We start from the raw sequence: 60,601 nt of genomic DNA on the forward strand, positions 1-60,601 counted from the left end.
GGCACAGCTAGCACAGTAGATGCCACATGATCGAAAGGTTGGGCGTTCAAATCCAACGAACAGAGGCTATCCTGGATTGGTAGCTGCCCACTGCATCACTCAGTGAATGGGTCAAATGCAGAGGACTAAGCATTTTCCTACAGGATTAATAATGTATACATAAACAATGCACGGCATCTGTAATCATGACTTGCCGGCAAAAAAAGGTTGGCTGTTTGTCTGTGTTGTTGTTGTTCATGGGAGTCGGGCTGTGAGCTGGAAAGCTACAGCCAACTCAGTGTATTTGTGGCAGCAACCGGAGTACTGTATTTTTCAGACTATAAGGTGTACTTAAAACCCTTTAATTTTCTCAAAACTCGATAGTGTGCCTTATAATCCGGTGCGCTTTATTTATGAATTCTGGTTGTGCTTAAGCCGCACCGCTTGATGGATTGTTGGAACATTACGGCTAACAATCGGGAGCCTAGCGGCGTGCTATGTACTGTGCTTCAACAATTATTACTGTATTGTGTGTGTATAAGGACCCCAAATGGCACCTGTTAAGAGACATGCTTACGAAGTGGATTTCAAACTCAAGGCTATCAGTCACGCAGTAGAACATGGGAAGAGAGCAACTGTGAGAGATCAACATTTATGAATCAATGGTGTGTTGAAATGTTTCGTCGTTCAAACAAAATTTACCAGTCAGACTATAATTTACCAGTCAAGATGTGTTTATTTTCCTCTCACACACTAAGTAAACAACCTAACCCTAGTTGAAGAAACCTAGGGTTAGGCTGAGCAGAGAAAAACTCCTCAGTAGTCCTGCTTCTCATGTAATGGTCTCCCCACTGTTGAGAGCGTGGTGAATACAGTACTGCCTATATCTATTAGGGTACCTAACTGAAGGTAAGTGTAATGTTTCACTGAAAAATAAAATTTTGTGCATTTGGCTTTGTAAAGATGGTAAATAACCTGAATATTAGCATAAAAAACAACTGTTGTTCACTGACATCTGAGCGGAGTCCAGCAACAATAAACTCATTATAAATAACTTGGTTTTTTGTTTTTTTGTTTTTTTCAAACAGGATCTTTCTACTTCCTCTAATGGAGCACTTAGCAGTGTTTGTTCTCCAGACTGGTATCTCGTGCTGCCATGGTTAATGAATATGTGAAAATCTAAGAGCTTTCCAACCCACATCCTGTCCAACATTAATAAGGAAATGTACAGTTGTCTAGATATTTTTCAAAGATCTCTAAATAACAGTAACTTTAGGACAAGTTGTGCAATCTGACACATTTTTTTACATTATTATTTAAACAAATACACCTGAACATGAATTGCTTTTTATTTATTGTCTTTATTGTCTGGATATATCACAAATGCTCCAAAAGAGTGTTTGGATTACTGTAGAGTCCTCTAGTTTCATAGACAAGACCAGAACAATAAAGATTTATTTTTTTCTGTAGTAGAATAAGAAAAAAACCCAAGTAAATCTGTGACAACATCTGCTCAAAAAGACAATTTAGTCACTGTATCTTGAAGTTTATTGGGTTTTTTTTTTAATTTTGTTTTATTAAAAGCTAATGTTAATGCACTTCAGCTGTTTGGATTTAAATGAAACTGATGTCAGTCTGATTCATTCACTTTTAATGATTAACCCTACTGTCAAAAACAAAAGCATCTGAAACCTGTCAGAGTAGAGTGCGGACACTTTGGCAGAAAACAATTTTAAAAAATTTATCCAAAGTAGCAAGAAAATAAACTATTCAACCTGACTTATGCTAGGATGATAGAGGCTTGGGCTGTATATCAAGAGTTTGGTTAATAACATGAAGTCATTATTAGTTGCTGTTATATCAGCTGTTATGCTGATGCATAGTGTGCTGATCCCACTGTGTTAGGATCGATATGCGGGTAGAAACACAATTGGTCTTTACATTTGCTCTGAAGAGGGCAGGACAGTGACATCAATAGAGTAGGAAGAATCTCTGAACAGCGCAGAGAGGGTGAAGATGCTCTCTGATCACTCGAGGCTACAATGATTGCAGGTTTCTTCTTGCTGCTGCTACTTGTGGGTAAGCTGAGATCATTCGAATTTAATGCAGATGACAATTTGGACCATTTTAAATAAAATGTTGTATTATATTTTATTCAGCAACACTGTTTTTACTTGGAATAGATAAAACGTATTTCAGCAGAGGGGCTGCTTGGCTCTATAAGTAGACAGTAAATACATCCTTTTTACTAAATTAAATTCCACATTTAATCAGTTTACTAAAACCAGCATCTTAGACTGAAAAATGAATAAATATTGGTGAATAAGTTGCCTGCCTTCTGATAACCCCGATAGATATTTTCTGTAAAATTTCTGCTGCAACCTCAATACAGGGATAATGAAAATGGTCTATTGGACAACACAAAGCACATAAATACCAACATTTTCAATAGCTCACCTTATGATATGTGCAGATTAGCAGTAGGAGTGTGAATGTTGTCTTTTTCCCTGTGTGCATAGACTACCGCAGTCTGGCGACTTGTGTATGATGCACACTGACTCTGGCACTATGTCAGCTGGTGTAGCCTCCAGCCCCACCAACATCCTGAACTAGATGTGTAAGAAAATAGATAAATGTTTAATTTGGTATGAAATCTTACATCAGTTGGAGTAAACCAGCTTAAGGAGTAGTTTCACTATAAATTTTAGGGACATTTTTTTTAAAGAAACTGAAAATGCAACCGAAAAGAAAAGAAAAAGTCCTGCTGGAGCACAGCTTGCACTGAGATGAAAACAAACAAATATTCTGTTTATTCACATTAGTGGAACAATAGGAACAGAAGCCAGGGCAATAAAATCGGACCATGGAAATTTGGTTAATAGCTGGGAGCCAGAGGTTATGGCTGGTCCAAGCACAGGAAGGAATAGTTGTTCCTGTAGCTGCTGTAAGGTCCTATGTTGTGATCTTCACTGTGACAGCAAAGCATTTTATGCCTCAGGAAGCAAACCATCTCAAATGTTTTGAGACAAATATTGTCCTGTTTTTTGTCTAATATGGGATTCTAGCTGATAAACAGTCTTGGCTTTGCTATGTTGTATTAAATGTTCCATGGTGCACCAAATATTTTCATTCGGTGAAAAGTGTGGTCTGCATGGTTGCCAGTTCACCACCTGGATTCGTCTATCATTCTATTATGAATGATGTTATAGATACAATATGTAAACTTTTGAATATGTGATTGTGTTGCTGAAATATGTAAGGCTTTTCCTTGTAAAGCCATCATCTGGGAGCATACATTTCTGGATATTTTATACCTTTAGGCATAAATTACTGTACTCTTCCATGCCAGGTGAAAATGGCTCCAGTTCAGAGCTACAAGATGATCAACAGATGATCAATGAAACCACTATCAGAGGTAAAGAGTAAAGACAGTCTATCTATATATCTGTCTGTCTGTCTCTGTGCAAACGTCTGAACCACCCCTTAGTTTGACTGCTTTTTCACTCATTTTCAGTCCAGACTTTGGACCTAACTATTTTATGAGAAATGTTCTCTTGTTTCTGTGAGCCCACTTACTACTGATCTATGACAAGGCCAATAAAGAGGCAACTTGCGTCTCACAAAAACACAGGATAACACAGTTGAGGACATAAAAAAAAAAAAAGTTTTCAGCAAACATACGAATTATTAAAGAGCTATTAGGCAAAGACATATGTCAGCATGGTGTGCAAAATCTGAAAAATTTGAAAATGAAACTGATCCTTCAGTCCAGTCTGCCATTTTGCCAAAGCCCATCAGAATGGTTTTAGTGGAAGATTGGCTTTGTTATGGTTTATGGCTGTATTTCAGTGAATGGTGTTAGGGATCTTGTCAAAACTGATAGAAGTATGAAGAGTACTGTTAGTCCTGATCAATGCAATGCAATCTGAATAGGCAACAGCTTCATTTTTCAACATGGCAATGATGCCGAATATCCTGCCAGTGCTGAAAAAGCACAACTGGATATTAAAAAACAAAACAAAAAGGGATACTATCAGTCATGGATTTTTGCCTTTCATGAGCCCAAATCACCAATTTATTGAGATAGTATGGGATCATCTTGAAAGAGAATGGACTGAAAGGCAGCAAACCTTCAGAATGCTTTGAATGTCCCCCAAGATGCCCTGATAACTATTTCTGAAGACTACTTGAGGAAATTGCATTAAGACTTGCCTAAGAGAGTCCAGATTGTGTTGAAGAATAAAGGTGGTCATACCAAATATTGACTTTCAAGCTTCTTAGAATTGGTTTTGTCTCATATAATGTATTCTCACACATGTTTGTAGTTGTTTCAATAGTATCTCCACCCATTACCCACTTTTTTTTTTTTAGCAAAATATAAAGAAAAGATGGTGACTCAAGACTTTTGCACAGTACTAAGCATGTCAATAAGTGATGTAGTATTCACTCAGGATCTAATAATCAGCAATACTAAAATATAAAATAATTTTATGTAATGGAGAAAATAATGAAAATCAATGTCTGTAAATATCAATCTATTTAAAATATTTTTATTAAAGGATTGATTAAATAAAACTTAATCATGACCTTTTAGTGAACAAAAGGCCTCTGGATATATCAGGGTTTGATTAAAAGGTTCTGAGGTATTACTTCATCTGTTGCAAATACGCCAAAAGCTAATAAGCAATAATGATGTCTGGTGAGCAACAGACTTCTGAAGTTTGTTTTTTTTTGTTGTTGAAAATCAGAAATGGGAGTTTCTTTGTGTTTTTCATCTCATAAAAGAAATCGCTGATATAGAATGTGTTTTGATGTCATTTCAGATAATGAAGTGGAGAAACTCTGTAATTTTCAGGCGATTGTACGCCGCCTGAACCTGCGCAAAGACAGTCTTAAGTACACTATGAGCCGGCCCATTATAAACAACAGCCATCATACAGATGTGTTGCTTGAAATGAAACTCTATGCCATCCTGGATATGGTACATTGTTTAAGCTACGTGCATGTGTGTGTTTTTCTCTGAATGATAATGAATATTTTCATTGCCAAATAGTTTGTGTGTGTTTCTTAATAATGGCAAAAAAACCCATCTGCCAAAGAGGAGATAATCATTTAAACCATTATGTAGTCCTGCTGGAGCCTATCCCAGATACCATAGGCATTAGCAGGGTACAGCCTGGACAGGTTGCCAATCTGACAACCATTCCCACTCAAATCTATGGGCAATTTAGAATCGCCAATTAACTGAACTAACTAAAAAAGAAGCTGGAGTCGGGTTGAAAAGCAGCTTGCAGATAAGCAGCAACAGTGTACAGGTTAAAGAAAATTTTATAGCTTACCCAATATGAGATTCAATTTAATTCACTTTTATTTACACAGCACCAAATCACAGCAACAGTTGCCTCAAGGCGGTTTGTATTTTAAGGTAGACCCTACATTAATAATTCACAGAGATGTATTTGCTGATGCTTTAGCTGAAGTGTGAAGCTATCTGAATGAACATTGTTATTTTTTTCAGAGAGAAATTGACCAGACCTTAATTTCTTACATTTGGGTTTATTTGGTGAGTTTTCTCTTAGAACTACAATTTTTTTCATTGTTTTGTTGAAATTTAAATTGCTTGAAATGACATCTTTCGATTTTTTTTCTTGATTTGATCACTTTCCTCCCATTGCCCTGTGTAGGAATGGACAAATGAGTACATTAAGTGGGACCCAAATCAATTCTGTGGAATTAAGGATATGACAATTCCTACTGCATATTTGTGGATGCCCGATATAACTATTGTAGAGATGTAAGTTTGACATATATAAGCATAAACTCACACTCAAAGACCCACTCAGTCTCTCCACTTGATTATGTTGAGGTGGGTTGTAATTAAGATGTGGCTGTTCAGTGCATCATGTCATTTGATTCTTGCAGGAAGCCAAAAGTCAAAAGTAGCATTTTTAGTGCTTACAGTCTGTCAATGCTCATAACACGGGAGGAGTGACCGAAAGAGAAGAAAAGAACTAAATGTCATGTATTTGTTTTGTCTTTTTCTGATGCTGCCATTCATAACATAATCAATTCTCATTTCTTCTCACACAGGACAGAGAAGGATAAAGCCTCTCCGAGTCCTTATCTCTGCGTCAACCACAATGGTGTGATCGAATACAGGAATGACCAGGTGGTGGTGAGCACCTGCAAGCTGCACGTGTACAAATTCCCCTTTGACTTTCAGAAGTGCAACATATCCTTCAAGTCTATTATGTACTCTGGTGAGGACATAACAGGTTCTGTTAATGTATGCTGTTCATAAACACACACTACCACATGCCAGAACATATATTCTTTCCTTCTTGATCTTCTCACAGTAATTTTTTATGTTCGACTTCAGATGCAGAAATAAAGTTACAGCCCGACAACAGCAATAAAACAGTCACAGAGTGGTCTCGTGACTTTATGCAGACACAGTATGAGTGGCTCTTTGTCAACATGTCAGTCACCAACAGAACTGTCAATGAGTTTGACTTCAATCAGCTTATGGTTGTCTACACTGTAAGTATTTTTGGTAACAGAAACACAGAACACATGAAAGCTGTTCTGTTACCCATTACCCTGGTTTTTGTTTAGAATAGGATGACTCTGGATATCAAGAAGAGAAAGCAAATGAAGACAGAGGCAAGGATTAAATGGTAGAAGTTGAAGAAAGAAGAATGTTGCATAGAGTTCAGGGAGGAGTGGAGACAGTGGGAGAGAAGAGAGTTGTAAAATGAGTGAGAAAGTGCAGCTGAAGCGGTGAAAAAATATGAAGCTCTTTCTGCATCTTTACATGTATGAAGTAGGATGATTAACCACCTTATTTCACAGATTACCATGAAGAGGAGGTCTGTCCTCTACATTGCTAATTTCTTGCTGCCAGTCTTCTTCTTCTTGGTTCTGGACATGGCCTCCTTCCTTGTATCAGACAGTGGAGGTGAGAAACTTGGCTTCAAAATCACTGTGCTGCTTGCTGTCACGGTGATGCAGCTTCTTCTCAATGAGATCTTGCCCAGCTCTTCAAACAGAATTCCACTTATAGGTAAAGAAGTGTGGTGTATTTGACTGCATTTAATGAATAAATCATGCTACTGAGTGATCAAGTAATTTATCCACATTAATGCTGGCTGCTTTCCTCAGCTGTCTACTGCATTGGGGGGTTTTCTCTGATGCTGCTCAGCCTCTTGGAGACAATTTTGGTGATGCATCTGCTTGACAAAGACTCTGCAGCCCAAGATAATGAGACAGATGGAATCCAAGGTGTGCTTGATAATAGCAATCACTCTACAAATATTTGGATTTAAACTCTATCGACCACTTTTGCAGATTTGTGTTTAGTGGCAGGTTGTATCCACCAGTTAATTTTAATTGTGTTTGATTTATCTTTGTTTCTCTTACTCCAGACATAAAGAGAAATAGTCATTGTGCCTCTGTCTCTGGGGTATCTGCTGAGGAAACACCATCTGTGTCTTTGTCTGTATCATCTCTGACCCAAAAGGTTGGAATTCATTTTATTTAATTTCAAAAAAGTATAATATCAAAACTATTGAAAGGGATTATGCTAGCATTATCCTTAACCCTAGCATATATATCAGAAGCAAACACTTTTATTTAATCAACGTGGAAACAAACCAGTGTGTTGAATCAAGAGTTGACCTAAAATCTTGTCAATTACCTTTCTACAAAACCTCCTTTTTTAGGGTAGCAGCAGTAAACTGACAGAGGTGGCCTTTGCTCTGGAAAAAGTGTCAGATGAGCTGCGGGAGACTGGGAAAACAGTGACTCTACTCAGCAGCAACAGGAAGTCTGGCTACTGGACAAGAATGGTTAAAAAAATCAACAAGTATTTTGTGATTTTTTATTTGACAGCAGTCACTGTGTTCTTAGCAATCATGTTTTCAATGTGGATCGATGTTGAAGACTAGCAGGACTAAAGTTTGAAAAACAATATTCAATCATTAACATGAATATGATGTATTAGTCTCTCTTTTATACCTGTAGTTTCCATTGGTTACTTGTGGACTTCCTGCTTTGCTAAAAGGTTAAATTTTAGTTATAAAGACCATCACTAAAGTCTCCATTTGGGTCCCTTTGCATGAATTCCAATATATTTGCATTTTATTGGGTGATGAACATAAGTCCACGTTGAACTGATTGCTTTTATTAGTAAAAATAAAAAAAAAAATAAAAAATGAAAGCCTACAGACAAGCCTACATAATATCATATTTGCATTTTTAAACATGCTTTTTTCACTTTAATGTGCTGTCCCAAAGTTTTTTGTTGTTGTTTCTTTCTCCCAGATAACTGCAATTCACAGGGTATTTTGTCTTTTTTGAACCATTCTCTCTAAACCAAACAGATGGCTGTGTGGGAAAATCCCAGTGGATTGGCAAATTCTAAAATATGTATCCATGTGAAAATATGTTGTAGAAGAAAATTTAATTTAAGGGATTATTAACTTTTTTCAGTCACAATTGTTAAAATTATACAACCATATGTAATTGACATAATTATACATTTCAGTCCTAACAGAGTTGTAGTTTGTCTATAGTAATTATAGGCATTTTCACACTGGCTTTTGTTGTTGTTTGTAAAAAAAAATTTGATCACGTAAACAATATACAAAGTTCATTTGGCAAAGAAAAGAAGAAAAAATGCTACACAAAATAAAGCTAATACATTTCAATATTGCTTTAACTGTGCTGATTCAGTTACATATCGAAAAGGAGTGAGAAGAAGTACACAGTTATTTAATCCCACAGCTTTGCCATTTAGTTAGCCTTCTTACTGGTTGTCTTCAAATCACAAATACTACTACTAATAATAGTAATAATATGCTTTTATTCCATTTATTTCTTTCCCGCTTATCCTATTAAAGGTTGCTGGAGCCAAACCTATATCCCTGCTTAGTGATCGAAAAGAAAGTATTTTTACTATCAAATTCCGGTCCATAAGTCTTCATTAATAGGGGTTTTTGACCAACAAAGATCATGCAAAAACTGACAACGAATAAAGGTCTGTTGTTTGATTTAATTGACTGGCTTCGAGTTATCTGGCTAACCTCCACACCGTATGCCCGCTGGACCTGCAAGCCGCTCCTTCCTCGCCAGACTGCTGTTACACTGCGCCTTCTTCACTGTTTTGTTCATGTGAACTGACCATGTGAGATCCTCCGCCAGATGTACGCCTAGGAAATGGAAGTTGCTCACTCTCTCCACAGCAACGCCGTTGATGGTGATGGGGGTGTGTGCTTTTATACATCTCCAGAAGTCCACTAGCAACTCCTTTGTCTTTGTGACGTTGAGGGTAAGATGGTTCCTTCGGCACCAAAGTGTCAGGGTGCTCTCTTCCGTCCTGTAAGCCAGGGGTGTCCAAACTCCGGCCCGCGGGCCAACTGCGGCCCGCGATCCATTTTTAATTGGCCCGCAAGTAATTTTATAAATAGAATAGAATATGGCCCGCACTTCAACTTTTGCTTGAGTGTATTGCACTTCTTAGTTTTAACACCAGGGGGAGCTACTGTTGATCAAGGCAGTTGCTTCACCAAAAAGGACAATCACAGAAGAAATTTACCCCAAGTTAGTTACTAAACATGGCAGAACCAAAGAAGCGAAAGGTAGAAAGTGAATGCAGAAAATTTCAGACATGGTGGGAGAGTGAATATTTCTTCAAAGAATTCAAGGGGAAGTGTGTCTGTTTGATCTGTACTGAAATTATGGCAGTTATGAAAGAGTATAATGTACTACGTCATTATGAAACCCAACATCAGGCCTATGCATCCTACACTGGTGCTGAGAGAGAGCAGAAATTAAAGCACAGGGTAGCTCTCCTGCGGGGTCAGCAACAGTATTTTTTTCGTGCTCAAAAGGTCCAGGAAAAGGCTACAATAGCCAGCTATGAGGTCGCCCAACTCATCGCAAGACATGGCAAGCCTTTTTCAGATGGAGACCTCATAAAACACGGCCTCGTTAAAGTCACCGAAATAATGTGCCCGGAAAAAGTGCAGGACTTCAACAACGTCAGCATGTCCAGAAATACAGTTGTGCGACGCATTGAAGACTTGTCAGCCAACATTAAACTGCAACTGTCTGATAAAGCTGTGCTTTTGATTTTTACTCCATCGCATGCGATGAGAGCACCGATGCCACAGACGCCGCACAGCTGCTATTTTTTTGCAGGGAGTGGACAGTACCCGTGTGTTAATGTGCAGGTACACATGCTTCAAATACCGGTATCAATAATGCGCATCAATTCTGTCACTACCCTGCTTTTGCACACCACTTTCTTATATGCGCTTTTCTTGTTAACACACAGTACACACCGCTGTGCACAGCGCACGCACACGCAAAATCAGCTGATCTCATCTGATGCAGATTTGCTCCTTGATCATTTGTCCGGATTTTTGGCACGAGTGACGATCAGCACCGCGGCTGGATGGCCCGATTTACATACCCAGCGCAGCTGATACTCCAGAATAATTTACTAAAATTATATGCACTCCTGCTATTAAGTCCAGTTCAGTCTGTTAATGTTGATAACGGTTTCAAACGAACGTTAATAGGTGTGTTGCTAACCCTAATAACTTAAATAACAAACTTGAAATGTACCCGTCCCATTTTCCCCTTTGTTTTTTCTCTGTGCTGTAAATCTTCTGTCTAAGAAGAAATCTGAGGCTGCTGTTCTGAGAATGAGCTACCAAAGCTTTTTCTGAATAAATCAATAAAGATCCATTTATGGAAAGCTTTGATGAAGGCAGTTTTGTCTTTAATTATATTCAACAATATAACATATTCGACCACTTTTAAGTGATTTTTCTAACTTTAATACACTAAAGTTAAGGTTATATACCTAATTTCTAGTAAGTGGCCCAGGCCCTCCTATATTATTATGTATGTGGCCCTCAGTAAAAAAAGTTTGGACACCCCTGCCCTAGCCTCTTGTGTCACTTAGCAGTTTTGTCTTATTGTCTTATTTTTGAAATGTAGGGACTGTGAGCACAAGCAGACGTATTTACTTTAGAAGTGAACATAACCTCATTTTCAGAGTCGTCTCTAACATTTAATGGTTGTGAAATTTGTCAAACATATGCACCATTCTTCAAGGGGTGTGCAAATGATGCCATCTCATATCATATTGCAACTGATTCAACTGTTATTGTATCCTTTCCTGTATAAGACATCTGTTGCTGTTGATAAACCAACATTATATGCTGATGCCTAATGGAAAAGTATTATTTTAATGTCCTTTTAAGATATTTGCCCAGTAACCTAAGTAGAGCTGATAATGTCAGTAATTGACTAAAGTGGATGCATTTATCATGGTGAAAGTAAATGGCAGCATGAAGGGAACTTGGAAATTGCCATGAAAGTTTTTGTGCTTGATGAGGGAAAAAAACATAGCTGTCTTGCCTTTCTTAAACATGACCCAGCTGCCTCTTCTGATGGAGCACTTAACTGAGGTCTCTCCCACTTCCCTGTTCTTTCATGTTGCTATTGTGACTGTATGAACTTCTGGAAGCTTTTGCCCACATCTTGAAATCTGTGGCTGAATAGATTTTGAAGTTCTGTATGTGGCTCAGGACCATCGACATGGACACTTTTTACAACCAGTTCCAAAAGATTTGAGACGTTGTGTAAAATGTTAATAGAATCCAAATTTGGAATTATCTCATAAATCCAACTAATGTTTTTCACAGCTAATGATAGAAAATATCATGTGTTTAAACTGAGAAACTGTACGATTTTAAGAAAAGAAAACTATTAGGTAATTTTAAAAATGGTGGCACAAACATTGCACAAAAAGTTGGTAGTTTTACTGTGTAATATTACAAAGAAACAGCAGGGGAAAAGTTCTCAAATTGTTAGGTTAAAGGGTCAGTAACAGGTTGAGCAGAGATTCAATCAGCAAGAGCGGTGTCTATAAATTATGGAACAGAATAATGATCTGCAATGTAAAATTGTTAAGACTCTGAATATATAATCTACGCATATTATATCACGGTACCTAATATCAAAGGTCCACTACATTAAAATAGGTATGGTTAACTGGGTATCAATACACTGGCAGAGAAACATTTCCAGACACCACTGGGCTTCATTCACTATTGTTCTTACAAACAAATTCGTTTTCATAGAAAAGCCATCATCAGAAACATGATCTACGTACAATGGCCAGTTTGGTTCTTACAGCTGTGCCTATGTTAATGAATGAGACTCATTCAACTCGATCCACAGGCCTATGCTATCTGCCTACAATTTCCAGTGTGTGCGTCTGATGCCCCAAAGCTGACTCAGAGCCGTAACACCATCAATGGCTGCAGTATGGAACAGATGTGGGTGTGTCCTCATCTCCCAGAGGAGTCCAAATCGTCATCAAACAGCCCTACAGACACAAAAACGTGAAAATATAAACAACCAGACTAGAGCTGGGCGATATATCGAGTTTTTAAAAAATATCGATATATTTTTATACGAGATATAAGATGTGACCATATCCTTTATATCGATATAGTCTATGTTACGTTATAATTATACTTGCAGAGCCGCAAGTTTGCCTCTCTTTCGTCCACTTTCGTCTTTACGCAACGTTACTCGGCCTCGCCTCTCCTTCACTGAACACAACTCCCCCTCCTCCCCCATCGCTTCACCTGCAGGAAGCGACAAGATGGACACGGCAAATCTCCGTTAACGGGTTACTGCGCATCGCCCCGTGCGTGGGGCTGGATGGCGTCAACGTGTTAGCTAGCTAACCACGCTAACGAGCTAACCACGCTAACGCCATGCAGCCCAGAGGTGCTGCACGGACTAAAATCCTTTCATTTTCTCAAACGTTGACAGCGCTCCTTATGTATGAATTCTGGTTGTGCTTGATGACTGCGAACCGATTTTATGTGGAACACGGCGCTCAGCAATCTGTCAAAAAATGTTTTAGTACGACTTTGGTAAGCTACGGAGCTGCACCGCTTGATGGATTGTCGGAGCATTACGGCTGAGCCTCGCGGAGTGATACGTACTGTGCTTCAACGTAATATTACCCTACTGTGTATAAGGACCATAAATGGCACCTGTTAAGAGACGTGGTTGCGAAGCGGATTACAAACTCCAGGCTGTCAGTCACGCAGTACAAGTTGGGAACAGAGCAGCTGTGAAATCTGTCTTTGTGCTCGGCGTCTTTTAGTTTACATTTTGACTGCACATTTGTGAGCTTTTTGTTATGCACAAAAACAACATTGTTTTCTTTTATTTATGGAGCATTATTTAATAAATGCTCATAATTTATTTTTGAGTAAATTTTATGTACATCTGCTCTATGTTAATAAAATGCCTGTGTGACATCTGGGACACAGCTTTGACTAAGAACTCTCTTTTTGTTCTTACTTTATGGCTTTAAAAAATATATATCGAGATATATATCTTATATCACCATCCAGCTAAAAAATATCGAGATATGAATTTTGGGTCATATCGCCCAGCCCTAAACCAGACTATAAGCAGTGATTTAACTACTTTAAGACCTCTGTGAAAATCATTTACAGTATATATCACAGAATTTAAGGCTTTTATAATCACAGAGCATACAGAGAAAAGTACTAAACTGAATCAATTTCAGCTTTTGTTTCTCATGATGTATATTGTATTAATAATTACATTTCATTATCTGTGTCTTTACCACACATTTGCCACACAGGTTTAGATACTGTAGGTTCAGTGAATGCTTAAATTGCACTGATTAGAATATACTGGACATTCAAAGCTAAGATTCAGCGCACTGTGTTAGAGGCTGGGATTTGATGACTTCATCATATATACAACCTTTGATCATCGTTTATGTCCAGTTGAGAATGAATCTGTGCACTCACATATTAAATGAACTGAAATCAGTAGTGTGATCTCCAGTCTTGATATAAGGAATGAGAGAACTTACAGCTGTTATTTGAATCAGCCTGTCTCAGTTGTTTTAACTCTAAGTATCACAAAGTAATGTGGTAACATCTGGACTGACGAGTTTACTGTCAGCATTTTAATCACTAGTTTAAAGGCTGTAGGTTGCAGCTATTGCTCTAACACTGTATAAGTGTAACAGGCCTCAGTGCTGGTTCTAATAGTCTGAGCTGCTTCCAGCTTTATTTGTGAAGAGCACAGCAGCTTAGTAAACACGTAGCTAGCTCGTACAGCTCCGACGTAAAATTTTCATAAGCTAAGATGACCTTAAAATAACGGGGCGGTGATGCTAGCGTTAGCCATGTTAGCACGTTACCTTCACAGGTGGTCAGACTGCATAAACAGGCACTCAGTCAGAGGTTGGGCTCTCCGTATCGCTGCAGGGTCCATTCATCCTTCACATATCCGTGTGAGCCGAGTGTAAATACCGAGGCTGAACGGCCTTTGTACAAGCACACACGCTTCTTAGCAGGCCGAAGATATGAGCTAGAAAAATCCAGGCTGGCAGACAGCCTGTGTCTGACCAACCAATCAGAGAGCTCCTTACATCCCACGCTGTGGCAGGATGTTTAAAATGAAGTTGTTAATCCAACTGCTAATCCACATCACCTGAGCGAACAGGAAAGGGAAATGGATTTTGAAATGCACAGAGCTACAGAGAGGTATACAGAAGAACTAACAATGACTTGATATTTGTGCTTTTGTAGTTTGTGAGGAACTTGCGTGTTTCTTTGTTTCCATACAGGACAGAAATGGAGAGGCTGAGGACAGAGAAGAAATAACCTAAACTGGGAAAATCTAACAAATGAATCCGAACCCTAAACAGGATTACTTGCAGAGGAACACAGAGTGGAACTTGGGACGATATGCAGAGGTAATACAGACAGACCAGTGACGAGCACAAGAGAACACACACTATAAAAACACATTCGGACAAGGAAACGAGGAAACTGCACACAGGACGGAGACATGGCTGAACCTACTTAACATGACGAGACAGGGAGGACACAAACTGAACACGCCAACATCAGACACGGACCTTCAAAGTAAAAGAGGAAAGATACACTGACAGAACTCAGAAACACGATACTAACAGAGAACAAAGGGAAGACATGGGCAGATATGACTAGACACTAAACCAAGGAAGCACAGTAACCAAAACCAAAGAACTAGAAAGTCTTAACCAGAATAAACCCAAAATCAAAAGATAATAATAATTAAAATAAAACAACTGAGTCCACAGTCTGTCCTGAGTCTGTGGACAAAACATTATTTTGACATACTCGACATATTTATAGAGTTTAGTTTTGCATAAAAAAAATCAGCAAGCAAAAGATTCCAAAACATTTTGTATGAAGAGGAAAATCAGATATACAAATTAATTTTTGTTTATTTCAGCTGTGAAATACAAATATTTTTAAATGAGGAATCACTCACATTTGGGGCTATCCTCCAGTGGCCACTGAAGGAACTACAATTTTGTGTTGGCTTCTTTTTGCCTCTGCTTGATGTTGCTTGGGTGTACTGTTTATAGCTGACTGACGACTTGTGAACAGCATGTCTCGCAGGCAGGGAGCAGACTCAACATTGGGCGAACGGGGTGATACAGAATGAGCGACCTATGCTGTGGTGTGATGCTTTGGTGTCCTTTCATTTCCACTTCAGCTCAGGACATTCAGTTGCAGCCAAGTGACAACTCTACAGAAGCGACAGAGTGGTCTCCTGATTTAATGCGGACACAATATGAGTGGCTGTTCATAAACATGACAGTCACTGCCAACAATGCCAGTGATTTAGTTGGCCAAGACAATCTTTGCTCTGATGATGGTCACTAAACGGCTAAATATCAAGGCACAATTGTACACATTTTCAAACATACTTGTGAGGTACAACAAATATCAGCACTAACAGGTAGCGGCAGAGTGTAGATGTTACTTAGATAACTGAGGTGAAGATGTCGAGAACACAAAGGCAATTTGGAAAACACTTACCTTTGACCCGGTAACAAAGTCTGTCAGGACAGCACGAGTGGGACCAAGCAAATCCAAACAAAGTCCACAACAGAAACCTAGGAACAAACATGGAAAGTGATTTAAGAAGTGAGGAGAACTTACACAGGATCTGAACAGATAGACAGACAGTAGACAACAACAAAAAGAAATCACTGTCATTCTCACCTTTTCCAAACAGGGCCTCACTCCCTCTACTGATGGAGCACTTATTAAATCTCAGTATGCTGAAATTAAAGATGCAAACATGTAAAAGCATTTACCCACATCCTGATTTTACCCGAGATTGTGAGGAAATGATTTCCCAGATACATTATGAACATCTATCAACTGCAATTACTGCTGTTTTCAAGTCGCTTTACATAAATATCTCAAACACACAGCATGAACATCAGCCTTGAGTGGTTGCTGTGAATTCAAATACTTTTACATTTTAATGTATCATAAGTGCTCTTCAATGGTTGTTTGGATGGTTACTGGAAATTCTGTTATCCTCTTAGAAAAATGCAAGACATGAATGTCTGTTTGTTGCTTGAGCTTGTTATCTGATGTATTACTTTTGAAATTCTACTACTACCTCTACTACTACTACTAATAATAATATTAATAATAATTCTTATTTAAGTAGCCACTGAATTTCCATCATCCCCTGCAGTAATTCAGCCAGCTTAAATCAAGGGTGTCTAACTCTATTGCACAGGGGGCCGAAACTCAAGGCGCACTTTAAGTCCAGGCTAGGGATGCACCGATACCACTTTTTTGGAAACGAGTACGAGTACTTGCATTTCAGTACTCGCCAATACCGATACCGAGTACTTAATAAAAACATGATTTAAATTTGCAGGTAACAGCTTTAGTCCTATAATTTAACAAAAAACAAACAAACAAGGGACTAGTTTGGAATTAAGAACATTTATTTAAAATGAAAAGCATGTTATATGCAACATATTACAGAATAAATAATTATAAAAAAACAAAATTGAATTTTAAATTTGTTCGTCTGTTTCTCTGTTTAGAAGTCTCACTAGCACAGTCACAGCTGGGATGACATCAGAGGCTAGTGCGTCGTAGCTGCTCACTCAGGGAGTTCGTGCACTCGCTTTTGCTCAATGAGGGACTGGAGCATGTAATACGTGCTGTTCCAGCGCGTCTGTACGTCCTGCTGCAGTCTCTTTATTGGCTGGTTGAGCCTGAATGTCCTCGAGGCGGGAGGAGGCTAAGGCGGAATGTTTAAAATGCCCAACTATTTTCCGTCCCACTGCTATAGCATCAGCTATGCTCCTCTGTGCTAATAAGCGTGGGTAAACTCTTTGTACTCGTTGTGTTGGGATTTTAGGTGCTTGATTAAATTGCTTGTGTTAAATGCGCTACCTTTAGAGCCTCCTCTGGACAATTTCGCTGAGCACAATTTGCAGTCCGCCTTTGTTTTCTCGTCTTCGTTCACTTTGAAATAGTTCCACACAGCTGATATGTCTCGCCTCGCTTTCTCCCCGCTCTGAGCTGCAGCCGGGGCGGGCACTTGGCGCCTATGATTAACCCCTTACATGCCGCTCAAACATAGACAGGTCTCAGACCGTGGTATCGGTCCTCGGTATCGGGGGACTTTTAACGAGTACGAGTACTTTAGAAAATGTGGTATCGAGGCCGATACCCGATACCGGTATCGGTATCGGTGCATCCCTAGTCCAGGCCAAACAAGATGAACATTTATTGAACACACTAAAACAACGTTTTTTAAACATAAATATGAATAAAAACAGACAAAAATATTATTCCAGAATAAATAAACTTAGAAAAATTAAACTTTAACTTTGACTTTAAATGTTTTGCTCTCCATAAAAATATATCCTGTCAAATTTATGCAAGTTAGAAATATGAACATGCTGCCAAAACCCCAGTAAAAATAAATGAAAATTGTGCTTTTAAGTAAACGGTAAAGTAACAACAAATCAAAACAATGAGATTTTGTTGCTATTATGCCATTTTATAAAAAAATAAATAAAATGTTTTGCTCTTCATAAGAGTATCTCCTGTGAAATGATACGAATTCAAAATATGAACATGATGCAAAAACAAAAACTGGAAACAAATAAAATTTCTGCTTTTCAGCAAAAGTTAAAAGAACAACAAATAATAATATTCAGTTTTCTTTGCTCTTATGCCATTTGTTCAGAGCTGGATGCTTGGCATCTTTTTTGGCAGCAAGTTCGTTTAAGTTTGGTGTGAGGTCTTGTGTTGTAGAGATTCTCAGGATGGACTGCAGGTGTTCATCAGTGAGACAACTCCTGTGCACTGTTGTGTTAATCTTCATCACGGAAAACAGCTTCTCACACAGATGTGTGCTACCAAACATACACAAGGTTCGAGCCGCATGTAGACGGAGCTGGGGTATTGCTTCAGGTATGGAACGAATGAACTGTGCGGGCCCTTCAGTGTCGTACTTTGCCTTGAGTGTCCCATTACACTGCAGCTCAATCAGCTCCATCTGAATCTGCACAGGTGCAGTTTCCACGTCAACTGTAAATGGATTGCGAAGCAGTTCAAAATGGTCTTTTTCTGCTCCAAAGTCACCAAAGCGCTGTGCGAACTCAGTGCGCAGTGCGCTCAGTTTATCAGAAAAGTGCTCATTTGGGAACACTGTTGCGCCGACTTGGTTCAACATTACTTAGCAACGGGGAAAGTGAGGCAAGTGGTGCATTTGTGACTCCCATAGGAGCAGCTTGGCTTGAAATGCCTTCCCACATCATACATGCCATGTCCATGAACTGGCAGGTTTCTTTGCTGAGCTCAAAAACTCTATAAAATAACTTTTCCCCAACTCAGCCAACGAACCTCTGTATGATAAGGACTCTGAATCTATTTCCTGCACGAAAGAGTGAAATTGACGGTCATTTAAACCTTTAGCTTGGATAAAATTTATGTTTTGCGTTACGTTACTCATTACATGCTCCATTTTTAGGAATTTACCACACAGCGTTTCCTTGTGCATGATGCAGTGATCTGCTGTTAACTCACCAGTTACTCGCATCCTGCCAAGTAGTCCACTTTTTTCACCGCACATTGCCGCCACTCCATCTGTTATAACTCCAACAAGTTTGTCCCAGGGCAGCTTCATGTCGCTACACTTTCACATACGTTTTCAAAAATGTATTTTCCTTTTGTTGTCCCGTGCGTCTATTTAATGTCCAATATTTCCTCTGTAACGAACAAATTGGAGTCCACTCCACGGATTAAGATAGCCAGCTGTGTAAGGTCCATAATGTCTGTACTTTCATCCACAGCAAGAGAGTATGCAATAAAGTCTTTGCTTCTTTCACACAACTGTGTTCTTAAATCAGTGGCCATCTCACAAAATAACAGCAATCGTATTTCTGCTCAGGCTCACTTTTGCCAAAATCTGCATTTTGTCTGGAGACAAGACATCGCACAGCTTCATCATGCAGCTATTTAGAAACTCTCACTCGGTAAATGACTGGGCTGATTTGGCTCTCAATATTTTTTCCAAATTCATGGCAATACATATCATAAAACAACACACAATATTTACTTCAAAAATACATGCCAATACACGTGTAAATTTACAAGAACACAGATAAATACCAACTAATAACACCAAAACCATACTCAAGCCTTTTTTAAAATTAATCATATCTTTAAAAGATCCCAAGGTAAAGGACTATTATTCTTCTGTTCTAGAGTTTTCCTCCTTCTCAAATCTGCAAAAATGTTCTTGCAAACAGCCACACTGCCGATCATCTTTTGTTCTATGACCACCTTGGCTCTTGTTTTCCAAACGTGGGGGTTGATAATGCACATGATCAGCCAAAAAAGACGACTTTTATTATCATACATTTTTTCCTTAAACAGTCCATACTTAATAGCTTTTATATTTTTGTCAATATCAAAGCCCACTTTAGCCATTTCCTGTCTAATCTCTACCTCCTGACCCGGCTCTGGAGGACTCGGGGGTCCATGAGCAGGATGGACCATTATTGTTATTAGTATTGTTATTAGTATTGTTGTTATTAGTAGGAGGAGGAGGAGGAGCGTGCGTGCGTGCGGGTTTAGTGTTTAACGGCTGCTTCTGTTATTGTCCTGCAGGTGGAACGAGGGACCAGAAGGGCAGCACGCACAGGGTGTGCAGAAACACAACTGCTGGGAGCATGAGCACGGGAGTCTAGGGAGCAAAGGGGATTTATTGTGCATCTGCTGCCTTCACTGTAAATAAAGTGCACTGTTTGCATCGCAGAACCATGCGTTTTGGGTCCTCATTCCCCCATATCCCCACGGTCTGCCAGCCAGACCGTGACACTACTGTTCTATAGCAGGATAACAGGAGGTGTTCCAAGGTTTGGCTCTCTGCTCTGCTAAAATGAAACTTGCTTTCACAACAGCTGCACTTTGTGATTTTGCTCTGGTGAAAAATGTCTGCTGAAATGTCAGATTCTTCTTTAGCTCTTCTACTTCCTGTATTTTCTGCTGCGCATTTAGGTTTTTCAGCTTATCCTGTCTCATAGCAATATATGTTTACAGACATGTATTGCTGTAAACATACAGCAATCTACGTGATTGACAGGTCACGTAGATTGCTGTATGTGCCTTATTTAGCAAGGCACTCATCTTCTTGAAGGTGTGTTTGGGGTTGTTATCATGTTGGAATACTATGGCCTCCAAAAGTTGATTCTGTTCATCTGGATGTAGCTTTTTCAGTGGGAGTAATGTTTCATCACTCATCCAAGTGACTTCTTCAGACTCAGCTGACTGCAGGTTTTCCCAATCTTATAAACAGTATATTTGCATAATGGCTGAAACCAGCCCACTGAAGGAACAATGGGCTGGGAGGTCAGTTCCTTAATCTTAATTATGCAAATTCTCATGACCATTGATCAAAGACCACTGATCAATGGTCATCTTATAATGTGATTGCAGCTATTCCCCAACTCTCTGTGAATGGTACTCATGGCCATTGATCAGTGATTTTTGATGTCTTTATATTTACCATAGTGCCAAATTTAGACTTTCCTTTCAGAGGATATTATTAAATCAGGTCAGTAGGAGCAAAGCAAAAGCAAAAAATAAAGAAAATAAAAAAATATTATTTTGTTCTCATGGAAAGTTGTCCACAGTGAGCTAAGTGGAGCCAGAAAATGTCTGAACTGATCCATTTTAAAGTTCTGTACATGCCAGTTCCTTAGGGACTGTTCCATCAATACTGATGATTTTCCATCAGTATCGAAAACCAATTATAAGATAATTGGGATGCTAACCACCGTGGGATGCACGGTGGTTAGCACTGTTGCCGCACAGCAAGAAGGTCCTGAGTTCAATTCCAACATCAGTGTGGAGTTTGCATGTTCTCCCCGTGTCTGCGTGGGTTCCCTCCGGGTACTCCGGCTTCCTCCCACCGTCCAAAGACATGCAGTTTGTGGGGATAGGTTAATTGGATAATCCAAATTACCACTAGGTGTGAATGTGCGAGTGAATGTGAGTATGAATGGTTGTCTGTCCTTGTGTGTTAGCCCTGTGACAGACTGGCGACCTGTCCAGGGTGTACCCCGCCTCTCGCCCTATGACAGCTGGGATTGGCACCAGCACCCCCCGCGACCCTGAAAAGGATAAGCGGTAGCGAATGGATGGATGGATGGATGTAAAATCTGAACAACAGAATGCAATGATTTCTTAATTTCATAAAGAAAACTTCTTTTATGCACAATAGAAAATGGAACTCTTCAAATATCTAAACAGAAAAAATACAAATTTTATAAAAAAGCATTACCTAATTTTGAGTATGACGGCAGCAACGTGTCTAAAAAGTCGGAAAGGTGCAACAAAAGGCTGGAAAAGTCGTACTCAAAAGAAAAAAACTGGGGGAACACTTTTTGGCAACAGTTAAGTCACACTGGGTATAAAAAGACCATCTTAGTGAATTGAAATATTTTTCTGTTGATTAAGTTCTATCTGTATCTGTGAGTTGTTATAATTGTCCTTTAATATTCATCATTAAATATGGTTGATTAGTATTAAAAGTTTGGTGCTTCAACTCCATTCACTATGTGATTTGTTCTGTAGTGCTGATATGGCAGTTTGGGGTTTTTTGCTTTTCCCAGTAGAATTTTGTAGTTAATGAATTTATTTAAACCAGTTTTATGTTGGTGTAACTAGGAGTACTGAGAATAGATAATATGGCCAGGGTAGGATTTTAGGGTTAGGGTCTTTTTTTTTTTTAAGAGGTTATGTAACTGAGATTAAACTCTGGGGGAATATTTATGCTTAAATATTTACTGTTGCCAATGTGAAGAAGGAGAGCAGGGTCCTGACCTGGAGATTGCATCCTCAGAGAGTGACATTATGGTTGATTTATTCCAGTTTATTGTGTATGTAACCCAGAGTAAAATCTGTTTTACTAGAATTTAGTAATTTCCTGCACTTATTTCCTGCCATTGGACGCATCACAAATACATGACTCCAACCACATGACTTTGCTCAGCCAATCGGATGGCATGTAGGTCAGAGTAAGCCTGTCCCGGCTTTCTCCCGTCAGATGAGTGGAGGCAAGCCAGGTGACAGAGTTGTTGCAGGTTTATATTAGCAAACACTTGCTTTTCCGTTTTAATGCATTTTTTTTTAAACACCAATTAACTTATTCGATTTGGACGCTGATTATTGTGAGCCAGAGCCACAGTGCTGTCGTGCACTGAACAGAACGGAATTGGTGAGTTTGAACTTTTAATTGACTGTATTGCTACCAGCTGACGCTAATTGGCTGCTGCCGGTCCAGACAATTTGATTTTGATTTTTTATTTGATGATAGTTGTTGAATAACAAATGTTGTGACGCTATATAATATGTATATAGCAGTTGAAATGTTTTAGTTAAATCCTTATTGGTTAAATATACTGTTTGTTTAATTATTTATAAATTGTGTACCCAGGAACAAGAATAACGTAATGTATTTAGCCTAACTGGCTGACATTTTTTTGTATTCTTGTGATTTCTTATTGGCCTTGTTTATTTAATGCAGGCCAGGTGAACCTTTTTGGGTATGAAAAAGGATGGCGAGCCAATGAACGGCTAGGAGCAGGACTCATTCTGCATTGAAGCTTCCACTGGACTGGTAGGAAGCTATCAAAGACGACGCTCTGTCCCGTAAATTCCGAATACACTGATTTCCACAATCATACACACCAGTTCCCCCCGTTTATGGACAATAGCGCTTGGACATCTCTCATGGATATTCAGATAAAACTCATGGACTTCAGTGTGGATCAGTGTTTTCGATGTTAACATGTGTTATTTATGGGGAACTTTTTTTGAGTACCCCTCGCTGGCATGTTTACATTTCCGTCGCACTATGATTGGTTCATTTGGTAACTGGTTTAGGATGGAGCAAGCAATAGAAAAAGAATAGGTTTCAGAGCACAACGTACTGCTTTGTATGTTAAAGGGGCTTTTGAGATTTTGGAGAAGTCATTGATTATACTGAAAGTTTCTTGTAATGAGTTATGTGAATCTGATAGATATAATAAATAATTTGCATGGGACTAATTTTGTCTTGTGAATTCTTGTCTTCTGCTTTATTGCTGCAACAAATGGACAAAGAAGGAGAGAGAAAGTATTCCGGTCTGGTTCCCAGTGAAGTGTCAACCTTTGTATCCCTGCCCACCCTCTGCTGCTGTTTGCTAGATTCTTTGGACAATCCGTTTTTACATTTGCCCCACCCTCGTGAGGCATTGACTTAAATGGAGCAAGAAGCATCTTAAGAACCCATAGAGGACAAGGGTGCATACAGATCTCTGTAAGCAACAATGATCGCTGGTTTCTTCTTTCTGCTCATAATCACGGGTAAGCAAACATTATTATATTTTAATTCAGTTATTTCAGCATTTTATTTATATATAAATATTAGGGTTGGGACTCAAAAAAATAATCTGATTAATCACATTTAATCACAGAAGAAAACCTGCCACAAAGTGCAAATGTTTATTTTTTCATTTAAAAGGGATTTAGTGGGCAGTAGAATTAAATAATAGACATAAACATGAATATTTTAAACTCAAGCTCTTTTAAGAAAAATAATATCCCTGTCCCACACTAGGCAGACTTAAAAATAAAATGCTATTTTAAGTACTGTAAGTACATTTTCAAAATGGTATTGTCTTTAAATAATAATAAGGCTAGGCTAAAACAGTGTGATCATGGAAGAATTTAGTACAAAACATAACAAACCCATTGGACTCAAAATACCCCCTTGCTTGTTTACTGTCCATCTCTCTCAGCCAGTTACTTAGGCAAACTAGCATGTTCACATTTTCAGAGCTCAGGGCAGCTCTCCTTTTTGTTACTGTGTGACCTGCAAGTGAGAACAGTCTCTTGCATGGGACATAAATAGCAGGACTAATCAAACGCTTGCGGGCCAGGACAGACACCTGTGGGTGGGTCTCTGCTCGACTGGACTACCACTGCGGTGGGCAGTCTCTCGCTGATAGTTGATTCTGCTCTGTACAAACTCAGGGTCCTGTTACACAGGGCTTCCTCATCTAAATCAGAGTCTGGAGACAATGAAGAGAGGAGGCTCTTTGTCTTTGCTGGCTCCTTTGTGGTGGCATCTTTAAAAAGTTCCTGCAGCAGGGCCTCAAGGCTGGTCCAAATCTCTTCTCGCGCTCCCCTTGCAATACACTTTAAATCCTTAAAACGTGGGTCAAGTACAGTGGCTCTTGTGGGTCTTGAGCCACTGATGGTTGGGTGTAGCTAACATTGGGATAGGGAAGGCAGTCTTAAATTTCACCATGTAGTGTGAGTCATCATCAGAGACCTCCATGGTGTCATGCAGGTGGCAGAAAGCAGGTAAAAACACTCCACATGAGACACATGTCTCACCTCCAAGAAGCTCAGTCACTAACCTGTAGTAGACAGTTCAAGAAAGTAATTATTAATCTACACAACTGCCAACTATAGAGCTTTTTGAAGAAAAAGTAACAGTAAGTTAAAAAAAATAGTTTTAATTACCTGAATGGTTACATGAAAGTCATCAGCTTTTTGCGTTTTACCAGCTGTGATGAAGTTATGACTGGCTTTTGTTTGACTAAAGCAGCAAAAACAGCCTCTTGCTGCTTTAGTAGACGAGAAACCATATCCAATTCCACTGTGTGGAAACATCCTTCATGAGTGACTGTCTGTTGCCCCAGTGTTATGTTTATGTTTGGCACAAACCTGTTGCTGGAACAGCCAAGATACAGTGGGGCAAAAAAGTATTTAGTCAGCCACCAATTGTGCAAGTTCCCCCACTTAAATGATGACAGAGGTCAGTAATTTGCACCAGAGGTACACTTCAACTGTGAGAGACAGAATGTGGGAAAAAAAAATCCATGAATCCACATGGTAGGATTTGTAAAGAATTTATTCGTAAATCAGGGTGGAAAATAAGTATTTGGTCAATAACAAAAATACAACTCAATACTTTGTAACATAACCTTTGTTGGCAATAACAGAGGTCAAACGTTTACTATAGGTCTTTACCAGGTTTGCACACACAGTAGGTGGTTTTTTGGCCCATTCCTCCATGCAGATCTTCTCGAGAGCAGTGATGTTTTGGGGCTGTCGCCGAGCAACACGGACTTTCAACTCCCGCCACAGATTTTCTATGGGGTTGAGGTCTGGAGACTGGCTAGGCCACTCCAGGACTTTCAAATGCTTCTTACGGAGCCACTCCTTTGTTGCCCGGGCGGTGTGTTTTGGATCATTGTCATGTTGGAAGACCCAGCCTCGTTTCATCTTCAAAGTTCTCACTGATGGAAGGAGGTTTTGGCTCAAAATCTCACGATACATGGCCCCATTCATTCTGTCCTTAACACGGATCAGTCGTCCTGTCCCCTTGGCAGAAAAACAGCCCCATAGCATGATGTTTCCACCCCCATGCTTCACAGTAGGTATGGTGTTCTTGGGATGCAACTCAGTATTCTTCTTCCTCCAAACATGACGAGTTGAGTTTATACCAAAAAGTTCTACTTTGGTTTCATCTGACCACATGACATTCTCCCAATCCTCTGCTGTATCATCCATGTGCTCTCTGGCAAACTTCAGACGGGCCTGGACATGCACTGGCTTCAGCAGCGGAACACGTCTGGCACTGCGGGATTTGATTCCCTGCCGTTGTAGTGTGTTACTGATGGTGACCTTTGTTACTTTGGTCCCAGCTCTCTGCAGGTCATTCACCAGGTCCCCCCGTGTGGTTCTGGGCTCTTTGCTCACCGTTCTCATGATCAGTTTGACCCCACGGGATGAGATCTTGCGTGGAGCCCCAGATCGAGGGAGATTATCAGTGGTCTTGTATGTCTTCCATTTTCTGATGATTGCTCCCACAGTTGATTTTTTTCACACCAAGCTGCTTGCCTATTGTAGATTCACTCTTCCCAGTCTGGTGCAGGTCTACAATACTTTTCCTGGTGTCCTTCGAAAGCTCTTTGGTCTTGGCCATGGCGGAGTTTGGAGTCTGACTGTTTGAGGCTGTGGACAGGTGTCTTTTATACAGATGATGAGTTCAAACAGGTGCCATTCATACGGGTAACGAGTGGGGGACAGAAAAGCTTCTTACAGAAGACGTTACAGGTCTGTGAGAGCCAGAGATTTTCCTTGTTTGAGGTGACCAAATACTTATTTTCCACCCTAATTTACAAATGAGTTCTTTACAAATCCTACCATGTGAATTCCTGGATTTTTTTTTTTTTTTTTTTTTTTTTCTTCACATTCTGTCTCTCACAGTTGAAGTGTACCTCTGGTGCAAATTACTGACCTCTGTCATCATTTTAAGTGGGGGAACTTGCACAATCGGTGGCTAACTAAATACTTTTTTGCCCCACTGTAATTCTACTACAATGGCAAACGCATTGGACACCAGGCACAACTCTTGCATGAGGGAGATAAACGAGACGAGTGCTGTTCCTGTTGCTCAAACCGCGGTCACTCTCAGTCAGCTCCCCCGCAGCACTGCTCTTTATTAAGGTTACATGAATATTCACAGGTTCATTAACATACAACATCTTACGCAGGCATATACGTGAACAAAGAGTGCCCGTGTGTGGGTCAAGATATGACCCTGTGATTGACTCCCCAAAGCTGGTGTTAGGAGTCCAGCGGACCACCTACACAAAATGCTCTTATACTTAAACAGATACAGAGTAAGTGTCCTCCCATACCATAAATCAGAAAGGGAAGGTACGACCTCTCTAGGGTGTGTGTGTGTGTGTGTGTATGCCAGAGTGCTCTGGAATGCACAGTCTTTGTAGACAACTAAGGATCAGACATCCTATCAATATGCAATCGATTATATATCTCTAAGCATATATGAGTATATGTTTCTAAGCATACATGACAATCCAACAATTTAAATCTGACACCCAGTCTTGCTTGCTCCTGGTGTAGTTATTTCAAGTTACTTTTCTCAAAATTTTGAGTCAATAACTCAAAATTTCAAGTTAGCTCTGCCAGTCAGTAATCTATGTGAATGACGTAATTTTCTTGTTAGACGGAAGGATCTGGCGCAGAGAAATGTGCACTCAAAGCCAGATTGTGAGCTACCAATGTATAGCAACAAATTGGTGCTTTCAATAGTATGTTTGCTGATAGTAACACCATGTGAGTCAGCTAATAACACAAGGATTTCATCATTTGTGAAGGTCACACTGAAAATACTCAGCAATTTGTGCATTCATGACTGGCTGTAATGCTGGTAGCTTAGCTGTAGCATTTGTAACTGAGGGCTTCAGCGTCCGGGTAAAAAGGAAATGACGCAATTCACGTAGATTACTGATTTGCAGTGTTAATACAAAATTGAGTTAAGGATTTTTTTAAATTTTTTTTTATTTAGTGGTGGAAACGGGCTTCCATAGCATGTAAAGTGCAATTAAATGCATTTTTTTTTAAATTTATTTATTTATTTTTTTTACACCAATGTTTGTTTGTTTTTTAATTTTGCCTTCATTAACAGAATTCAGACAAGATTTTATGTATTTACTCTTTTGGAAATCTGAATTGAAGGACTTCAGTTGTTTAAACTGGTATGAGATCTTATATTTTACTAACTGAACCAGTCAAAATATTTAACAGTTGTAATATAGATTTGATCTAGTTTATCTATCTGGTTGAAGAATATTGAGTAAAACACAACTAAATCTTTCCGGATAAAACAGTTTGCAGACACTATGGCACAAAACAGACAGACGGACACCTAGTCAACTGTTTATTTGTATTAGCAATGCAATACTAATCAACTGGATTGGTCAAAGGAAATAGGACGCTGGGCTGAAAAACAGGACTCTGGTTGGTATCTGCCAGCCAAAAGTAAAGCTGATCTAAATACAGCAAGGTGTAGCATGCAGAAGGAAGCCACTGTGGAGAGAAATATAGGAAGTAGAGAGCAGAAATGAGAACGGAAACAGGTGTTGCAAGAGGTCTGGATGGCATCAGCTTGTGGCTGTGTAAGGGTTGAAGTGACATCTCAAGTACAGTATAAGTCTTTCTGTGAGTTCTTTTGTTACTGATTCCTCAGGACACTATAATATGTTATTGCTTATATATGTCCAGCGGTTGCTGTTTATTAAAATTCCCAGGTCTGTTTCCAAATCTTGAAATTTTTTGGTTTGGTTGTTTGAGCCTTTCCATTTGGCCGAGTCACTTATTTATTTTAATTGTAAGCTGAAAATCTATTTAATTGTTTTTTTTTTAGGTTTGTTTTTCTCATCATGTGTTCTTTCAGTTCATCTATTATTATAACCAACACTTATGCACCTAATTTTGTACATATGTATAACTTCTTTTATGTTCTTTCATGTCAGGTGGATATGTCTCCAATGTAGAGCTACCAGATGCTGATAAGCAAAAAAGCAATGGGACAATTACTGGAGGTATTATTAATTTATTCTCTCAAAGCTTATTCGGTGGATTTCAGTTAAATTTGGCTTAAATAAACATGGATATGCAAAAACAGTATGTATATGACACATTTACTGTTTTTCCATTGTCATGTCTATGTCCCTGAGTTTATAAAGTGTATTTTTTTTAACAAAGGAACAAATGGTATTAACATACAAACATGTGACAAAGAAACCTGATACATTAAACCTTAGAAATGAAAGATGTTGTAGATGCTGTATCTTTTATTTTTAAGGTGTAACATAACAAAAAAAGAAAAATCATATAGTCCATACCAGGTTCTAACGTTAATTAAACAAAACATCAGATGAACAAAAGCACATGACATTACACCATATTGCGCTAACTATGAGGTCTGCCATAATGTATATCATGCCTTCCTGAGGTGATTGATCTAAAATATAAAACAATTTTATAAAGAGTACGTTACATGTATTCTACGTCCCATTTTTAATATTGACTGATAAGATAAACATTGCAGACATGGCCTGTTAGTCAACAAAAAGTTCTGTGCATATCAAAAGGTTCTAAATTGGTGCCTACTGCCATTTCTCAGGAATACTGCATTAGTGCAGATGTACATTAGCTTTGATGGATGTAAGCAGCCAGTGAGCATGTTTTTTGTTTTTTTTTTTAAATTGAAAATCAGGAATGAAAAGCACAGACATTGTCTCTTGTTATTTCCTAAAATAAATCTCTAATGGAGAATGCATTTTGATATCATTTCAGATAACGAAGATGAAGAGGAGAAAGTCTGTAATTTTCAGGATATTGTCAATCACCTGAATCTGAAAAAAGACGAACTTAAATACACTATGAGCCGGCCCATTATAAACAACAAAAATTATACAGAAGTGTTTATTACAATAAGACTCTATGCCATCTTAGATATGGTAATTTGTTTGGGTATTCTTTTATTATTAATGACAATTAATTAATTAGTTTTCTTGCTCATGAAACATAATGTCACAGCACTCATCCACAAAAGAACAACTCATTATTATTGTTATTATTACTTACTCTGGCTTGTGTTTCTTGCCACGACCCGTTTTTCTGTTTGTAACTTACAGTTTCTTACATCAGTGCTGTTTCATTTTTATTTAGGTATTTTTTTTGTTTTAGTTTTTTCTGAGACATTTATTTGACACACAGTACAGAGATATAGGTTGAGTTATGACTCCATGCTAATACATGACAGGTATCACTGGATTACTTCTGCTGAAGAAATCTTGAAAAAATTTTAAGCACTACTGTCCATCACTTCCAATCAGACATGATATATGTAGTTAACTGTCTTTGGTTCATGTCTTTATATTATTATTATTAGTAGTAGTAGTAGTAGTAGTAGTAACAATAATTATATTGCTGCATGAGGAGTTGGCTTGGAGGCAGCTTGGACTTCAGCAGAAACTGTCTATTTACCAGCAAAGGATAACTGCTGAGGCATTAGCTGATATGAGTTAACATTAGCTAACCTGCCTGTTGAGCTTGACATGTGTCTGCCTCAATAAACACTATGTTCAAATTCTTTATTTACAGAGAGAAATTGACCAGACCTTAATTACTTACATTTGGGTTGATTTGGTGAGTTTTCTCTTAAATATATCATAGGTATATATGGTTTTTTCTGTATTGTTAAAATTCTATACTACTATTACTATACTTTTTTTTTTCTTCAATTATTTTATTTGTTTTTCATCATCTCATCTCTTTGCCTTTTTGTACCCTTGAGTGTAGGCTTGGCTCAATGAGTACATTAAATGGAAACGAGATGATTTCTGTGGAATTGAATATATAACAATTCCTACTTCATATCTGTGGATACCAGATATAACTATTGAAGAGATGTAAGTTTGACATATGCAATATGCCCATAAACTCACTCACATAGTCATTTTATAATCATATTTATAAATATATGCTACTGTAAAAACCATAGGGTGACAGAAAATGTTTTCCTTATTGTAATTCATGAAATAATTTACAAATTGAAGAAGGAAAAATAGCAAAGACATGGTTAGAAATAACCATTTTTACTTAAAATAACTTTATTCAAACAGAGTCAGAGGATGTGAGCAATTATCAGCTGTCTGTTGAATTTATAGGTAATTCATCTCAAGCTGTTTTGAAGCACCTTTCACAAGTTGGATTGGTTTAATAGGCAGTTCACACACTATATTGCCAAAAGTATTAATATCATCCAAATCACTGAACTCAGTTGATCCAATAACTTCCATTGCCATGTGTGTAAAAATAAATAAATAAATGAAGCAACTAAACAAGCAGACTGTTTCTAATCTGCTCTGATGAACTCGGTGAATTTCACCATGGTACCATAATAGGATGCCACTTGTTCAACAAGTCCAAATGAAACTTGCTTGCTACTAATTAATCCCCAGTCAACTGTATTATAACAAAGTAGGAACGACTGTAACTAAAATCACATAGGGAGGGGAGGTAAGCAGATGTCACAACCTTTTATGCACATTAAATTGCTACAGACCTCCATACTTCATGTGGCCTTCAGCAAAGCTCAACAACAGAGCTTTCCAGTTGCTGCTTCCAGCTCAGCACAAACACAGGCAGCTCTCCTGTCGGGTCCCGGCATCCTTTCGAAATGGGAAAGGTATGACCAGGTGATGGAGAATAGCTGTGTGCATCAGCCTCCTCTGACACCACACCCCGAACCCACCCCTCTTTTGAACTTAAAAAAAAAAAAAAAAAAAAAAAAAAAAAAAATATATATTTTTTTTTTAATTTTTTTTTCAACAAAATCTATTACAATTGGATTTTAAATCATATTGGATCATATAATGAAAGACTATTCAGCATACAAAAGCAATGACAAAATATAACACATCTGTCTCTACTGCAATAGATCCAAAGACTGGTTGGAGGATGTGTTTGTGTCAGAAAGGGGGGGATTTTCTTGTAAAATAAAGAAGGGCCTAGCAAAAACTAAGTTTGGGAACCACTGGCCTAGTCAATGGTATCTCTTCACCTCTAGTACTAGCAGGTTTTACTAAGATAAAATAAGATATAGCTGCAGACATAATAAATAGTCATTTATAGCATGATGCAAACTGTTTTCCATAGTATGATAATACATTGTTTTCATTACAAACATATTCTTTTATACAGGACAGAAAAAGACAAAGCGTCTCCGAGTCCATATCTCAGCATATATCACAATGGTCGGGTTGAGTTCAGGAATGACCAGGTGGTGCTAAGCACCTGCAAGATGCATGTTTACAAATTTCCTTTTGACACCCAGAGCTGCAACCTCTCCTTCAAGTCTATCTTTCACGATGGTGAGTCCATAACAGTTTCTGTTTACATGTCCTTTGTATGGTCTTAAAAGCACAACATTAGATATTTTAACATATACTGCCCGGCCAAAAGGAGGGGCTCTAATTTTCTGTTTCTGCTTCGATGATCTCATGCATAATTTCAGGAAGGTTATCCAATGCCAAAAAACTAATTTTCATCCAAATTTGCACATATTTTGGGCCAACATCTTATTTTGATGATGTTAGAATTGGACAACTGTGTGAAAAGGAATTGGGAATTTCCAAAGAGTCACATGAAACCCTGGAGCTGCTATAGAGAGCCGTACACGTAAGCTGGATCCAGTTCTGTTTAATATTAGTTTTATCTTGTTAAAAACTCCCATTAGAAAGATTGGATGTTGCAAGTAAGCAATAAAATTTGAAATAGGCATTATACAAATGCTGGGATTTAATCAATATTCCACACAACAACTAAACAGAATGAGCATGTTTTTATAACATTTTAACTTTTAACTTTAGTGATATTACTGTTTTTCTTGTAGTTGAATTAGCTGATCTGCAGTTTTTTACTGAGTTTGGATAAGAACTTTAAAGTCAGGTTAAGTGTCTGAGGTAGTGATGTGTCGGTCGCGAACGAAATGGCTCTTAGAGCCGGCTCCTTATCGCAAGCTGTGTTTTTTGGTTGTTTTTTTTTTTCCCTTCTCTCACCCTCTCTCACACACTTTTTTTCCGCTTCACTCAGCATGTGAGCCTTGTGCTTGCGCTGGGAAGAGGGGGGGAGGGGCGGTAGTTACACTCGCAGTAGCACAGGAACAGAGCGGGAGGGAGAGAGAAAGGGAGCCAGGGACAACAACGCAGTGTTGCCAACTTAGCGACTTTGTCGCTATATTTAGCGAGTTTTCAGACCCCTTAGCGACTTTTTTCTAAAAAAAAGTCGCTAATAAAAGACGTGAAAGCGCGTATCGCTTTTACTCTCAACAAGCAGCGGGTGCTGTAACGCAGTCAGTTCTTCTTTTACTCTTATGCTGTTTTGTGGATCACAAGGTTTAAAACTACTTATAAACACACACACACACACACAAAGTAACTCCACCAGAGTGCCTATTTCGGGTCACTTTTGCCGGTCCAAGCCCGGGTAAAGGAGCAGGGTTGGAATTGTGACATTGAATAAACAATAATTGCTAAAAGAAATTTAGTATATTTACGGTGGCCCCTAGAGACGCGTTTTGTCTCTAGGGGCCACCGCAAATATTTATATATAAACATATATAAATAAAACCAGGGGGTTTTTTGGGTTTTTTTTTTTTTTTTTAATTTTGCATTAGTAATTCCTTTTGTGCATAATTTTATATTATTGTTAATAATAAATTAATTAAAGCAACAAAAAAACCTGAAGAGCTGGTTCGGAGCCGAAAGAGCCGGCTCTTTTTAGTGAGCCGAGCCGAAGAGTTCTCTAAACAGAGCTGGAAATCCCATCACTAGTCTGAGGTGGAACTGCGAGACAGTGGACAAGTAATCATCAATGAGTGCATCTGTCTGGATTCGTTAGGTTGCATCTGCTTCAAAAGTGAGACATTTTCCCTGAAACAATTAATAACTCCAACATAACAATCACAAGCATTTATGGCTCAAACACAGATGACCGACCACACATTCTATCATAACTTCTTCACATCATTACAGGATTTCTCCACATCTGCCATAATCATAGGTGGAAACTTAAACACAGTTATCAACCCAACAATAAACAGCTCAACAAACTCACATCATACCCAAAACTGGCATTCAGCCCCAATCATACCATAGCATACCAGCTTTATTTATAAATCACTTTAATATAAAGCCAGGGTTCACAAAGTGCTGTACATATACAAATAGCATAAACAAAATAAAATAAAACATGTTAAAACAAGTTGATAAAACAAGTTGAGTCAACCCCTTAAAGAGTGCCAAAGGCTTCAGCAAATAACTAAGTTTTAAAAAGAGTTTTAAACTCAGAAACAGAAGAGGCCTGCCTAACGTGCAAGGGCATTTCATTCCACAACTTTGGAGCAGCTACAGCAAAGCCATGGTCACCTCTAAATTTATACTTATTTTTTGTTACCTTAAGGAGCTGCTGATTGGTGGACCTAAGGGAAGGGGCGTAGTGTTGGGGAGTAACAGAATACATGTACCAGTGTTACGTATTTAAAGTACAAAATATGATTAACTGTATTCCGTTACAGTTACCGTTTAAAAGGGTAGTATTCAGAATACAGTTACTTTGTTGAAATAAAGGGATTACATGACGGTCTTTTCCTGTTTCATATGTTAGGCTATGCCCTCTCTATTGTTGGTAATTCTGCGCTGGTGGAAAACCCAAAAAAAACATGTATTACAGTGGCTTGCAAAGGTATTCGGCCCCTTTGAACTTTTCCACATTTTGTCACATTACAGCCACAAACATGAATCAATTTTATTGGAATTCCACTTGAAAGACCAACACAAAGTGGTGCACACGTGAGAAGTGGAACGAAAATCATACATGATTCCAAACATTTTTTTACAAATGAATAACTGCAAAGTGGGGTGTGCGTAATTATTCAGCCCCCTGAGTCAAAACTTTGTAGAACCACCTTTTGCTGCAATTACAGCTGCCAGTCTTTTAGGGTATGTCTCTACCAGCTTTGCACATCTAGAGACTGAAATCCTTGCCCATTCTTAGATTAGATGGACAGTGTTTGTGAACAGCAGTTTTCAGATCTTTCTCAATAACATCACACTAACATCAATACCAAAGCAACAGTTAGAACAACAGAATCTTAGACACCCCACCTACCCCAGAATAAGAAAGAGCACTACAAAAAATGTAAAACAATAAAGGACTTATTCCTTGTTGGTCTGCTCACATTTATATTATTTGTCCTTTATCACATTTCTTTTTATATTCAATTTCAGATAAAGAAATATATTTGCGGAACAACTCTATTAACAATTCAACGGTCACAGAATTGTCTCGTAAGATGATGCACACGCAGTATGAGTGGCTGTTCATCGACATGTCAGTCAACAACGAAGTTGTTGAAGGTTATGGATTCAATCAAACTGTGGTCATTTACACTGTAAGTATTTCTGAAAACAGAAAGGAAAACTCGTTCTTTTCCCTTTATCCATCTACTCTAGCCACCTGGTTTCATGTCAAGCACTCATCAAGTTTTTTCCACAGCAGGTGATGGATGTGCTGAACCATACTGCTGTGTTTGGCCCAGTTCAGTTGTAGGGCAATCTTTGAGTTGCCAAGTTTGCAGTGGACAATATGCTATGATGTACATCAATTAAAATAATTTTTATTCATCAGATTTATCAGCCGTATCATTTAGTTATCATAATTTGCAGTATATATTTAGGAGTGTGTAGGATCAGTAATAAAAGTATGTGTAAAAACAATAACCACAAATGGTAAACAAATTGTGCTATACAATAAAAAAAAAAAAAAAAAAAAGATATCTAATTTAATGTTAGACATCTTTTTAATCTAATAACATTCTCACATGCACCCTATCCTTGGGCTGTGCATTTAAAGCCATCCTGTTTCACTAAAACAATGCAGGATCATTTATGCACAGTGTATTGTACACTATAATCTGAAAATCAGGTGGTCTCCCTGATTTTAACCATTGATAGCAACGAGTTATCATTGTTAATGTGAGGTTTAAAGGACTTGTATTCAGCTTTAATGGAAGATAAGTCAGGTTTTACTTTTGATACTTTATACTTGGTTTTTAAATAACAGTTTTATTTGTAGTGATATTTTTCACAGTGTTGTTTATTTCCTAAAGGAGTAGTTTGAATTCCTACACCACTTGTCTCTGACAGCTAATAGCAAATATTTTTTGGTAATATATCAGATATTTATTTAACTATAGAAGTACTTTTTTGTAATTTTTCAGCCAGGAAGGAGTGCATGACGGTGAAGAAGTCCATGTAGTGCAGCAATAATTTGTCAAATGTCACTGCACGCCACTGCCTTATATACAGTTGTGTTCAAAATCATAGTAGTGTATGTTAAAATGTGAGTAAAGTTCAAAATCCATATATATTTTTTTAATTTCCCTTCATTTGTAACACTACACATTATATTTTTCATCAAAACATGAAGGAAAAAAGTATCAATATTTCAATTACTTGTCTGCATTTTTTCATTACAAACTCAAATATTTACTCAATAAACTGAAAAAATGTTAAGATTTAGCCTTCCGGTGTATCACTAAACTAATATTTAGTTGTATAACCACTGTTTTTGAGAACTGGTTCACATCTGTGCTACATGGAGTCGATCAACTTCTGGCACCTGTAAACACGTACGCCAGCCCAGGATGATTTGACAACCTTCCACAATTCCTCTGCATTTCTAGGTTTTGCCTCTAAAACTGCATTTTTAATGTCACTCCACAAGTTTTCTATTGGATTAAGGTCCGGGGATTGGGCTGGGCACTACATAACCTTAATTTTGTTGGTCTGGAACCAAGATGCTGCTCACTTACTAGTGTGTTTGGGGTTGTTGTCTTGTTGAAACACCTGTTTCAAGGGCATTTTGTCTTCAGCATAAGGTAGCATGACCTCTTCAAGTATTTTGATATAAGCAAACTAATCAATGATCCCTGGTATGAGATAAATAGGCCCAACACCATAGTAAAAGAAAAAGCCCCTTAAGTTTTTTTCCACATCTCTCTGGTTTGGCTTTCTATTTTAAAGCATTGGAGATCATTTTAGCTGAGCAGCCTAGCATTTTCTGCACTTCTTTATATGTTTTCTGCTCTCCAATCAACATTTTGATTAAAGCATGCTGTTCTTCTGAACAATGTCTGGCACAACCCATCTTTCTAAGGTTTTCAGAGAATATTGCATGTGCAACATGTGCTGGCTTCATCCTTAAATAAGGACCACATGAATGACACCTGTTTCTTCACATAATGAATGACCTCACTGGTTGGACTCCACATTGCTATTATTGTGAACACGGCCCTTTCACTTAATTATTCAATTGCACAGACTCAGGTGCATTCATATTGTGAATGTTGAGTCTGTTGGTTTCTCTGACTCTACTCACCTACTGGTAAATTATTTGCCATGTAATAAAATGATTCCTATCAAAAACACTGATCTGATTCGTCATGTTGGACTGCTATTATTTTGAACACAACTGTACATCCTGTGGTGGTGTTACAGACACCCAAAACAACATTAATAACGCTGCATGGTTTGGCACATTTACACCACCCAAAACTTCTCACTTAACTCCTTTCTCTTTACTATTTGAATACAACTTAACATAATACTTCTTTGAGTGTAAATCTGTCTATTGTGCCTAACCACCTGGGGAAACAAATTCACAGATTACCATGAAGAGGAGGTCTGTCCTCTACGTTGCCAATTTCATCCTGCCAGTGCTCTTCTTCTTGCTTCTGGACTTATCCTCCTTCCTCATCTCAGACACTGGGGGTGAGAAACTCGGCTTCAAGGTCACTGTCTTGCTTGCTGTCACAGTGATGCAGCTTCTTCTCAATGAGATTCTGCCGAGCTCTTCAGACAGTATTCCACTTATAGGTAAGGAAGCGTGTTTGACTGCACATATAGTCAATACTTATTTGTCCACAAATTTAATAATACTGTCTGCCCTCCTCAGCTGTCTACTGCATTGGAATTTTTGCTCTGATGCTGCTCAGCCTCCTGGAGGCAATTTTGGTCAAGCATCTGATTGAAAAGGAAGATGAGACGGATGGAGACCGAAGCCTGGGGGAGAACTCTGGGAACAACCAGGGCGGCCACAACTTCTACAGCTGTTTTAGAGGTGAGCTTAATCATAGCAAACATTCCACAAATCTGCATGCAGTTTTAGTTGTGTTGCATTAATCTTTATGCCTAATGTTTTTCCAGAGATTAGGAGACTCAGTCACCACGCCTCTGTTGATGAGGTATCTTCTCATGAAACACCATCTGTGTCTCTGTCCCGAAAGGTTGGGAAAAAATGCACATTTTTTTTCTCTTTTCAGAAACTCCAGGAAGGGATGTTTGCATTGCAGAGATTATCCTGTATCTTAAACTGTATATCGGAAGCAAACATTTTTTTATTAAATCAATGTAGAAACAAACCAGTGTGTCAAATGTTAAAGCTATCATGAACCTTATTGGCCTAACATCTTGTTGATTGCCTTTCTACAAAACCACTCTTTCAGGGCAGCAGCAGTATACTGACAGAGGTGTCCTTTGCTCTGGAAAAAGTCTCAGATGAGCTGCAGGAGACAAGGAAAACAATGACTTTGCTCAGCAGCAACAGGAAGTCTGGATACTGGACCAGAATGGCTAAAAAAGTCAACAAGATTTTCCTAATTTTTTATTTGACTGCAGTCACTGTGTTCTTAGCATATATGGTTTCATTGTGGAACAGTGCTGAGGGTAAGCAGGGCTAAAGTTAAAAAACCTAAAAGAACTAAAGCAAAAAAGAAAACACACAAACGTATTTCTTACTCTGTGTTATATATTTGCAGTTAATTTCTATTTGTCTGAAACAAAAACATTTTAGAAACCAGAAAAAATTTCTGAAATTGTACTCTGATCTCGAGTGTTAGGAGTGTTGTGATCAGTGTCAGGTCATAGTCAAAAAAGTAATGTATTACACATATTACCCAGAATACTTTTCTTAAAAGTAATGCAATAAATTACTCCAATTATTCTTAAAAGTAATGCAATAAATTACTCCAATTATTCTTAAAAGTAATGCAATAAATTACTCCAATTAGAAAATAATTAATTATACTGGCATTAACATTATTTTCACCTTATTCTGTAAAATAACCTGAAACAAACTTTCATAATAACCATTTAAAAGTATAAACTGAGTCTACAGTCCACCACAGCAACACAAATCCCTATCGCGACAAGGACGCACATATGATCTTTCTCTTAGTATTTAGGTATGAACACAAAGCTGACAGTACCAAGCAAAGATGAAAACCAGCACAAAAATTGTTAAAAAACAAAACAAAAAACCATCGCCACAGTGATTCTAGAATTCAGAGGAAAAAAGTACGCATTGTTTCACGATTTATAAGATGGAGCATTAGTTGTATATTCATAGTTTATTATTTAAGTGTAGCTCCTGACCTGATGCTTCCTTGTACAGTTTGCCCTTGTTGAGTTTGAGTGTATTAGCTAGTTCCAGTTTTATTTTTCCTACTTTATTTATTCTTGTGGTATTGTGTTTAGTTCCCTTCCTGTTTCCACTCTCTGTATTTGCAGTGTATTTATAACCTTACCCTTTCTTTGATTTCTATTAGAGTATTTTGTATCAGTATACTACCCAAAGAGCTTTATTTGTCTAATTAACATAGAAAAAATCACATCATTTAGTGGTCATTAAAGTGTGTTCAGATTTATTTATTTATCACATTTAATATATTTAACTTATTGATGATGATTTATCTCATAAATTGTGAAACAATGCTGACTTTTTTTCTTGGAATTCTGGATGAAAAAGACGTCCCCACTTTTTGTTTTGTTTTTTCCAATGTCTCCAGTTCTCTTTTGTACATAAGCTGGTTTTAAAAGTTAAACAATTCTAAAAAGTTCTAAATCACTAGTTTCAGCCTATCTGAATAAAAGACTGAGTATAACATGTTCTAATATGCTAGTGCTTTCTCAATAGAGAACACAGGACATAATGTTCAAAGTGAAAATATAGCAGATTGTTATTGTTACATATTTATTACAATATTATTAGAAGAAAATTAGCCTTTTCTTTTACAATTGTAAGAGAAAAGGCTAATTTTCTTCTAACAATATTGTAATAAATATGTAACAATAACAAACAAAACATACGTATACGTAACAATTACACATCAGTCATATAAAAAGGTTCTGTTCAAAATGAATCATAGGTGTTTTCATAGTGGCTTTGGCCAAACTTTCCTTGAGCAGTGTCTTTGCATGTTTTATGTACTTGTATACATGTATCCCATAGTCCTTAATTATGTGTCTGTTTCCAGTAGTATGTTTAATATACTCATCTTAAGGATATAATAAAAGGGTATGATAATATTCACTTGATAAGAAATATACACACTGTTGATGTTCTTTTACATACATAATGAATATGTTTAAAGTATACTGTACTGGAAGTTTAGGCTTTTAATAAACAATTAAACATAAATACGTGGCAATATGAAGTAATGTACTTGTGTGTGCTGTATATCCTTCATTTACATGTGCATCCTACTAGAACATTGCAGTAAACGTTAGAAACATCTTGCTGCTCCTTTCATTGTATATTTTTGTGTGTGTGTGGCACAACCAACAGATTTAGAGTAATTAGAGTGTAAATTTCCATGAAATGAGGTGCTGCAGGTAAAGGCAAGTTTTTAAACACACAAATTGCATAATTCCTCCAAACTTAACTACCTTTCGTAGCAGTACATCCTGGTTTGAATCGAGGTGATGAAGAAAACGTTCATGTTCTCCCGGCTGCTCTCCTTGGAAAGTGACAGTATCATGGAGTGAGTGAGTGTCCGCTGAGTCTATGGTAGCCTGATTGTTCTATCATGTACTAATAGAATGATGGACTCACTCATAGGACACTGGGAAAAGGTTAACACAAGTTTATTTACAGAATGTGATGCGGAAAAAACTAAACTAGAAATGCACCGTCTCTAATGCTGTGGGTTGGAGGGCAGAGGAGATGCAGGAGATGCATCTCAGACAGAAAAAAATACAGGACAGTTTTCCAAATCTTTAATGAATGTATGGTTTTATGATAAAAGGCAAACATTTTCAAATGTGACAGCTTTTACATATTGTGTTCATGGATGTATTGTAGTAGGACATGAAGAGGCTTGGTGTGACAAGAGGATGCTAAGGATAGAGGTCCACATTTAGAGGTGCAACCTGCCCACCAAGTCTATTGTTACGAAATAAAAACTGTGTGTGTGACGTATAGCAGAACTATAGATATGTAGTTTGCCTGGCAAGGCTTTCAGAACTGGGGAACGTCTTCGCAGAGACGAAGACGTACCCCTGTCGCCAAAAGAATTCAAAAGAACGGAATTTAATACTATCCAGCAGTGGTGAGCCCATAATATGTTCTGTTTGCATGTGTTTTTCATGGTTTCTTAATCACATCATCATATATCATGACATTGTTTATCTTACAGATGGAATATGAGTTAGAATTAGAATTCATTCAGATTTACCTGCTTAGAGCCTCGTCACATGATGCTGACGTAGACACAGCACAAGTGGTTATTCATCACCATGACAAAGAAATTATACCTGAACCCCCAATTCTGCCATTAGCCACATTTGTTCACACCCTACCAAGTTGTGATCACACATATTTCCAATTTAACCTTCATAATGAAAACAAGTTGCTAACAAAAGTTGCTATAATTTAAGTTAATTTGTTTATCCATTTTCTTCTTATTCAATTCAGGATTGTAGGCAGGCTAGTATTTAAATCCTTAAATACATCAAGGTGATGAATTCATGGATTGTAGGTGTGACGGCCAGTTGAAGGATGGGAAAGAGCCAGTCCATCTCTCCACCTAAGAAAGAGGCAAGAGAGATTAAACAAAAGGAAATAAAACCAGCCTGTCTAGAAAAGTCTATTCATTTTACAGACAAGCTGCGCTCATAAAATTTTCATACTAGCTCTCACAATGGAATTATCTTGTTATTATTAAACCACCAGCTTCTACCTGAATAAAAAAAAACTTATAGGCAATTAATTTAGGTAAAAATCAGATAACTGCAAAGGTAAACAGCTAAAGGTAATATGTCTATCTGCCAGGTCATTTTTATTATAACTGCTTCGTATTTTAATGTTGAAACAACACTGCACTGCTTGCCACAGGAGTCACTTTTGCTTCCAGCAGCATGCAAGGGGCTGAGTACTGTATGACAGCTGCTTATTCAGTTCTACTCCAGGCTTTTTTGGTTTTGTTTTTACTTCAGTATAATGTGTCATTAATTCATTGTAAAATGACATTCTGTAAAAATACAGTACAGTGTACTGTATAAATGTGAAGGAATTTTCTCTGTTAATTATCTACAGGTATTGTATTTCTTAAATATTGCATTGCGGTAGCAAACCCCGAAAGGAGGCAAAAGTAAGAGGGAGGCCAGCCATTGCACTGACAGGCTTCATTTTAGTGCTAAATATTAAAGCTTTTATTAAAATAACGGTTTTTTTTTTCAAAAGACTCAGTGTTTTTATTTAGAAATAATTGTTAATATCTTTGTTAACTGGATCTGCCAGATAAGTCTGGAATATTTTGCTGTCTCTTTTTGAAAATAATCATGATTTAAGTTTAATATGACTTAATCTTTCCATTCTAGCCAATAATACAGTTTTTTTATTTTATTGTTTATGATACCCCTAGTTTTAGCCGTGAGAGGCTGGTGTTCAGTCATTTTAGCATACAACTCAGAGTAGCATACATTGCATTAATTCGCATATGCATTGTACAATAATTTCACCATGTCAATAGGAGCTATCAGTTCGGCATACAGATGACAGAGAGTAAGTAAATTATGTTTATTTTAATATAGGCACATTCTTCTTTGACTTGACAGAACACTGGATAAAGCGCAGTATTCATAAATACTATATTTAGCTGCCTGCTTCTCTCTGGGCTTTAAACAGCTTTGACTGCTAGTTGGCTAATGAGCTAAAGTCAGTGTTGTAGATCAGTGTTTCCCAACCACTTGTTGTGCCGTGAGAAATGATCAGGTGTGCCGTGGAACATTACCTCATTAACTATTAATACTTATAGCAAAACCACTCACTGAGTTTGCAAAACTAAAAGCACAAACACTGCTTTGCACTCAGTTTGCCATTTTGTAACACACACTTTGTAAAACTGTAGGTAAAATCCACTGCAAAGCACTCTTTTTGCAGAACTGTAAACACAACTCACTGCTTTGCACTCAATTTCCAAATGATCAACACACTTCTAGCAAAACTATACACATTTATGGCTATTATTTACACTACTTTGCCAACTGCCTGGCACACTGTCACATGTGAAAACTATTTTAGATAATTAGTTCACTTTGCAATCAGCCTAAGCACTATAAATAAGCTACAGGTAAGCTGTGTGTGTGGAGTACAATGGAGGGAGAAGGAAGAGTGAGAAGTAGAGGAGGAAGAGGAGGAAGAGGACGTGAAGAAGTAGGACGAAGAGGACGACAAGGAGGAGCAAGAGGAGGACGAGTAGAAGAAGAAGAAGAAGAAATAGAATTACTGATGACATCAGAGCTACAATAGTGGACCATGTAATCAACCATGGAAAGACCCTGAGGGAAGCTGGCCAACAGGTTCAGCCTTACTTGAGCTGCTACACTGTAGCAAGATCATAAGGACATTTCAAAATGAGAATCGGTTAGTACAGTCACTTTGCACAAAGACTTGTAGCACTGCCATATGCTAATGAGAAACACAACAATACCATAGATGTAAAATTCCAGAAGATAATTTCCCCGGTGCCTTGGACTAGAGGACATTGCATGTGATGTAGACGAAATTTTGTAGCCGGATCCAGAGAGACGACACAATGTAGACTGATTTGTTTTTTTTCCTCACTGAAATTACTATTTTGTTTTGACTTCGAAATAAACACTTGTGTTTGTTTTGATGTGTGTGACTAAACACCAGTACTTGAGGTTTGGATCCCTCTGTGTTTACGGACCTATGACAAAAGTATGACCTCAAACTGACATGGCCTACCTTTTGCACAGAAAAGCAAAAGCCAGATGTGGTTTTTATTCATACCATCAGTGTGTAGTTGGTGCATTGTGTGCTTATTAATGTAATGGCTTGTGTTAACTGTTTGATACAAAAATACCATTTTTACGAAGGTTTGGAGAGTTAAGCATGTTTATTAGCTTTTACAAGAAAACTACAATGTTTTGCTGATTTGGTGAAGGGTTTTGCAAAAATAGCCAATAGTTACAAAAAACGTGCTTAAGCCATCAGAAAAAACTGTAAATGGGTTGCCAACTGCTAGTAAAACTGAAGAAGACAAAGAAGAAATTACATAATAGTCATGCTGTGAGTAAGACAACGCAGCGCGTAATAACAATAGATACGTTTTTGAAAAGAAAAAGTAGCCAATCTGACCAGGGTCCTGGAGTAAATTCCGACCCTACCATGAGTAGTGGTAAGAAGAAAGCAAACAAGGTATACCAGGGCAAACGCCAAGCCAATTCTGCTATACCTGGTCCGTGGGGGGAAATTATCAATACTTTTTTTGTGAAAAAATGTTTTCGTGGTGTGCCGTGTGATTTTTTTTTTTTTTTTTTTTTTTTTTTTTTTTTCAAAACACTAATGTAGATAACTGGGAAAAGTTAAAAATTCATGGTTCCACTTAGGTATAGACAGGAAGGAATAGTTTTAGGACTCTAATAACTTCTACAGTAATACTTCTGTTTTACAGTTGTCTCTACTTTAGACTTTTAAAGGGTTTCAGGCAGAGTTTCACTAAACCCAGTTTTAGCCTCAGACCTGCCTGGCAGATGCAGTTTTACCTCAGCATATTTATCATTATGTCCATGTTGTAGCACATAGAAATATTTAATTAACATTTTCAAGCAGACACATTTTCTCTGCAACTATTTCTTTGTCATGGTCGTTGACCCAGCATTTTGTGTTTAATATGATTATTGTCTTCTGTTCTAGTTTATTCTGATTTTGGTATCCTGTGTCCTCCCCTTGTGGCCGGTTCGTGTCCCTGAGTTCGTGTTGTGGATTTCCTGTTTTATTTTGAAGGTCTGTGTCTGTTGCTACTGTGTTCAGCTTGTATCCTCCAGTCGTCTTTTCTATTAGGATCAGCTGTGCTTCCCTCCTCTGTGTGATTACCCGATTACCTTGTGTGTGTGTGTGTGTGTGTGTGTATATATAGTGGGTGTCGGTCTGTGCTTGTTGTCGGCTCGTCTGCGTTTCATGGTGTTTGGTTCTCTGTTTTCACCCTGCCCTTCACCCTGTTTTGTCATTATTTTCAGGTTAGCTCTTAGTTTGCCCAGTTTAGGTTCCTTCAGTTATTTGTCATGCCTCCTTGCCTGTTTTGTCACTCCGCCACTTTGTAAATAAACATCACTCATATCAACAGTCTACTGCCTGCATTTTGAGTCCTCATTCTCACAACACCTCACGGCTCGCCCCGGCAGCCGTGACAGTCTTCATTCTAACTTTTGTTGAAATGTGTTGTTTGGTATAGTAATCTGTCTTTATCTATTTTTATTTTAATGTTTTATTATGTGGTTTACTATTATATGGGGAACAAGTCAGGCTTGTGTTGAGAGGGCTGTGGTCATCCATCTGTTTTGTTCTAATAACCCAAATTTCAGGAGCGCCTTCTTTAGTTGTTCAGTTTTATAATTTTCCATTGTATAGTTGAAGTAAATGTCCATAAATAGTACAGAGAGTGTACTGTAAATCTACAGAACTTTCCATTTTACCACTTATGGAAAGGTCCGTGAACTATTCTAAAAACATCATTTTTTTTATCTCTTTTTTTACAGTGTAACATATGCACCATTCTTCAAGGGGCATGCAAATACCATCTCATATCATATTGCAATTGATTCAACTGTTGTTGTATCCTTCCCTCTATAAGACATGTTTTGCTATTAATAAACCAACATTATATGCTGATGCCTAATGGAAAAGTATTATTTTAATGTCCTTTTAACCCTCTCAAGGCAGGCGTTGCCGATTTGCAACAGTTATAAACGAACAACCGGATTACCCCACATACATATTTTATGAGGTTTTTTTTTTTTTACTCAGAAGTACCACTGCAGGACTTGGTTGTGCATTAGCAACACAAAGTTTAATTTGAGCCTGAGAGGGTTAAGATATTTGCCCAGTAACCTAAGTAGAGCCAATAATGTCAGTAATTGACTAAAGTGGATGCATTTATCGTGGTGAAAGTAAATGGCAGCATGAAGGGAACTTGGAAATTGCCATGAAAGATGTTCTGCTTGAGGAGGGGGAAAAAACATAACTGTCTTGCCTTTCTTAAACATGACCCAGCTGCCTCTTCTGATGGAGCACTTAACTGTGGTCTCTCCCACTTCCCTGTTCTTTCATGTTGCTATTGTGACTGTATGAAAGCTTTTACCCACATCCTGAAATCTGTGGCTGAATAGATTTTGAAGTTCTGTATGTGGCTCAGGACCATCGACATGGACACTTTTTACAACCAGTTCCAAAAGATTTGAGACGTTGTGTAAAATGTTAATAGAATCCAAATTTGGAATTATCTCATAAATCCAACTAATGTTTTTCACAGCTAATGATAGAAAATATCATGTGTTTAAACTGAGAAACTGTACGATTTTAAGAAAAGAAAAAACTATTAGGCCATTTTGAAAATGATGGCAGAAATTGTTGCACAAAAAGTTGGTAGTTTTACAGTGTAATGATACAAAGAAACAGCAGGAGAAAAACTTTGCAAATTGTTAGGTTTACTGGCAAAAGGCCAGTAACAGGTTGAGCAGAGATTCAATCAGCAAGAGCGGTGTCTATAAATTGTGGAACAGAATAATGATCTGCAATGTAAAACTGTTAAGACTTTGAATATATAATCTACGCATATTTTATGATGGTACCTATCAAAAGTCCACTACATTAAAATAGGTATGGTTAACTGGGTATTAAGACATTGGCAGAGAAACATTTCCAGACACCACTGGGCTTCATTCACTATTGTTCTTACAAACAAATTAGTTTACATAGAAAAGTCATCAACAGAAACATGATCTATGTACAATGGCCAGTTTGGTTCTTACAGCTGTGCCTATGTTAATGAATGAGACTTGTTTGACTCGGTCCACAGGCCTATGCTCTCTGCCTACCATTTGTATTTTATTCCAATTCAAACAGTAGGCAGTGATTTAATAATTGTTGATCTCTAATATGGAACATTACGTCTGCAGCATAAATAAGTATGATGATCTACCCCAGTACCCCATCTTTGTGATGTTGAAAGTTACCTGTTTAACATGAAATCCTGCTGCATAGCACAGACCTCTCAGTGCTGAAAACTATATAAATCACTTTGGCTCGCTTTAATACAGATCTTACTTGCTGTCAAATCTTGTTTATTTAGGGGTTAAGTTAGCTTGGAAGTTGTAGTGGGGTGAGCTAACTTATCTCAACTGTTTATATTTGGTTCTAGGAGCAGGCAAGTTATTTACTTGGAGGTCTTTCTTTTTACCTTTCTTTATCAGGTATGTCAAATTTTGTGTTGGTGTTTTTTCATCTTGTGTCAAATATGTTTCATGTAAGTTTGTACTTTATGTTTAATGTAAAAATAAATACGAGCCCTTTTCTACAATTACAATTACCCTGTGGGAGAGGAGCTGGAACGGGCAAGTTATTGACTTGGAGGTCTTTATTTTTATCTTTCACCGTCAGACACAACCCAAGAACACATTGGTTACATCCAGATATCTTTTTGGGAGAAATACCTTGCTATTTTACAGAGACAATAGTAAACAACAGTGATGTGCAATACTGCAGATCTTGGTAATAATTTAGCACCAGATACCAAAACTGATACTTATGCTTTTAACTTATGAAGGCAGTTTATGCAGGGTACCTTTCAGGTTTTCATGCATTTTGAAACTGGAATTTTTGGAGACCTGAAATGTAAATGTACCTGTCTCTAAAGCACAACTTATGCTGTTTAAATGCAATACACCTCACAGTCAACACAAAAAGATTTAGACATTTTTCATAACTGATGTTTGAGCAATTTTTTTTCATAAAAAAAGCTATTTTGCACAATTCAGCAGGCTATATATGTGTGTGTGTGTGTGTGTGTGTGTGTGTGTGTGTGTGTGTGTTCAATACAAATACCAATGTTAGTTACGATACTATCAATATTTTAATTGATCTGCCCGCCTCTAGTAAACAACATGCTTTATCTATTACAATAGCATGGCCTCTTAATAGAAGAGTCAAGGTATTGCAGAATCCAGCAGCTAGAATTCTTTTACATCCATTGAACTTTCACTATGCTACCCCAGTACTGAAGTCACTTTATAAGTATAATATATGAAATGCACTATATAAATAAAATATCCATTGGACAGTCCTGCCCGCAGTCCAGACCTTTCACCAAGTCAAAACATTTTGTGCATCATGCAAAGAAAAGGCCTTGAAAGAGTCAAGAGTGTTAAGAAGATAGAATCTTTTTTTTTTTTTTTTTTTTTTTCCTTTTCTAAATGACATCAGAAACAGCAGTATGCGACATTACGTGATGGCAGAGCTTCAGTTCATCCTTTGTCATTTTTTTTTTTTTTTTTTTTAATAAATAGGACAGGGGGAATGAATGAGAGAGAGAGGGGGAGAGAAAGAAAGAAAACCAAAGGGGAGAAGAGACGGTGAGAAGGGGGGGGAAGAGAGAAAAAAAAAAAAAAAAACTCCTGGGTCACCTGTATGGAGAAAAAAAAACAAACAAACAAACAAACAAAAACAAACAGAGGAAACAACAAAGAGCAACATAATAATAGAGAAAACAAAGCACCATCACAATAAACTAGCTAGTCATAGATATCAGTATTTACTAAGTAATAAACGATATTGTGCAGCACGCAAGATAGACAGCGCACAGTGTGCTTTGAGGCAGCAGCCAAGAAAGCTTTAGTCCGCGTCTGTGAATACCCATGTGTGCATACCTGTGTGGATCAGCATGCTTGCATTCCAAAGGTTTCTCCATGTAATGATCTGCTAGGGAGTGTGGGGGGGCCACAGCCCCGTCCTCCAGGGTGTGAAGCGGGTATGGAGGAGATCAAAACTCCAGACATCCAGAGGCCCCCAGAACACAAGAGACCATGGAAGACCAACAGAGGGGCAGCCGCGCCACTGTCCCAGTAAGAGCTGAGGAGAGTCCCAGATGAGGGCTCGCCCAGCAGCCGCGGAGCAGAAGTCAGGGGGAGTTGCAGTGACGCGCCCGTGAGCTCCGCCGGCCCCCAGCTGCGCCTGAGTGACCGAGCCCTAGGCCGAGAGGCCGGGGGCACCCCACCTCCAAAGGGGCCCGAGCGAGCCCCAGGCCCCAGGCCCCGACAAGCGGCCGCCAAGGAGTGAGCCGGTGTGCACCCGGACGCCCACCCCCAGACACAAAGAACCACCAACACACCGACACCTGAGGGAGTCCGCCACCGGCAGGGGAAGTGGTGGTGGGTGGAGATAGGCCTCCAAACCTTGGAGGGCCTGAGGTGTCCCCAGAGAGGTGGCGTCTGATACCCAACCTGACATATAGACACAGACATACAGGCACACACAGACACAAACATCCATTCCCACCCTCATGCTCTCATATGCACTCACTCCACACTCAACCAACGTGGAGACAGACATAAAGAGACGCTGTACACACAATCACACTCCCCAAGCGTACTCTACAAACCGGGTCTAGGTACCCTTGCCCCTGGAGGGGGGAATTGCACCCAGACCCAGGTGGTGTTACCCTTTTCCCTGCGGTGGGGAGAGGCAGACCACCCCGACTCCGCAGCAGCAGGGAGGCCCCACACCCCAGACCGCAGTCGGACGGCCAACTCCTCCTACTAGCCCTCCCGCTCCAGCAGGCCGCAGAGAATGGGGGTGGGAGAAGACTCCAAACCTCCCTCCACCCGCTCATTGTAGTGTTGATGCATATGTGTTCTAAGGTGCAATTAAAACCCAGGAGGGCATGGAGCTACCTGCCAAGGAGCAGCAGGTAAGCGCATAGTCCCTCCTGCTAACCCTCAATGACTAAGTGTATTTAAAATTGAGAGGTGGGCAACGACGTCAGGGGTGAGGTATACACCCTGATGGTGATTTGGACTCCGTGATTGTGCCCACCCCCAAGATCCTATATGTATGTGTAATGAGAGTGTGAATAATGTGAATGTCTAAGTTGTGGGATAAAATTGAGGCAGAGGCAGCCAGAAGGGGACAGGGGGGGGGTAGCCTCCTCTGCACCCTGGTGACATACCCCCACTCCAAGGCCCTGCATGTGTGGGTGGTTGTGGAGGAGCGGGAAGAGGGAGGCAGCTGGAGATGGGGAGGGAAGGAAGGGAGGGGCAGGTAACCCCTCCCTGGGGCCAGCTCCCCCGCTGACCCCAGTAGGCACTCCCACCCTCCGCGACCCGCCAGGGAAGGGGGGCCCAGGCCCATCAGACCGGGGCCCAGTGCAGTAGCGCCCCCCGGCTCCACAGAGCCCTGGACAGTCCACCCAACCCCACCACAGAGAAAACTGCACCCACCCCACCAACCACACATCTTCCAGACTACATAAGACGGTAAACGCCCAGGCTGAGATCTTCCTCCACCTCTCCTGTATCTCCCCCTCCTGCAGAGAGTTCCTGAGAGAAGAAAGCTCCTGCAAGATGTGACCATCCCCCCCACCAGTTGAAGAGCCCCCCAGGCGGCTCGATGCACCGGCGGCACCCTGCTCCAGGGCTGGGCCCCCATGCACCCACCCGCCCACAACCCCGGCAACACACCAACCAGGACCCGAGCCCCCGAGGCCCGGCCCGGGCCCCAGCCCAGAGACGGAGCGCCCCCAAAACCTCACGCCCATCCCGGACCCACCCAGGGGCAGCCAGGTTGCCAGGTCAGTAACCCACGTCCGTCAGCACAGACCCTCCCCTAGCCCCGCTGCACGCAGCCGCGAGGAAACAGTCACCTGAGAGCCAACAGAGCCCTCAACCGGACGTGACCGCTACCCCGGGTTGAGCCCCCCAAGGAAGATGCCTCCGGGGAACCCCCCGACGCCCTAAGAAGATAGAATCTTATACTATGTCAGACAAAAATGGGACAACATTCTGCTCCCAAAAGTCCAATAACTGGAATTTTCAGTTCTTAGATTGATGGACCTTTAAGTGGGGACACTATACAGTGGTAAACATGGCCCTGTCTCAGCATTTGAGTTGCTGTCATCAAGTTCAGTTAATGGATCAAATGCACTGAAAAGGCTGTTTTGTTGGGATCAATAGAGGACAATTACTGTTGTTTTTTACATTTGCCCTGCCCTCTTTTAGGGCAGGGCAAATGTAAAAAACAACAGTGATAGAACAGCAAGCATCTCGAGAAACCAGAGGACGAGGATGCTCATTAATCTCTGAAAGCCATGATGATAGCAGGTTTCTTCTTTCTGATCTTCTTCACAGGTAAGCTGATAATTCCATCTAGCTTCATAGAGCTGACTTATGGTGCTTTTAAAATATAAGTAATCAACACTTTATTTTAACTTCATAAAAGTAAGTAGTAAGTATGTAGTTCAGTATGAAGTCTGTTTTCCTCTGAAACCAGCCATTTACCACCAAAGAACAGAAATATCCTTTTGATAAATTACACATTTTTCCGGCTCCTACTAAAACCAGATTTTTAAAAAAGAATATTAATGGATCAGGGCTTTTAAACACATTAATAAAAACAAAATGCATTTATGGGAGGAAGACAAAACAAAAAGCAAGATATTTGATTAAAAATTCAAACATGTGACAAGAAAGCAACAAGAAAAAGCACAGAATAATGGCATGGAAACACATAGGGACTTACTAGATGCTTACTGATTACACACAGAGTAATCAGTAAGTGAGCAGGGGGTAAACAATACACAGCTGAAATCAACAGACAATGGCAGGGGAGGAAATAGAACTCCATGTAAGACACCGGGGACAAATAATTATGAACATTTTTCAAAAGGATGTAAACAACCAAGACTAAATAAAGCTTATCTTAACCATGCTGTTTAAAACAAGAGATAGTGTACACTTGGGAACAAAGCAGACATGGAGACAATTAAAGCAGGGCAGACATTCACGGAAGAAAGTGTGAAAAGTCTTTGTTTTGTCTTTGTTAATCTGTCTTTGTCACTGTAATGCTGGGGTTTGTCGATCACTTTAAAATGGACGGTGTGGAGGAGGGGTTGTTTAATTGAGGTGCACAAGTGGTTCACCGAACTGACAGGCTGAAGTTAACTCTGTTCCCTCTAAATGTGCTTTTTGTTCAACAATTTAGCTGTACAGACCAAAAGTGGAATCAGCTGTCAAAGTATATCTCTACAAGATGCGATCAGTACTATTATAAGCAATTTTAAGATATGACTTAACCACCATTTATATCAGGATTAAGTCTTTTGCTAGTTATACCCAACCAGTTTATAACATAATAGGTTACTACATATAACTACACAACCACCTTAAAACTCTACAATTTCTTTGTCTCCAGCTTTGTCTTTTTCTCCCCGTATACCAGCACTGATTTAGAGCTTTTGTCTAAATGACAACATCATTCAGGACAACACTGCAACAAGAATATAAGCCTTCATTGGAGAGTATCACCATTAAATCAAGGTTGCCTTTTCATTCAGCTGCCTCTCAAACGCACATAAAACCTGAAAGAATAAACTTATGTTGAAACCAAGCACACCATTGTTTTTCTTGTGACATTACCAATAAGTTTGATGTGTCACATGGCCCTCTTCCTATTGAAAACTTCTAAATGGCAACTATGGTCACCACCCATCTTGAGGAGTTTGCCCCCTCACATATACTAATGTGCCACAAACAGGACTTTAATATCACCAACCATTCCCATTTTACTATGGTGTATCCATAGTATATCCATAGTATCCATATAAATGGCCCACCCTGTATAACGCAAATGGAAATTAAATGAATCATTAAGTGAAATACAAACTATAAAGGTCCAAAAAGAATAACTGTGTAAAGCTATATCTTCCTTGGCCTGTTCAACAGCCAGGTCTGGCTGGAGTTAAGAGAATTCATGGGGTATATTGTATATTGCAGCCAATATTTCCACTGCCTTTAGCACTGGCAAAGGTCAGTTAAAAATTGCGTACATTTGAATGAATTCAAGGTATAAATTCATCACCAGTAACACAATAGTAAACCCTATTAGAAGTATGAGTTTGGTAAGTGGGGGCATCTAGAATTGTATAGAAATATATATATAATGTTATGGAGGGCCTGGCATCATCTTGTGCTTTATTTGTGTAATATTATATCATGTGATTTTGCTACAAGAAGTAGCACTGTGTATAATGAATTAAGAAATGTGATGAAGTGAAATATTCCATGAGTAGGGTTTACTTTCTTTTTTTTACCTCATCCTATAAGTTATATATTTTATAAACTCTAAAATTACAAATGTTACAACATTTAATGCAGTAGAAGTGTATGTTTTTAATCACTATTTAACGAAACATCCAGATTTCATTAATAAAGGGGAAGAAACTGACATGTTCTTGTACTCTTTTCTGCCAGGTGGAAATGCTTTCACTGTAGAGCTACACGATGATCAACAGATGCCCAATGACACCATTACTACAGGTACAGAAAGAGCACTTCAGAAGTTGTCAGGAATTATAAATATATGCATTTTAAATTAATTATCTAGCCAGTTAGCTTTTCTGTTTTACAAATGTATTCATTACTTCTTTTGACTATTTAGATTATATTATTAGATTATATTTATTGTTTATATTGTTAATTTAGTACTTTCTATAGTAAGAAACAGTATATATGTCATGAAGACAATACATGTATATGAGAAACCTGTTTGTCACACACATATATTTCAGATCATCAAGCAAATACAACATTAACATTACACAACAATAACCAGAGTAACTACAAAATGCAGTTTTTAAATGATGATTTCAGGAGGGGGGGGGGGGGTGTAAGTTATGGACAACCTACCTTTGTCCCACCCTCAGCAGCAAGAATTGCAATCGAGCGTCAAGCAATCACTGTGGGGGAATTTGGGTTCACTCTTCTTTGCTGAGTTGTTTTAATTCAACCACACTGGGGTCTGATTTAAGTCTGGATTTGCAGTATGCAACTCCAAGTCTTCATTTTATTCTTTGAGCCATTCAGAGAAGTTGGATCAAATACTTCACAGTCCAAGTCTGGTGGCTAGAAATTCTCATTTTGGGTAGAAAAGAGAATTTATGGTTCTATTGATGATGACAAATAAAGCAGCAAAGCAGCCCCAGACTGTCACACTACCACCACCATGTTTCACTGTTTGTAAGATATTGTTGGAATAGGACCAGGTTTGTTCAGAGAACCTTTTTTCCCCTTGATGCATTTCTTATTTATTCAGGTTACTGATCAGAAACAAGTAAGTGTGACAAATATGCAAAAAACTAAGAAATAAGATGGGAAATAAAGACTTTTTCATGGGATTCTACATACATACAGTTGTTATATACACTCATCATATGCAACAGTATCTATTTATTTATTCCAGGTGGAAATGCCTCTGGTTTATTGCCACAAGATGTTGATCAGCAGATATCCAACGGGACCTTTAACAGAGGTACAGGTCTATTTTTAAATACATGTGCAATAATTTGCTTTCTCTGCCAATTTATTTTTGATTCATTAAGCAGACTATCTGAAAATAAACTTCAGATTCAGTCAAAGATTCACTTAAATTTTGTGAAAATAAACTCTATTTATAATTTTCCATATTTTGTTGTACATGACTATCAACAATGAAGGGTAATATGCAGAGTGGTAATGATTAAGTTGATTACTAATCCTTGCAATAATCCTTTCTGTCATCGTTGTATTTTTACTCAGTTGTATATAGTATTTGTATTTGTATTCTATTTTTATCTTATTGTATATTTATTTTATTTTATTCTACTGTATATAGTATTTTATTTTATTCTATTCTGTACAGTTGTGTACTGTATTTATTCTTATTGTATTCTAATTTTTGCCTCATAACTTTTGCACTGTCCACTTCCTGCTGTGACAAAACAAATTTCCCACGTGTGGGACTAATAAAGGTTATCTTATCTTATCTTACTAAAGCCAAGCTATTTCTTCCCCCCTAAGGACCTTGAGAAGCTGATTCATGCATTCATTACTTCGAGACTAGACTACTGTACCTCCCTTTATTTTATTTTGGTCTCCCACACTATTTTCTTAACTGTTTGCAATTAGAATAGATTGAATGCCTTTATTGTCACTATACACTTGTACAATGAAAGACAGAGCATCTCCTTCTCAGTGCAAACATGCTCGGGGGGTCTGCAGCACTACATACATATGGACAGTATTAACAGAGAAAAAATATATGAAATGTAAGAATATAGAAGCCAGTTTTAAAAAGCAATATGTAATAAACAGTGTTATGTATATACAGTTGGCTTACATAGAGGATATGAACAACCAGGTGCCAGAATGAATGATCATATTACTCCAGTTTTAACTAGCTTACACTGGCTTCCTGTGAAATTTCGTATTGATTTTAAAATTCTTTTACTCACTTATAAAATTTTAAACTGTATGGCACCTAGCTATTTAACAGGACTTCTCCATTTGTGTAACCCAAAAAAGCACTAAGATCCTCTAATCAGATGCTCTCAATGAAACCCAGGTCTAGCCTGAAAGCCAGAGGCGATCGTGCCTTTGCTATCGCTACACCTAGACTATGGAATAATCTCCCTGTTGCCATTCGTACTTCTGATACTATTCAGTCTTTTAAATCTTGCTTAAAGACTCATCTATTTACTTTGGCCTTGACTCAAGTTAGTTGATTATCATTTGGCAGGCTTCTATGTTTGTCTTGTGTTGCTGTTGTCTCACTGTTGGTTCTTGCTCTTAATTTGTGAAGCACTTTGATCGACATTGTTGTTGTTTTTACATGTGCTTTATAAATACATTTTAATTTTAATTTAACTTAAATTGTATGGATATCATCATCAGAGTGTCTTGATGCTGTTTCAGAAAAAGAAGAGAACAATAATGGAAACTGTGGTTATAACGATGTTGTAAAGTTTCTAAACTTGAACAAAGGCAATGATAACTACACTCTGACAAGGCCTGTGAAAAACTACAATACTGTTACAGAGATATCACATCTAATGAAAGTTTTTGGGATCCTAGATATGGTAAGTAGTTTCTATTTTTGCTCATGAAGCATCATTCCCTTCTGCCAAACATTAATTCTTTACTCTAGTTATTTGCTATTATTAATGCTCTATACTTATAGTTATTATTATTAGTTAATACTGTTGTGGGTTGTCTTCAGGTTTTGGTCATCTGCTTGCACTCTGAAGTTTAATGATGAGAGATATACATTGCTATGTTTTTAGAGCCCTACAAATTTTGAATTTGTATTTTATACAAGGAAAGGTATTGTGTTTTACATAAGGATGGGTATCGTTTAGGTTTTATCCGATACCAGTGCCAAACCAGTATGTTGCCGGTGCTTAAACGGTGCTCGAACCGGTGCTTAAAGAATGGAGAACACAAACTTTGTCCAAAAACCTCTCATATTTAGCTGTTTTGTGTAAAAAGATAAGATAAGATAAGATAAGATAACCTTTATTAATCCCACACGTGGGAAATTTGTTTTGTCACAGCAGGAAGTGGACAGTGCAAAAGTTATGACGCAAAAATTAGAATACAATAAGAATAAATACAGTACACAGCTGTACAGAATAGAATAAAATAATATACTATATACAGTAGAATAAAATAGAATAAAAATATACAATAAGATAAAAATAGAATACGAATGCTATATACAACTGAGTAAAAATACAACGATGCCAGAAAAGATTACTGCACTTAGTGTTATTGCACATGTGTGGATGTGTGTGTTTGTTCAGTTAAAGTCTTTGTTGTGGAGTCTGACAGCAGTGGGGAGGAAAGACTTGCGAAATCTCTCCGTCCCACACCGTGGGTGCCGCAGTCTCCCACTGAAGGAGCTGCTCAGTGCTGTCACAGTCTGCTGCATGGGGTGGGAGACGTTGTCCAACAGGGATGACAGCTTAGCCGCCATTCTCCTGTCACTCACCACCTCCACTGGGTCCAGAGGGCATCCTAGAACAGAGCTGGCCCTTCGGATCACCCTGTTCAGTCTCTTCCTGTCCCCAGCAGAGATGCTGCCGCCCCAGCAGACCACACCATAAAAGATAGCAGAAGCCACCACAGAGTCATAGAAGGTCTTCAGGAGTGGGCCCTCCACCCCAAACGACCTGAGTCTCCGCAGCAGGTACAGCCTGCTCTGCCCTTTCCTGTAGAGGGCGTCTGAGTTATGAGTCCAGTCCAGTCTATTGTTCAGATGAACACCAAGGTACCTGTAGCTGTCCACAGCCTCAATGTCCATACCCTGGATGTTCAGTGGTTGCAGTGGAGAATGCTTGTGCCTGCGGAAGTCTACCACCAGCTCCTTGGTTTTACTGGCGTTGATCTGGAGGTAGTTCAGCTGGCACCAGTCCACAAAGTCTTGAGTCAGTCCTCTGTACTCCTTGTCGTCCCCATCAGTGATGAGGCCGACTAAAAAGATAACAATGTTAGCCTTTTCTGCAGCTATAGGGCATATATGGTATCACTCTTGGCTGGAAGCAGTGCTTAAACAATGGAAAAAACACAAACTTTGTCCAAAAACCTCTCATGTTTAGTCGTTTTCCACTTTTTCTTTGGTCATTTTAGCCTTTTTGGTCAGGGTGAAGGGAGTATCTGCCATTAAAACAACAAGACAGCCACATGTAACTATGACGGTGTTTGCTAGTTCACCTTACATGCATTAATTTAATAACGTGGTTAGCCTACTCAATGTAAATTACACACGAACAACATTAAGCTACTCCCCCAAAGAAGAACAGCTACTGCTGCCATCATCATCCGTCATCATTTCTGCTACACTGGCAGGGCTACGGGCCAGGAGTCTCCTCTTCGGGTTCTTGGGGGATGTTGATAACTCCGGGTCCGATAACAGGCACCACACCCGCAGTATATGTGCTCGTCGTTCGTCGTCAGATTCGAGGTGTTACCTCCTTTGCACAGTATCACAGTATCACCTTAAAGCACTTGTTGCAGGCTGCTGAGTTTGCATGTTTTGCTGTGAAGTACAGCCAGACTTGGGCCTTGGGCATTTTTAATCTGTAGCTCTGCTCTAAAAGAACGTACGCACCTGGGCCCGCCTACTATCCTTGCAAAGGTAAAATGATTGGCTAGAATCCAAAGTGCATGACATCTCAGGAAAAAAAGGACCGAAATAAAGCACCAAAATGTGCGCTGCTTTTCGGTCTGGTTACTACTGTTTATGTCAGAACCGATACTGGTACTCATCCCTAGTTTTACAGCACTTTTGTTAGCTACAGTTTGCTAATTGCATCGCTGGCAAGATATAAGATCCACTATAAATAAAGAATTGTTATTTCCATCTGGAATAAAAATTATTTGGGTCTGTTTTTGGGACCTCTTCACCATTTCTGTGACCACATATGGAATACTCAGGCACCTAGTCTAATCTAGCGTCACCCTTGATTTCTTTGCACACAGAAAGAAACCGAACAGCTCTTCATTTCTTATATTTGGGTATTTTTGGTAAGTTTTTCATTAGAAATACACAATTTCAAGCTATTGTTGAAATATGGATTTCATCTGTTTTTCTTGCTTCCATCCCTCCCTTCTCTTTTACAAAACCTTGTGTAGAGATGGAAAAATGAGCACATTTCTTGGAACCCAAAGGAATTCTGTGGACTTGAATCCATAACAATTCCTACTGAACTGTTATGGATGCCAGATTTAATTATCGAAGAAATGTAAGTTTAATATTAATATGCTTAATATTTATATTCTATCCATACACTCTTAGATGTAGAATAGGAGAACAGAATAAAAATAATCCTTTAATTGTCCTACAAGGGGAAATTTGGTTGTATCAGCAGCAAAAAAAAAACAAAACACACATATACAAAAAGAACAGGACATAGGACAGAAAACGCAATTTTTACATATTTACATCATGGACAATAGTTACCAGAGCAGAGCAGAGTACAGTACAGTTGTTAAAATTAGCGTACAGATAGTGTGCAAACAGAGCAGGATAGTGAAAGATGTTTAAATAGTTACGAATATTTAGAATAATTAGAAAAGTGCAGATTGTGTATTGTACCTGTGCATTAAAAAGTAGACATGTAACTTACAATAAGTTAGTGTATATATAGGCTGAGAAAAAGTAATGTGCAGTTATAACAGGAGAAGCACTGATGTAAACATCTGTGTTTGTTGGGAGCAGTTTTGATTGTACAGTCTGACAGCTGCACGGAGGAAGGACCTGCGGAAACGCTCCTTCATGCATCTAGGATGCAGCAGTCTGTCACTGAAGGAGCTCTGCAGTTCAGCAACATTTACATGCATGGGGTGGGAGACTCTATCCATCAGAGATGTTATTTTGGCCAGAGTCCTTCTGTTTCCCACCACCTGCACTGAGTCCAGGGTGCATCCCAGAACAGAGCTGGCCTTCCTAATGAGTTTATCAACACAATTGTCTATAAAATTCTGAGCTCCACCTAGGGGGGCAGTAGTCCACAATAGGTAAACAAAAACAAGAAACACAAGAACAACTATTAAAGAGAAGTGGTAAATGGCCTGTATTTGTATAGCGCTTTTACTAGTCCCCCCTAGGGACCCCAAGGCGCTTTACACAGCCAGTCATCTACCCATTCACACACACTGGTGGAGGCCTACATGCTACAACTGTAGGCACGCTACAGTTGTAGCCACAGCTGCCCTAGGGCGGACTGACAGAGGCGAGGCTGCCATATCGCGCCATCGGCCCTTCTGGCCTGGTAGGTGAAGTGTCTTGCCCAAGGATACAGTGACCGAGACTGTCCGAGCCGGGGCTCGAACCGGCAACCTTCCGATTACAAGGCGAACTCCCAACTCTTGAGCCACGATCGCCCCGCGAATAAAAAAGGACTCGGTCACTTGGTCGGAATGTATTCACATTCACAGACCCACCAACAGTTATGGTGATGCTGTAACATTGTTATTTCATGGAAAAAATATGAAAACTGTGCCTACACTTTGTGTTAAAAAAGAGGGGGGAGACTGTTAGAAAAAAATTTTATTTATAAAATGTGCTGCTTGCTTTTGCTTTAATTTCATTTCTCATGGTCTATGATAGATGCTATGGAATTGCACTATACCTCGTGTAAAATTTGTTTTTCATTTTCATTCAGGACAGAGAAGGATAGGGCTACTACAAACCCTTTTCTGACGATTTATTCAAATGGCAACGTCTCATTTAGGAATGATCATGTGGTAGTAAGCACCTGTAAGATGAATGTGTACAAATTCCCCTTTGACATTCAGAGCTGCAACCTCTCCTTCAAGTCAATGACACATACTCGTGAGTTCATAACAGATTTTGTTTTTCTTGGTCTCAGGTATAGACATCATCAGATACCACGGCATATTTTTCTTCCTTACTGATGTGATTACTGCATTTTCCCACTTCAGCTCGAGAAATAAATTTGAAAACACTGGAAAATGATAAAGTGATAACAAGGTGGTCCAAAGACTTGATAGAAACACAGGATGAATGGGAGTTCCTCAACATTACAGTCAACAACC

At 38.7% G+C, this 60,601-nt stretch overlaps 2 protein-coding genes and 2 long non-coding RNA genes across 4 annotated transcripts; 3 read left to right on the forward strand and 1 right to left on the reverse strand.

The window, feature by feature from the left end:
* Positions 1 to 1,977: 1,977 nt before the first annotated feature.
* On the forward strand, positions 1,978 to 8,136 carry LOC308391291 (5-hydroxytryptamine receptor 3E-like). Its single transcript, XM_080873871.1, has 11 exons — positions 1,978 to 2,058; positions 3,329 to 3,394; positions 4,803 to 4,960; positions 5,498 to 5,542; positions 5,664 to 5,773; positions 6,070 to 6,239; positions 6,359 to 6,519; positions 6,832 to 7,042; positions 7,141 to 7,260; positions 7,404 to 7,498; positions 7,701 to 8,136. The coding sequence occupies exons 1-11, from the start codon at positions 2,022 to 2,024 to the stop codon at positions 7,923 to 7,925; spliced, it is 1,398 nt and encodes a 465-aa protein (XP_080729997.1). The 5' UTR covers positions 1,978 to 2,021; the 3' UTR covers positions 7,926 to 8,136.
* Positions 8,137 to 14,502: 6,366 nt separating this feature from the next.
* LOC308391294 lies at positions 14,503 to 20,262 on the forward strand. Its single transcript, XR_013970582.1, has 3 exons — positions 14,503 to 14,603; positions 14,687 to 14,815; positions 20,052 to 20,262. It is a non-coding gene; the product is annotated as an uncharacterized lncRNA (long non-coding RNA).
* On the reverse strand, positions 15,941 to 17,437 carry LOC308391295. Its single transcript, XR_013970583.1, has 3 exons — positions 17,322 to 17,437; positions 16,119 to 16,177; positions 15,941 to 16,009 (listed from the first exon to the last, which is right to left on the reverse strand). It is a non-coding gene; the product is annotated as an uncharacterized lncRNA (long non-coding RNA).
* A 3,412-nt stretch (positions 20,263 to 23,674) lies between the features above and the next one.
* On the forward strand, positions 23,675 to 38,863 carry LOC308391290 (5-hydroxytryptamine receptor 3A-like). The gene is made up of 11 exons (XM_080873870.1): positions 23,675 to 23,792; positions 28,781 to 28,849; positions 29,607 to 29,770; positions 30,417 to 30,461; positions 30,615 to 30,724; positions 32,019 to 32,188; positions 35,105 to 35,268; positions 37,543 to 37,753; positions 37,833 to 37,997; positions 38,084 to 38,163; positions 38,383 to 38,863. Exons 1-11 carry the CDS (start codon positions 23,756 to 23,758, stop codon positions 38,614 to 38,616), a joined length of 1,449 nt encoding a protein of 482 aa, XP_080729996.1. The 5' UTR covers positions 23,675 to 23,755; the 3' UTR covers positions 38,617 to 38,863.
* The last annotated feature ends 21,738 nt before the right edge of the window (positions 38,864 to 60,601 follow it).

The sequence above is a fragment of the Rhamphochromis sp. 'chilingali' genome (genome assembly GCF_963969265.1).
Source record: "Rhamphochromis sp. 'chilingali' genome assembly, chromosome: 22".
In the NCBI taxonomy this organism is placed as follows: Eukaryota; Metazoa; Chordata; class Actinopteri; order Cichliformes; family Cichlidae; genus Rhamphochromis; species Rhamphochromis sp. 'chilingali'.

Bases quoted from the DNA above. Each gene is read 5' to 3' on its own strand.
- LOC308391291 (XM_080873871.1), top strand. From the start codon at position 2,022: ATGATTGCAGGTTTCTTCTTGCTGCTGCTACTTGTGG. The intron at 4,961-5,497 runs GTACATTGTTTA...TATTTTTTTCAG, and splicing joins TCTATGCCATCCTGGATATG to AGAGAAATTGACCAGACCTT. The intron at 7,261-7,403 runs GTGTGCTTGATA...CTCTTACTCCAG, and splicing joins TGAGACAGATGGAATCCAAG to ACATAAAGAGAAATAGTCAT.
- LOC308391290 (XM_080873870.1), top strand. From the start codon at position 23,756: ATGATCGCTGGTTTCTTCTTTCTGCTCATAATCACGG. The intron at 23,793-28,780 runs GTAAGCAAACAT...CTTTCATGTCAG, and splicing joins CTTTCTGCTCATAATCACGG to GTGGATATGTCTCCAATGTA. The intron at 32,189-35,104 runs GTGAGTCCATAA...ATTCAATTTCAG, and splicing joins CAAGTCTATCTTTCACGATG to ATAAAGAAATATATTTGCGG.